This window comes from Erigeron canadensis, chromosome 7 (assembly GCF_010389155.1).
Source record: "Erigeron canadensis isolate Cc75 chromosome 7, C_canadensis_v1, whole genome shotgun sequence".
NCBI classification, from domain to species: domain Eukaryota; kingdom Viridiplantae; phylum Streptophyta; class Magnoliopsida; order Asterales; family Asteraceae; genus Erigeron; species Erigeron canadensis.
The window spans coordinates 37,223,887-37,284,834 of record NC_057767.1 but is presented as its reverse complement, the minus strand read 5'-3'; the positions used below and the strand labels follow the sequence as shown (position 1 = coordinate 37,284,834).

Sequence of the window (60,948 nt, the reverse complement as noted above, 5' to 3'; positions counted from 1 at the left end):
CATTTAAATTGGGACGGAGGGAGTATTACTTAACATTTGATACTAAGTAATAATTTTCATAAAGATTTCATACTCTTGAATTTGAAGGTGTAGAGCAAATGAAAAGCTAATTGTCTCATATCCATTTAAACCTGTAAATATATTATTATGATTATAACTTTTTTCCCTATTCTTGTGTATATTTTATCAGTTTTGTTCATATATATGATATATAGTCAATGTTAAAGTACTTTATTGCTTCGTGTTTAATTATTATTGCATTATTTGATTCAGTATTTTTTCATATGTAAGAATAAAACAAACATGCAATTATTCCTTTAGTGCACATTATTAATTAGCAAAATTTGTTTTAAAATGTCCGGGTTGAACCCGAATTATTTAGCTAGTTAGTGAATAAATGAGCTGAGTTTAAGTAATTAAGATTAGAATAATTATATATAAATCTAGTTATGGTATTCTAATTTTGCGTGATGTTGATATCCACTTCGCCGGTCTCACAAATATGCATAATTGCATCTCCATTTTCATTCATTCGTTTAAGATCGAATGCGTACATCATTACCGAAAACTTTATATGTTTATTCATTTATTTATTTTGCTTTTATGTTTATTCTAGATCTATATAATTCTATGGTACTAGCACCTAAAGATTTCATATATACCATCCCTGCTCACTGAATCACCCAATTCATGGTACTATTATAAATCAACTATTAATATTAATTTAGGTAGCTTAGCTTTTTCAATGGGCTTAGTTGTTTTTTTTTTAATGGTGTAAAGCTTGATCCAAGATAACACAAAAACAAGATAACATAATTCGTTCATATTTGAATACGATTATTGGTTAGTGATAGCTAACCGTAGGCACTTTTTAAGAGGAGAGGTTATATTTTTGTCACACAATTTAATAAATTTATTACTTACAACTATGTATTGATATACTTGTGCTAACATGCTATAAAACTTAATATTATAAATTTATCAAATTATATGATACAATCATCTCCCTTTTAAGAGGAGGGTCCTTGCCCAACCCAAAATTCAAGAACTAATATGTAACTTAGCATAAGATTATAGAACTAACATGTATTATAGCTAAAAATTTACAGTTTGGCTCTTTAAAAATGAGTAATACGCTTTCGTCCCCAATATAATTGTGTGAGTTGAACCGATGGTGATAACTACATGAAGGAGAGAGGCTAGCTAACACGAATAGCCAATACTAAAAAATGTGATTTTTAAAGTGTCTTTTATGTTCTCATAACATTTAATTTTATTTTTTTTACCCAAAATAAATGTGTATATATATATATATATATGATGTATTGTCTATTAATATGATAGAAGAATATATTAGAAGAAGAAAACAAGCAAAGAATATATTCACATCTTCACAAGCTTTAGTTTTGATGATAAAAGGAGAAAACACATTTGTCCACTAAAAGCAAAAGAATCAAATATTGAAACTCAACGAAAAGGATGTCTTACAACCGTTACATGCAATAGAATCCATTCCTTCTCTTTTCAATATCTAAACATAAAAAGAGACGAATATATGGTATGTGCATTATGGATCTAAATATCTAATTACGATCTTATAGAAATTTTGTTTACACATTAGACTAAACAACTACATTTTGTATATATGTTCATGAACTACATATATACATTGTTGCCTCCGGACGTGTTGGTCTACACGTGTTACTGAGTTGATTGAAAATGGGGCAATTGTATATGTTCTTTCTACAATATGATATCAATTGTTCGATCTTTGTGGTCGACAACAAGCTATTTTTTGCCGTTCAATCAACTTGATTTATCTCTCACATGTTAGGCTTAGAGCAGTTTGACATGAACCAGTCAGGGTGTCTGAAATACTCCTTTCCATACATACATTGTCTAATATTTATTTCTTTCCTTAATTACTTTTGAAAAATGTTAATTAGGATTGTAGTTAAACACGTACATATGAGTATCAGACCCTAGAGCTGTATTTAACAAAACCCGTTACATTTATATATTTATTTGTTGCTTATCATATGTTTAGTCAAGTTAACCTTTAATTAATTAAAAAAACCCATAGTAGTAAACTGAATAAAAGTCTAAATGTCTACTTTGAGTGCTTTTCCCACCAAAATAAAAGTCTAAAAGAAATATAAAAGTCACTATAAATTCAACTATATTAAGTGGTTGCTCAATCCTCTTAATAACTTTATAATTAGAGAATGGTTGAGTCAACTTACTCCAGTACCAAGAGGTCACAACAATTATTTCACTCACTTTGGTGAATTAATATATGATGAAGAATAAAAAAGTATGTTTTTTTTTTTTCAAATATAAGAATATTATTTAATGGTAAGTATCAGATAGATTTCAAATTAAAATTTTGCAGGAGTCAACTATTTGACACGTATTAAGAACTAAAAAGATTAGCAGAAGCATAAACTCAATTACAGCATATGTAGATTCTAATTTCCAAGCCAAAATTTTACAGGAGCTTACGCCCTACTGCTACAAATTCCAAAGTACATTTAGAAAATATTGACTAGTCCAAAAGCATGGGATCGAATGGGCTGTGAGAAAACAGGCTCAACTAATAGAGATCTAGCAAAGTTTGGCCCAACGAAGAATGGGATCCAAGTTTTTTTGTACGACCTTATATAGTTATATCCATTATATTATGGCTCATTATTCATTTTTTAAGATTTTAATAGAAAAAAAGTTGTTAAAAGCTCTGATGTTCTTATTTATTTGGTTTTGAATAAGAAATATAATTTTTCAACAATTCAACAATGATATCCAATCTTGTGAAAGCATATAGGAAACTCTTTATTAAAGGATCAATCTTAATGAAAGCTTTTTCTTGTCAACCTGATATTGGGTTCTATTTGTGGGTTGATTTGGGACTTTTGGTTATGTGTATCATTTTTGTTTAGGTTCCAAATGAGGACACGAGGTTGATCTTTTATTTCCCGAACATATTTTTTGACTTTCTGTTACCAAACAATGATATTTTTCTTTAGGTAACACAGCAAATTAAAGGTAGTTATATTTGATGATATTTTTCTTTAGGTAACACTGCAAATTAAAGGTAGTTATAGTTGTTTCAATGCAGTTTCCCACATTATAAATCAACCAAAGACAATTAAAAGTCATTGATATACATTAACATGTTACCCGCATAATACGGCGACGGTCGTTAGTGGTGGTGGCCTGACGAGTGGTGGCGGTGTGGTTATTATTATAAAAATAACTAATGTAAAGGGGTAGTGTAGTTATTTTAGGACTTGATGTGTCTATATTGTAAATTATTACATTAAAGATATTATATGTATATTGAGTTTAAATGTTTAAATTAATGAATAAAAGAGAAAAAATTAATCAATTTATTAGGGTAGAAAGATATTTTCCCATGAAGATATTTTTATGAGACAAAGTATTAAAAATTGTTAGGAGAGAGAAGGTGTGATAATTTTTATAAAATAGTATAGATATAGAGTGTTGATTCTGTAATACAATATATTATATGTGTATACAATATATTATATGTGTATAGAAACTTTGAAAATTATCATCGATTTTGATACTACTGATTATAAATCTATAACCCATGGAAAATAAAACTCGCAGATAATAGCCAATAATAAAAGCTTTAACCCCGTGCCATACTATAGATCGGGTCGGGTTAATTCGAACTAACATTAAACTAATATTTAGACTGGTGTGGACTTGATCAAGCGCAATAGAATGAAGCTCAAGTTTCACACACCAAACCAAAAATGAGTTTCGAGCTTAGACTAATCATCTCTAGTGGAGGGAATTGAATGAACCATATCCCACGGTATACACATTAATCTATTTGGTGTACTTTTATGTGTGAAAGTTGGTGTACTTTTAATGTGAAAAACGATATCCCCTTGAAACCTTGATAATGAACAAGAAAACAATAGAATATGAACTAGTTCAATCCAAAAAAGAAAGAAAACAAGTCACTCCTTTCTCCAACTTGTAAACCCATGTTTTGTCAACTCTCATGTGACTAAAAAGAAAAAAAAATATACTTTAAATGATTATAATAGTTCACACATATAAAAGAAGAAGATAAGAATGGTTGGAACTAATTTTAACGTGACTATATGTACATACATTATATTACTAACACGATATCTACGTAATATATGTACATATATTATATTTTTAACACAATATCTACGTAATACAAGTGTGTTGGTGGCGATGACGACAACTGGTAGTAATGGTAACGACGTCAAATAGTCTAGGTAATTGATGTAAAAGGTTAATAAATATATATATATATATATTTTAAAGAAATACGTATACTACAAATATATTCATATAATGATATTATCTATATCTACTTTTAACATTTAACAATTCATCAAAACCTTATTACATCAATAATCTACATTACTCGCCACAACCGTCACCACCATTAGTCGTCACTGCCTCCATCGCCGCGCAGCAACACCACCCATCACCTCTACCACCGCCGTTGCCATTAGATCACCACCACCGCCGTCACTACCACCATCACACAGCAGCATCGCATGGGTATCGTTCGAGTATGTCTAAGATACATTTATACTTTTATACTACGAGTACTATATAAATATTATACCACTCATCATGAAAGTTTAAAAAATAGGAAATACGAACTGACAAAACTACTCTTAATGAGTTAAATTAGTACTATCCTTAATATTAAGTTACACAATCTATCTCATGTATTGTAAAAAATCCTACCACCACTATCACCATTTTGTCACCGTTATCACACTACCGCATTACGTAGATACTTTTATCATAATTTACAATTGGATAACGATAAATATGTCTAAAAGTATGCATATTACATTTAAGTTTTGACACATAATTTCACATCCTTTATTTCATAATCTTTAGCGTTAAATTTGTCATATATGAATCTCTACTTATTAGGGCATACTTTGAAGCCAAATCATTTTCCTTTACAATTTATATATACAAGTTAATTAATGCAAATGTATAAAAGAAAAAAGTGATACGATATCACCTCCTTTATGGAAAAAAAAAAGTGATACTAATCTCAACCCTCAAACGAATTAGACTGAGCTGGCGAAAAGAACACAATAACTAACATTATACTGACTGACTGCGTGTCGGATTTCGGGAATCACACCAAACACACCCCCCCACCCCTCCTTCACACCATATATCACTCACTCACACTATATATCTATCTCTATCTCTATATATTTTTTCATTCACATAAACACCAGCATTTTAATTCTAATTTATTACAAAAAAAAATGGGGAATTGCGGCACTCGCGAAGAATCCGCTGTTGCTACCAATGCTCATAATCATAATCATCAAGGTATGTATCTATACACACACACACACACACACATAAACTGTTGTTTGATAGATCTAGGGCTCACATTTTGATTGTTCATTTCATAATTGATTGTTTTGTTAGAATTTAGCACTTTTATTTTTATTTTACGTGTTTATAATTTGATTAATTTTTTTAATTTCATTTCGCGGATTCGGTTAACAAGTAGAAAAAGTAAATATTTTAACCGAACCGTAGGCTATATTTATCGAAATTCTTATTTATTTTATAAAAAAATGTATGTATTATACTATTACTACATTTGTTATTTGTATGTATGAAATGATAGAAATTTTAAGTTTCGATTGTTCGGTGTATTTGAGTTTTCATGACTTGTGAACCGATTATGAAGTGGCACGTGTTTTATTGACGTGATAACTTATGTCACGTTAGTAAAAAGACTGGTTATCGGTGACATGTCACATGTTATGATTATCGTTTTTTGGAGATTTTAGGTTTTACTTGTCGTCCTGTTTAAAATTTGACCTGTATTTGTGTTTGTAATTGATTAATGATAACTAAATTATCTTGATTTGAAATTAACGTGCAGGTAATCAGTTAAAAGCGAACTCTGGTAAAAGTCAGGGTTTGGAGAAGAAATATAGTCGGTCAAATTCAAATATGAGTGATCCGTACACACCTCGTAACAACGTGAACATTATCGAAGATTTGAGAAATAATTCTCTGTTGTATACTCATGTTATTGCGTTCACGTTGTTTGAGCTTGAAACCATTACTAAAAGCTTTAGGTCTGATTACATTTTGGGGCAGGGTGGTTTTGGAACTGTTTATAAAGGTTATATAGATGAGAATGTGAGAGTTGGTCTTAAATCTCTGCCGGTTGCTGTTAAGGTTCTGAATAAGGAAGGTCTTCAAGGCCACAGAGAATGGCTTGTGAGTACCGATAGCTTTTGTATCAACTTTCTTGATGATATTTCTTTTTTTGTTAACTTTTTTGCTTTTGTGCATTATATGTTTCAATGGGTATGTAGAATTGAATTGGCCTTATGTCATTGTATTGCAGACAGAAGTTAATTTCCTTGGTCAGCTCAGACATCCAAATTTGGTGAAGTTAATAGGATATTGTTGTGAGGATGATCACAGGTTGCTTGTCTATGAGTTCATGTTTCGGGGAAGCCTTGAGAATCACTTGTTTCGTAGTATGCACCCTTGTTCATTCCCTATGCCTTTTTTTTGTTTAACTTAACTAGTTATTACTGTTCTTCCTTTCATGCTAGTGTTTATACATGTTTCAATATGGTAAAAAATAGTAATTGTTATATTAAAGTATTGTGATTGTAGTCATGATAGAAGTAGGAAGACCTGAGTACAAGACTCACACTTGACCTAGTAGTAGCTCTGCATTCCTTCTTATTCTTAGCATTAGAGACTCGTGTTTTTGTTAACCTTGACCGAATACCCTTGTCATTTGTACATATAAAACATCTGATTATCCAATGCGTAGTGATTTTCTTTAAGACAAGGACTGGAATAACTCTGTTCATACACATATACCTATCAGGCCTTTTTAATTACTGTAAATATGTGTTTTATACTAGAAAGGGTTCTTTCTTGATGGACTTTTTAGATCACGGAGGTGACAATAATTTGTTGTCTTAAACTTATGAAAGAAGTGATAAGCTAAACTACTTTGTTGTTGAGTTCTGTGCCAATGACCATATGCAAAAGTGTACAAGTTTGGAGTACACTATGATTGTTTAGCTTTAAAAAAATGGAAAAACTATTGATGTCAGTTGATATTGAAAATTTGCAAATTGACATTCTTAGGTTGTATTATGAAAAATTATCTTAATACTATAGTAACACCATATATACCTTTCTGTCATACCATCATACTTTATTGTTTTCCTTGAAGATGCTATCATTATTCAACTAGTTTCTTTGTTTGCATCTAATTGTGGATCCAAGTAAGTCTAACATCATGTGATCCTAGATCCTTATTCATTTTCGCATATTTTACAGAAGCATCTGTACCATTACCATGGTCAACAAGAATGATGATTGCTTATGGAGCAGCAAAAGGTCTTGCCTTCCTACACAATGCTGAGCGACCTGTAATTTATAGGGACTTCAAAACTTCAAACATATTATTGGATTCGGTATGTTTATGTGACCATCTATGTTTTTCCTACACTTTGGTTCTTCTGTTTTACATTAAATGTTTCAAGAAGTTATAATGTTGGTAACATGTATGAACCAGGATTATACAGCTAAGCTATCTGATTTTGGGCTTGCAAAAGCTGGTCCTCAAGGAGATCAGACTCATGTATCTACTAGGGTTATGGGTACCTATGGTTATGCTGCTCCTGAATATGTTATGACTGGTATAAATTTTAACGTTGATGTTTTGTATGTCCTTACTTCGGCAATATGATATTTACATTTGCTTCTATTTTTAGTCAGTAACATAATAGTCAATCAAATAACTGCTATCTGAGTAACTTCCTCATGAATGTATGGTTCTAAACACAAAATGGGACAATAAAAGCAAATCATGATAGTAATGGTTGAGAGAAGCAGGTTTCTTTGTGGTTTATTAGCTTATATTAATATAATTGATAACTGATGCTTAAGGAAATTTATAGGAAGTTTATCCTAGTTATATGTGAAGAACATACTCTTAGTAAAGTTTTCCTTTATAATTGATCATGGTATATTACACCATTAGTTTGATTAGTTAATAAAGACATTTTTAATATCACACTTAAGCAAAAAAGTCATTTACGTTAGAAACTTAGAATGTAGATACTTATCATAGTTGAAAATATGAAATTACCAATATAAGTAATGGATAGCAGATTACGTCATAGATTACGAGAAATTTAAACATTAAGTTCCAGTGTTCAAATATGTAAATTAAGTTAAAAGATTCAACCAACTGGATTTTATTTATTCACACAATTGTTATACTCTTAGTTAAGAGGGGATATTTCATTCCTTCTATGACAGGCTGGGTCAGTTTGGTTATCCTTTGTGGCTAACAGTCTAACTCTTTAAACTTAGAAAAAACCATGGCGCAAGAGGAAACAGGTCAAATGGCTAAAAAGTGCCAATGACATAAACATGTGTTTGTATTACAGCCTCCAAAATTGCTTTATTCCTAACTTTTAGATTGCTATTATAATGAAAGTTGTTATCACTGTTAAGGTATTAACTATCTATGAAACTGGAAAATAGTCCTAAATAATTCGTCACCCAATCAACCGAATGCAACCCAACCCTCTATAAAAATGTTTCTGTTTGACCTGAATCCTTTTCACTCGTTACCCAATATATACTCTTTATACCTACTTAAATGCTCTTTAAAACGTTCATTGTAAATTTTGACCAATTTATTGCGTCTCTTATGGTACATTCATATGCTGTTTAAAATAAACCTGACTCAGGATTTTGGTATGCTGAACAGGACATCTTACTGTAAGGAGTGATGTTTACAGCTTCGGGGTCGTTCTTTTGGAGTTGTTGACAGGAAGGAAGTCAGTGGATAAGACGAGACCCAGCAAAGAACAGAGTTTGGTGGACTGGGCTCGGCCCAAACTGAAGGACAAGAACAAAATGCTGCTAATTATGGACCCGAGACTAGAAGATCAATACTCACTTAGGGCAGCTCAGAAAGCTTGCAGTTTGGCTTATTATTGCTTAAGCAGTAATGCAAAAGCAAGACCATTAATGACTGATGTCGTTGAGACTTTAGAGCCTCTACAAAACAGCAGTAGCTCAGTTCCATTATCGCCCCTGATCCGTGGCGGCAGTGGTGGTCACTCAGATTTCCAGGCAGGTCATAGGTTTGTTCGAACTGTAGGAAGTGGTGGTGGATGTCGATCAAGAAACCCAAGCCGGTCTCCTGGAATTCCCGCAGCCTGTAGGGTTAGATGAGGAATATGAAGCACAAGTTAGTTTTGCTTTGTTGAATGATTTAGGGGAAGGAGGTGAGTTTACTTGCTGCATACATACATTTTAGTTGCAAGTTTGTAGATATTCTGATCATCTTGTGCAGGTTTTTGGTTTGTCAACCTGTGTACTTTTTTTAAAGTTTTAGACCAGGTGGCTTACTAGCAGTTTTTTTTTTTTATATATATTTTTATTTTAACTTCATTAGTGGAAAATTAGTTGATCACAGTGTGATAATGGTGGGTATATTTGAACCTTTAATTCAATTTGATTGAGATTTAATTCTGGCCTGGAAATGTTATAATGTTGTGGCATGGCATAAATGCATTGTGTTATAGGTAGAGTTTTATTAATGATAACTTTTAAATTAAGTCTTTAACAGTATGGTATCAATATTAATGAAGACACTAACCTCATTTTAATGACAACCATCAACCTCATTTTTATGTCGTCACCAAGATTGTCAGCTATCTTCCTCGTGGGTCGGGAGTGGGGGAAGTAAATGGTAATCAAAGATGTTTGGAAGTGGACATCTCACATCTCTTGATTTTGTTCTTGTAATTATCTTATTAGGAAGGTTAAAGAAGATATGTTAAAGAGGACGTACAGAACCTGATATCTATGAAGATGTAAGAAGTATAGACTCAAGATATTCTACGTACTTTATAGTGATTTGAAGTGATGTATGTTATTATGAATTTTATGCTATTCATATTATGATTTTAGAACAGCAGCTACTCTATGCACGTTAATTGAAAAAATTATATACAGTTTATTCAAATCGATCTGTTTTAGCTCACACATAAATTTACCCAATTTGACACATTGTTCAGCCCATCTGACACCCCAATTTTGCCACATGTATTGTTACCAGCAAAGAGTAGCAGAACTTATAATGGCAGAAGTTGCCTAGTTATCATATTCATTAAAAGACATTAATAACATGAAGACATAGGTTTATTTGGTTAATGCTATTACAAAAACAACACCAGCGGTGGGGATTAGAAAACAAATTTTTAGCCCCTTGAAACACCTTGAAAAAATCTACATAAATCCTAGATGCAGTTAAGTCAAGCTTCAACTGCCAATCTCCTAACAACAAGAAAACAAAATTGTTTCGGCAAGATGAGCTTTTCACTACTCAGCTACATACAGATCTTTTAAAATCCGATTTTCATGTGTATGTTTATATCAATCACCTGCCACATAACTCTTAGCCTCATAGTACCTTCTCTCACTTTCTCCCTTCCTTTCGTTACGTTTCTGAACCACCAAAAAAAGATATAAGTACACAGCATAAACCAATTCAAGCTTTTATAACTCTATGAGCTTTTTGAAACTAATATTCAAATAATCAGATGCAATAATGTGGTGTAGCCTTGTAGGTTACAGTATCTGGAACATGCTGCTGCCATTTGAAGGCATGACAACTTTTAAACTGCTTGCTAAATTCACAAGTAATGACAAGACCAATTATATCTATTAACAGATATCTAACTCTATAATTGATATAATCTAGAACTTTAACATATATAATTCCAACTATTATCTCTTTCTTAATTCTTAAACAATCAGAAATGCAGATGTGAAGCATTTAAATAAGGTAAAAAGATAAATTGCCCTTGAAGGAATCAGTGCAGCGAATATGGAATTTAATTATTTGACCCGCAAAATATTGGACGATCATGATCAGATGACTTTTCTACGGACAGTTAAAAAAGATTATCATGAATTCAAGTGGGCAATAATTAAATAAATCAAATTGATATCACACATGAGACACCCAAACTCCCACAAAAATAAGGTTGTAAGCTCAGTCTCCTGAATCACTGCAAGGTATACAGTGACAGAAACCTACCGTTGCTTTAAATAAGGTTTTGTGGAACATAAAGATTATGGAAAAGCATTTCATGTCAAGTAAAAGAACCTGATAAGCCTCGTGATTAGATACAATCCTCTTTATAATTGTGCTAGTAGTGATGTCCAGAGGACTTTCCAACACTTTGAATATATCCATACTTCTTGGAACATCATACGGATCGCGATTATCCTGTGAGGTGAGCCACAGATTATGTCAATGTAGGAGAGCAAGAAAATGTTTGAAACAAAAAGAAGACAATGCTATCAATTATAAACTTTAAGCATACCTTTTCAAAATCATCATCTTCTGCCACCGTCCCATGGACAACCAAAGAGATATTAAAGGTTGTGATCTGCATCATTTGATTTAGAATATCAGCTGTCAAAACTTCAATATTAGACACGAGACAAGCTAAAGTGCGTAACACTGGTTAAAGGAGCATCAGCCAGGATTTCAACCCTGGCCTACTCTTTTATGTTACCTACCCCCACCACTAGGAATTTTTTGACTACTAATACCTAATACCCACAAACTGAGGGAAGCGAAAATCAAAATATAAACTACAATCTTGCAGTTGGTTACACACCAAAAAAGCGTAAGGAGGTGAAAAGGGTAAAGGAAATCAAGATCATTATATCAATAAGTGATAATGTGACCTTTTAGTGATGTAAGTCAATTGATATTATATCTTGTTAATGAAGCAAGCAAATAGCATCGGAGTACCATATATATGCGTAAAGGTATGGGCCTAAAAATATATCTGATCCATTCATTAATTGACTCATGGTTTATGTTCTTTTCTCCCCCCATCAGGCACATCTTTTAGCAAGTGATTAATACACATGAATCATTTTTCAAACTTCAAATTATGATGCCACTCACCATATCCTTCGAAACCTCCCATGGAGCACCAATAATCACCTCATCCACATACCGACATGCCAAAACACTCAGGCTCCGTTCATGGAGATTCATGATTGGACGGTGCACTCCTCTATTGGCACTGAAGCAGCAATTAAACAACAACAAAAAAAAAAAGAAATGAATAATCAGTTAAGTTATAAAATTATCAAGAAAAAAGATGACAAGACAGATTATGGATCAGAACAGCTTCTAGGTTAAAAAGGGTCGCGTCAAGTTGGGTTAATCCACAAAAAGTTTTTGAGTTTTTCGTCCATTCTTTAAAAAAGTTGTAGATGTAATGTGCCATTATATTCTATTATCATGTTTGGCTTGCAGAAATGACACAAGTTTTAAATGCGTTGTTTGACATACTTGAGTAGACTGACGTAATTTGGTAAACAAGAAATAAAATTGTACTTTCAAGAAAAAAAGGTTCAGATGTAGAGTTACTCAATATTTTAAAGTTTCTTCAGACATTTTCCTTTTAATAATGTTGAAACTTTATTATACATTGTACTCCAGGAAATGCATAGGACAAAGCATTCTTTATCTGCCGCTTTTCATAAATTCTGTTTTCCACATTAGCAATAATTTTCATACCATCTGTAGATAAAGTGTTATTTCCTTCAGTTGTGACATAATTTAACCAAAATAAGTGATCCTCCTATTTACAATGAAAAAAGAGTTAAATAAAGGATCACCAAATATAAACTTTTCATACTGCATCATAATATCTCCAACACCACATGTTTCACCCACATATCCATTCCCTGAATACAAACCCTATATTTTAGCTCATTTTTATTTTTCTGAACTTCATCGCTACGTATGGTAGGTCCTGAGACTAGTTTCAGTTTTAGCCCTAAATATTGGTAATATTTGTATGCTTGATAACAACTGAGAGACTGTGTAATAATCAATACTTTGTACTCCGTATTACGAAGTATCATTATTATTACTACTTTATTAGTTATTACCTCACAGTTTGATCTGTGTGAATCCCAACAAGTAAAAAATCTCCAAGCCCACGAGCAAGTCTTAAGATCTGTGAAAAGACATAATTGGAGGGTTTAAAAACCTAAAACCACTAATTTTAAATTACTTACACAAACTACAGTTATGAGCCTACCTCCACATGTCCAGCATGGAATAGATCAAATGCACCATCTATATAAACTATGCGAGAATTAGGTCCAGCTGCCTGAATAAACAGCAGTATGAGCATGATTATGTGATAACTTAAAACGAAAACATATCCATCATCTAACATGCATTAACATTTAGCACCTTTTCATTAGAAAATTGAACAATCCTGCGAGATGTTGGAAGAAAATGAGACACACGAGTTCCGCTACCAGAGCCACCATCATCATACTTCTGGTTGTGGCCAGAGCTAAATTGTCTTTGTAAGGAAGCATGACTTGGACTCTCACAACTGGTCCTCTCCCTTACACAAAGAAGCATCCGTCCTATATTTGTCACATTCCCAAACAATTCAAAAATACAATCGGTTAAAGATGAGTCATTTGTTTCAGAACTTGGGCAATGTGTCAAAATGGATTCACATGAAATCCAATAATTTTAAGAGCCGGTCAAAAAGGCTCAGATAAAGTTAGTCCAATCCGCAAATACTTTCATTGTCCATTTTGTTGACTAATTAGATAGCTATTTGTCATATTTGGTTAAAAATAATATCTTTATAGCAAAATGAGCAACTCTATCTAATGAAGCCATTTAGACTGTTTTATGCATTTGAATACACCTCCAATGAGTTTTGAACGTTTTCCTAGTAATTAGATATTCTAGCTTGACCCAGATACCCAATTGATTCATTAGAGATGAAACATAACACAGATCAACTGATTCATAAATAAAGAGACACCTCTACTTAAATTTCACCAGCAAGTAAACTCAAATTCCTTATTGCCGAACTGGAAGACCTTATTCAAGGGTTCCAGTTTCTCCAACTTTTGCATAACATAAAGTGCAAGTCATTTTCATCATGGTATTTCTTGAATATAATCAGATTCTAATCTATAAACCTAGGGATTAAGATAAAGAATAATGCATACCAACAATGTCTGTGCTTGATACGCCTTCTGTTCGCTTAATCTGCTTATAGCGGCCAGCTTTTTTCGCAAGGGCATATGCATCAGTTCCATCAGGGAGAATGCATGGATCATCTCCATGAATAATATAATCTATATTATATTCATCAAACAGCTTCCTCATGAACTCTTCAGTTATAGCATAAGGTGCATCAGGGATAACTTCATCAACCCACTTCACAGCACTCACCATAAGCATCCTGATACCAGGAAACCAAAGTGAAACATTATTCGTGATACTATAATCAATATAACCATTTATAGTTTTAACATACCGATGTGCATACTACTAATTTCTCTATATTTATTTAAGAGATTCAAGGGTACTATAGCACGTAAATAGAGATTTTAATAACAGAAAAAAGAAAATAAAACCAGAAGAACCACAATGGAAAGGCACAACAGAGTTGTAAAGCAAATAACTTTTTTGTAGTTCAATAGGCAAGAACATTGACAATTCAAGGTGGGTATTGTGAGTTTGAGCACCATCAGCCCTTTTTGCTAGTATATTACGCCTCTGCTGCCCATTTTACACTGTCATTTTGGTATTAGTCAACAAAACCCATGGTATTTGTCTATGTGCATTGTCAATACTCACAACTCACAACTAAAACTTCAGAACCTATCACACTTCATCAAACTCTAATCCTAGATTCCTAGCCTTACCAAATTTGGTCACATGAGCACATCATCAAACATTGATCCTAGCGGTCTAGCCTCGCCAAATGATGAGATGTAAGCATATCATTAAGCACCAACCGAGCCTTACCTAGTTAGGCCACATTGACACAACAGTACTCTTAGCCCTAAAATCTCATCGGGGCAAGAAAAGTGTATTGGTGTTTCTACATCACAGTTTTTAATCACGTGACATTCAGCCTGTAGCTAGCAAGATAGCATTAAAAAAGCCTCATCAGCTTGTGTTTAATCATATTCTAGCTTTCCTAGAAGTTTCCTAGCCCATATCATTCCACAACACAGTCTCTGTTGTTTACAGCCCTGTACTTCGATTACAAGATGATGTGTTGTTTCTAACTTTTCCAAGATACTAGATTACCCCCGACAAATACAAAATTCCGCATAGTTGATCCCCTGAATAAGATATGCCAGATATCCTAACATCTTTTTCCTCAATATATGCACCTACTAAGCAGTATCTTGCCATCTTGAAATTCATCCTAATCTGAATAAAGTATCCCTAAGCCTGGCGTATGCGTCTAAATACCTTAAAGGGCAATCATGAACTAGTTCAAGATACTAACAGGGAATGATATATCTTATCCCGAAACTGCTATATACTTCAACTTCCCGACATGTATATCACAGGAAAAAGTTATCCTAAAGTAAGCATGTAAAATCATAAAGTAGATTGATACCTAGAAACATGAGTAACTGAACAAGAACCACGATCATGTAGAGGTAGAACCTACTCATTTCTTGCCTAGATAAGAAGTGGGTGTGTTAGAGCTTTATGAACAGCTCAAAACTAATAAACATAGAGCCTACCCCTCACCTCAAACATTACAAGAGGATGTGCTTATCTTACATCATATCGCTAAGCAGGAAATCACCATAAAATGTCGTTATTTACTAAAATTATATAGCTATGTAGTAGCACACTTGCATAATCATAGACCCCTAAAGTTCAAAGTCTTAATCATAATGTCAAACATATTCCAATAGTATTCGAGATCTTTAAACACACTACTCACGTGTTTAAGTTCAAGTTTAACCTACTCTTTCCACTCTACTAAATGTATGTAAATTAAACAAAAGTACAACATATCATCAAATATACACATGCTCAAGCTCCATAAACTCGTCTCATAGTTACATCTGGAATTAGCAATGATATGATCAGATGGACCTACTATATAGCTCATAAAACACAATTAACCTATGTTGTTTATATCGATTAGCTCGTCCAACTTAAACTAACTAAACTGCTTCCCCAAATATTAACTTTTTTAAGCTTGGCTCATAAAACTAATCTAGCAACATGCCTAATATAAATTAATTAAGTAAACACTCAACATTTTCATACATCTCAATATTGAACAATATATTGAACTTTTGAGCTCTGCTGGTAAAACTAATTGAGCAGCAAATTTTATCTCGGCTCGATCTACACAAACTCTTCATTTCTAAACTCGATAACACAGCTAAGCTAAAACCTAAAATCTGGAGATCAAAATCAACATTTTCACACATCTCAAAATATAATTCTACAAAAAGGCATTACATCACATTACACATAATTATATCAACATCAATCTCATATATAACCTAATTCCATAAGAAACATTATATATATAATCATGAGAATAAATTATATATTATATATAAACCTTTCATGAAGAGGTGTAACAGGTGGTCCTTTATTATCAGTAATTTCAGAATCACTAACAACGCCAACAATTAATTGATCTCCAAGTGCACGCGCTTGTCTTAGCGCGTTACAATGTCCATAATGCATCATATCAAAACAACCGTCCATATACACGCGTATCGGCCTTTTCTTCTTCTTTTTTCCTATTAAATTTATTTCCGGCCAACCGGTGCGTAACGCCACCGCCAATGATATCCCGGCCACTAATCCTCCGATCAACCATGTCGTTAGAAACCGTTTCGAGTATTCTGCACCACCATCTGAAACCATTTTTTGTTTCTATTCAGAGATAGAGATAATTTCTGTATCTATCTGTTTTTTGTTGTGTGTAGTTGTTTCTATTTTCTCTTTTTAGTTTGTGGTGTGGCTTTATTTTTTTATTCTTTTTACTTTTGTATTTCTTTTTATTATATTCTCTCTTTGCTTTTGGATATATGCCCAAAAATGTATGTAAAAGTGTTTTTTTTCTTGAACAGCAAAGTCTTTTTTATGTAAAAGTTTAAAGATTCAAATTCAAACAAGAATTATAAGTTTTACCCTGATTTAATTCGATGCAAATCAAAAAAAATTCTTAACGGAGTTTGACATATTACATATCCTCTCTTGAAATCAAGATTATTAAAGTTGGTGTCGCTTTTAAATTGAACAAAATTTTTATTTTTATTTCTTACCAAAGTATGTGCCAACAGGTGTTTATAATTTTTTTCGTTTCCAACAAAAATTAAAATTAAATTTAGATTTAAATAAGATATACGAGTAGTTGTGTCCACTATTAAATGACACCAAACTTTTTTTGGGCATTTTTTAGACTAAACGGAACAAAGCATTCAATTTCACTTTTTCCCTCTCGGAACGCTCCGGAACAGTGCCCCGAGGGGTGTTCTATGTCAAAACCCAGCAGATGGCGTGAGAAAATTGACGGAGCAAACTTGGCGTGCTTGTGTGGACCAGCAAAAGTAAAACACGCCTCATAAGAGGAGGTCTTGCTCCGGAGAGCCTTAACCATATATGAGATGTTATAACTTATAAGGATATCCTTCCCTTTTTAATTATTGTAACATATATTGAAAGGAAAATTGGCAGGTTATAAATACACTAATCACTTTTTACCTTTAGTGTATCAGACTAATATTTACTGTATTACACAATTAAAAAAAACAGAACCTCTCGCAAACAAGCATGATAATCACCACATTGGCGATATGCCAAAGTGGCACACATGAAAGTCTCCATCGAGGCATGGAATATCCAAACAGTGGGCTCTGAAAGGTGCAAGGAAACATAAAGAAGGCATCAATTCTGAACCAAAATTTCCAGTTTCTAAGTACCTTATGCCTGGTGTATTACAACAATGAACTTTACCAATAATAACTAAAAGCCCTTGAAGGTGAAAAACTTACATCTTCTAAAGTAACTGAATTATTTGCTATCCTTTGATCACCATATCCCTAATAACATATGAATACACACAGACTCTAGCGAAATAAATACTATAACAATCGTGAAAAACGAAACAAGTAAAGAATGCAGGGTAATCACTTGCCTACCTACTTTTACACCAAACAAAAAAAAGGTAGAAAGCAGTTCTTCGTTTTTTTCAACCCCAACTGCAATCTCTTGATCATGAACAGATGAAGAAATTGGACCAATTGTAGTCCAAATTACTAGAAATACACGCAGATTCATCATTTGCAGATCCTTGCCCTCTGGAAACCAAGTCCAGAAAAACTTTGCTCTTCCATTTTAAGAAATGTAAACATCATATTTTAGTAATTACGGATTCACATTGCAATCAGTCAAAAAATGATTATCAAGGTTCAGATACTTTCTCCAATGAACTTTATACGGTGAAATGCCGAGTTCAAGCCAGGGTTTCATGTTGCCATTGAAGTGTAATACAGCTGCTTTGTTAATAGCTTCTTTACTAATACCATAATTATGACCCAATCCAGACAACACCCACGTGTTATCAAGAGCAACAAGTAACCCTTGAAATGTGAGCATTGCTGCTCGTATTGTAGTTGCTTCGCTCGGTTTCTGTTCACAAATGAAAGGTGCCAATCAGTCAATGCATATTCTTAGCACACGGTATAGCCAATAGAGGTGGCTAATTTGACCATTCCAATTATAAATGGGTGTCGATAGGGGTTATCTTTATCCCTAACTGTTCCAACTTCCAATTCCAACAAGTAAAAATAAGAAAACAAATATTAAACGTAATGTGTCGAATGAATCAAGATTTACCCAAAAGTGTAGCTTAATGTAGAACAATATCAAACTTCCTACTCATTTAACTCAAATTATAAGTGTGACAAATTAGGCGGGGCATGCAAATCGATTAAAAATACCAGTGGGCTCATAACATTTTCGGTCAAAAACTTTCTGAATTTTTATGAACTAGTGATTAAAAAAAAACTCTTATTTCAATAATAATCAGACGAGTTATATAAAATGATTAAGGTTCATAGATTCAAAAGACACTTGAGGCAACTTTTAACGTGTTCGACGCATTGTCCTTTGTGGCTACTTTTGTCCATTTTCTCCATCCATTAAAAAATAAAACATAACCCGAATCGACTTGTTTACAAGTGTATGACCAATATGGCCTCCTCTAACTATAAACAAGCTTATCCATAATTAGTGAAAAAGTAATTAAAGAAACAATTCCGAAGATATTTTTGCTTTTTTTTTTTGTCTATTTGACCCACAAAGATGAAACAAACCCTAAATCGACCCATTTATAAGTATATGGGCCCAAATGGCAACCTCAAATTGTGAGCAAGTATCTGTGATATGTGCAAGAGTAAATAACGAAATAAGTCAGAAGTTAACTCACCTGTTGCACCAAGCTTTGATACTTTCTAGTGACGTCTCGGTCCTTCCACCGAACCAAATCGATTATGTTCAACCCTGACATCCATGTACAAGAATTTGCATCATAATTTTCCTTCCCCATATAACCTTTAAGTGCACCCAATCTCACAGTGCACAACTGCAACGCACCAATAACTTTCCCATTCATGTCAAGACTCCACAACTCTGACAAATCACGCTGGACAACAATGTCATCATCAAGAACAACAATTTTCTTCAACGTTGGGAATATCATAGGAAGTGCATAGTGCCAATGAGAAAACACTGAGATGTATTCAGTTCTACTTTCAGAAGCAGATAGAAAAGAGACACGTAATTCTTGGGGCATTGACAAATGAGAAAACAGATGGCCTTCTATGTTGAGATCTTCAATGTTCAACACTTGAACTGTCGCATCTTTGTAAGAATTGGTATAGAACCACATTTTCATGGAAAAGAAACTCTGCTTATCTGTCAATACATGAAACACCTGCTTCCTACTGGCCTGAAAATAATACTAATGAGTCCCTAATATAGAAAGACATTTCTTAATAGAGGTGGCCACTTCAATCAATTTACTTCTGAATGTATCAATGTGGGGAATATTTATAGCCAATAGCTTAAATCATTTATTCAAATTTTGCAACCATATTGACACGGTGACTATTTAATAAACCTTAGAGAAATAGTGTTCCTGGTCAACCCGGCCCAACCTGTTTTCACCCATTACCTAACCTGGCCCGCCTACTTTGCCACCTGTTATAAGTTGATGAAAGAAAAAGTTGTTAGCGAACATACTCTTGCATTCATTACAGTCGAATTGATTACTACAGAAGACGCAAGAACGTTGCTGGAAAACATAACATAGTGATGCAGGTTCGGATTCAAAAAACTCTCTGACTGATCAGCATCAATAGGAGTAGCTTTAAAATACTCGACAGTTAGTCGCATTGACAGGCAATGGAGACTCTTTGGGGTAGTTTGGACTGCAAGTTGGTAAAGAAAAGCACTCTGCTTCATATGGAAGTTGGCTTCATCTTCTGTAAGATCAACCAACTGTCTTAATTTTTTGTCAACATTGTTACACTCAACTATAGCTAATTTTGCTTTGGCAATTGTAGCTTCCATCTTTTGCAACTTCTTCTCGACCCTGACAACACCCACAACCTTATTTATGATATTTATGGATATTATAACATACAAATACAATATTACAGGGTGGTAACAACAGAATAAGATAAAAAAGAAGACACTAGTCTTAACAGCTTACTGGGGAGGAAGATCTGGATCGGAGGAACTTTCGCTGAGGATTCGCTCAAATTCTTGTATATTTTGCTTCATTTCTTGCGTAAATTGGTCAAGGTGGGGAACCTTTGCAATACTGGGATAGTATGCCCGAGCCACGTAAAGCTGGTCTTTCATTTTTCTCACTAAATAATCTTTCATTTTTTCCCTATGTTGTCGACGCCATAAGCAATAGCTTCCAAATTTTAATTCACACATTTTATCACTCTCAACAATGACTTGAAGAGCTTTAAAGTCTTCAGGTGGGGAACTAGGGGGTGGCTTTATTACTGGTTTAGGCACAACAAAACCTGCAGATATTTCAAAGATGCATAAACAGCGATGTCTATGGTGTCAGAAAAGCCTTGAAGAACCAAAATGATTGAGAAAGATATAATGAACACATTCTAGAAACAATTATCTACCAGTAGTTTTGTTTTCAGCTTCCTTGACAGAATCCCTTACAAAACCCTAATATAAAAGAAACATGCATGATAGTGAGATAAACAAGAATCGGTAAATGTAGCACAGGCATACCCATCTGTGCCCCTATTTAAAGTAAGCATATACGCAAATAAATATAACTAAATAAAAAGTAAGTTTAAAGGTCAGGTCATGCAAGAACTTTCAAAATGTCAAACATGTGCACAAAAAATAACAACAAATCAGTCGGAGGTTTTTTATCCATAAGAGGGCCCACTTACAACTAACCAATGTCACGGAGGTAAGAACATAGGTGGCTCTTTAGATATGGAACAGGGAAAACTATGGTGGATAAACCATCACATCAAAAAAAACATAAGATCTATTGAGCATCAGGCACAAGCTCAAACTAAGGCAGCAGACTAAGAAGATTGAACCACCTAATAAAAAATGGAAGAACTCACGGATGCTGTTATTTACCTAGCATTATACTACAATCCTTTGTAAGCTTGAGGATTAAGATGGCAGATTGATCGTACAATTATGATGTAAAACAGTAAAAGAGATCAAATTGATATCACTTATAAGTTATAATTTGTTTGGCATGACCTAATATCTTGCTAAATGCTGACATATTGATACTACAATCTTTCATGAGTAAATAACTAAAGTCACGCATTAATTGTACAACAATAGCTTGATGATGCAAAATGATATATATTTATCCCACTAATGCTTTGTCTGACAGACTGTCACAATATATTTGTTAGATGCTGACATAACCTCTAGTCAACTTCATAGTTATCCCAGGTTGAGCGTATGGAAAACACAACCAAGCACGGGGTAAAAGTAAAGTTAGGAGCTGCAAACCTAAAGGTCCTAAATACTCCTAGTTACATAACTATTTGGGTCTTTTCATAGAAATGTATGTTGGCCAATGATAAGGCAACAGGCATCTAAACAACCATTATAAAACCACAGGTAGCAATAAATTTCCAGTTTAGAAGTTATTCAGCTATATGATAGGACGGGACATAATATTGAAGTTTATGTGCTTAACACTTGCTCTCGGCTATAATACCTTGAATAACCATGCTTAGGAATACCGCAAGCCCTTAAGCAAAAAACTTGGCATTTTAGCATGATTATTAATATCTACAATAAGGCAGGCATAGGTGTATTGCCTACAGCTTAATACTAATAGTACAAAAGTTGAGTCTTAACCATCAAAGCAGTATGCAATGAACCTTTGGAAGAGTCGGTCCGAGATTTTTCAAAAGTCCATCTACACGTGATGATAGCCCTCCCTGCACATATACATAACTAGTCTTAATACCCGTATGATATACGGATTGACTTACTTAGATTTTCGTTGAAACTGAAAGTAGAAAATGACGATGGAATTGATAGCTATGGTAACTATATTAGCCTATTAGGTATTTATATCCATATATATGTTAATTAAAATACTAATTATTTATGGTATCTAAAAAATATGATTCTTAAATATAGATTAAAAGGGATACGTGTCATTTAAATTAAGTGCCACTAGTCGATCAAAGGATGCCTGTAAGTATTCGAAGAAATACATCATCTTACTTCTTAAAGCCATATGATAACTAAAGTTAAATTTGTAAAATGTTACTTTAACAAATGTGAGAACAAGACATTACTTTAACTGACGGTGAATCATCTAAAGTAGCATCATTTCTTGATGAAGCAGAACTCCTTCGCTCAGTAGCATACCCTGTCAAATGAACCCACATCCAAATAAAATTTATACTCACAGTGCACACTCTAATCATTACAAATTTAAACCATGATAATTCACTCCATACTAAAACAAAACAAAAAACAAAAAAAAACTATGTCAAGTACCTAATCAAATGCAATACAAAAATGATTACTACATAAACAAATCACAACAGCTTAGATCTAAGTATTAAACTTACAGAATCACAGTCTCATTATGCAGTCATACTATATTGAAGTGCGTACACAGGCGCATATATAATTGATGTATAAATTGTACCAGTTTAGATCTTAGTAACAAACTCACAGAACCACAGTCTACAAATGCCATATCCAAAATGAGTGTACACTCTCTCTCTCTCTCTCTCACACACACACACACATAATCGATAAATCTTAACAATTTAGATCTGAGTAACAAACTTGCAGAAGCACACTCTACCAATGCAGACGTAATATATCAAAATCGAGTGTATATACACACAGACACACCTACTGAGTATACATAAAAATCACAAGAATCCAGATCTGAGTAACAAACTCTCAGAACTACAAATGCAGTTATCCTATATTCCTATATCTAAATTGAATGTATATATTATATCATACACACACACACACACACACACATATATATAATCATTTAATCACTACACTGGATCCAAAATATTTAGGGCAAATCACATTAAATCGCTAACAGAATTACAACGAAAACAGATCTAATCAATCAATTAATAAATCTAGGGCAAAAACAATAATTAATTAATGATAAAATTATATTATATACATATATATGTATGTATATATTACCTGAGTGAAATCCGTTATGAAGACCGAGTAAGAAAGCAAGAGGAACAAGCATTGAGAGTAAAACAAGGCCTAAAACTGCGATTACAAGCCAACTCCATCTTTTCTTTCCCGGCGGCATAGTGGTGGTTGTATTGTTGTATGTATAGATTGTACCACCCTTCATGATGATGAGTGTGTATTATCTCCATATCTATATGCTTACAGTTTACTTATATTTATTGTGGTTTTTTTAGTGATAGATTACTATTAAGTTTATCTACTTTATGATAATAACCCTTTATGTTTGTTTGTTTACATATATTTCCCCATGTTTGTATTTTGTGAATATACGTGAAATACGATTTGTTTATTAATAACCGACATTTTTAGAAGATACACCGTAAAAATGTTTGAAATTATTTGTGCCTTTGCATAAAAGAAAAATTTTTGTGCTAATAATGGCCGTAGAAGATGATAAAAAGATAATAATAAATGATACATTACATATAAAAAGTCTATTTTTGAATTTACGAGGTCTTAAGACCCGTGCGTTGCACGTCCAGGATGGATTATATTGTTTTTGTGTAATACTTGTATTTAAAAAGTATTGTTTTGATTGGTAGTGTGTGGTTTAAAAATGATATATAATAACACGGCTGTGTGTAAAAACGTTACGGGGTATTAACTTGATGTTGTATATCATAAGTTTAATTACTTATTTTTTCATATGTCATCATCTAATAGTTTTAAGGTGAATTTTAGGTTAATTTATATCATTTTCATTTATATAATGTTTGTTACTTCCATACTATGTACAAACATGTTGTTACTAATAATTAATTAAGTTAATAAGTATTTATTACTTATTTTGGAAAAGCATGTAATACGTTAGTTGGTGTATATTTCTTATAGATTGTTTTTTAGTGTAATATTTACATGTACATATATATGAATAAAATAACATCTAAATATATGGTAGCAATTGAGAATTAGTTAGTCTTTTTCACATTTCATTCTTTCAACATCCTAATCATCCACAATAGTAAGGTCAATGGAATTTTAAAACTTCACATTAAATCACACTTACATGGATAATCAATTATCAACTCTTCCAATAATGTACATACTCACTAATAAATAATCACATAACAAATCAAGAATTTAATACTCATGACATTTGTAAATCATGAAATTAGAGCTATAACAACAATTATGAAAAGAGATTATTTTAGTTTTAGAGTTGATTCATGTAACATCCAAATTTTTTTTAGGTCAATGAAAATTAACCTTTATTATAATTTTGACATTAAAATAGTTTCCTAGTATTTTATTTTTGAGAACATACGTCTGATAAGTTTATTTTGTACAGTTGCATGGCGGGTCGATATTTAACAACCCTAACCTGGTTTTTTCTGGTAAATCTCGTGTTAAGTTTCGGTTTAGGTCGAGTATTAACAACCTTAATGTATATCAAATCTACTCTATATATGTTACATCCTAAAATATACAATTGTTAATAGTAACTCTTAAGATTATTCTCGATTTCCTGCTAATTAATTTCATCCTTTTGTACTATAAGACGTAAATTTCCTGCAATATATGATAATATATAAAAGTTTATTGTGTGACCCGTTCAACAACCGGATATTAATCTAGTTATTTAATTAATCTAGCGTACTCCGTAGCCAAAGTCGAATACAATACAAATCTAAATTCTGGAAAAATTTCAATGACTCCAATATGTACGTAACATATATTTAAAAAATGCTAAAAAAATTACATGTCACTAAAAAGCATTTGTTTATTTATATCATTAGTACTAATTGAAAGAAAACAAAATATGAATAGAAAGCCATGATTAAAAGAGGTCGACGTGTGATCTTTCAAAAAAACAATCGGCTCTGGGAAAAGAAATTGACGGCTAACTTTTGTTTTTTTATTTATAGATTTTAGAGATTCGTGTTCGTATTGTGAAACTAAAAAATAAAGAACAATAGAGAAAGACAAAGATATAAAGGAGAATCGAGAATTCATTTATTTATCTCACATAAAGAGGTGTATATATATAGTTACAAGTTAAGGTATCCTTAAAGAAAACAATCTTTTAATCTTATAAAAATTATTATTCAACTTATGAATATCGATTCCATATATAATATTTATTACAATTACGATTATTTGGTACCAAAATAGTATTTGCAAATAGCTCTGATAGATTCTTTGATTTGGATCGACGCTCTTGTTATCAAGGCTCCATGATGATGGGGTGAAATCATGCTATTCTCAACAAATATATATATTATTCCATGTACTTCAAAGTCTCTCTGAATATAAGAGCATGAACCGGTTTTGGAATCATACAAAATCAATCGGGACTTATTATATCGAAACAACATTTTCTCATCCTTTATAATAAACAAAGGAATCGTAGGTAGAAACATATATCTCCCACAGCGGTCGTCAGGGATATACCCTGGGATAGAGACCAGTTTAGCCCAAGAATCTTTAACTATCATCACCCATATATCCGACCGTCTTTCTTCTTTATAGTAACAAAGCACACACAACCGTTGATCGCCCAAAGCCCCTAAAGTCAAACAAAAATAAGCACTGCCAGCAGCATGACCATACGCTGGATGCGAAACTTGACCATATGTCTTCGTTGCTAAATCGAGAGAACTTATCAACCATGGATGATCAGAAGAAGAATGCTCCTCCGATGTATAATCTGTTGCCCAATGAAGAGCTCCATTTGAATACTTACCGTCAGCATTATACACGAGACCACAAAAAGGAAAATCAACAGTTTTCTTCCATTTTCCAGTTTTCAATGAATATATCTTTGAATTTCTAGTAGTAGTTACTGTAGTCTCTTTGGATGATGATGCTGCGAAAAATTTGTAATCATCACTAGACTTGTCGTACCCAAAACCATAATACTTGATATCAAAACCAGGAGATGACCGCCTGCTGCATATACTGGTACTTGGGTTCCAAATAAACAGAATATCTCGCTTGATATAATCAAGAAAGCATACCAAACCATTGCAAGAAGCCGCGATATAAGCAGTACTAATTGGCGATGTTTTATCAAACACCGCCACCTTACCACCAACAAATTGCTTATCATGGATTAATACATCCCCAAGATGACAAATACTTATGCATCCTAACGAAGGCTTGGAGAAAATAAGTCGATGATTTAAATAAACGAAACACGGATGATGAGCTATTAAAGAGCGCCATGATTTGCAAACAGACTTACACCTTACTACCGATACAGCCGGAAGCCTGCACATGATTTCCACAATGATCTCACTTGGAAGCTTAATAAAACAACCACCTCGTCCTTCTACTTTATCATCATCAGATGATAATGATTTATTTTTATTCGGCTCTCTGTTTTTGCGTCGCAATATTCTTATCATATCGGCTGAATTAAGGTTTAATTTTATTATTAGATCGATTATGGAAAATTGATTCTATATTTATAGACTGTTCAAACAAAAATTATACGAGTATATATTGTATTTATAAAAATTATATGGATTTGGATATTATTGTGGAATATATTACTTTATTAATTAGTTACCATTACCATATGTAGGGGTTACTTTCCAATTTTAATTATAAGAACAATTTAATGTAGGGTATTTCTATAATGTGCCTACTAAGCACATGGTAATCACAATTAATGAGTTTCCTTCTATAGTTTATACTTAAATTTAATAATTGTTGGAATATATTAAAATATCAAGTCACTAAAGTCCCAACTAAATAAATCTCGTAAACATTATGTTGGGCTTAACACTAAATTTCATCTTGGTATAGTATAAGACTTATGTGTCTCAGGATGTGTGATACATGGATAAGTTTATTCTGTACAGTTGCATGGCGGGTCGATATTTAACAACCCTAACCTGATTTTTTCGAGTAAATCTCAAGTTAAGTTTCGGGTTGGGTCGAGTATTGACAACCCTAATATATATCAAACCTATTCTATATACATTACATCCTAAAATGTACAATTGTTAATAGTAACTCTTAAAATTATTCTCGATTTCCTGCTAAATTTCATCCTTTTGTTCTATAAGACGCATACTTCCTGCAATATGTGACATTTGTAAAAGTTTATTGTGTGACCCGGTCAACGACCGAATATTAATCTAGTTATATCACGGGGAGGAGGGGAGTGATATATACATGAGAGAAATATAGAGATGTAAAACTTAAATATTAAATCAAACTTCAACGTTGTTTTCAGGGACCAACCTAAGACTTTTATCGCGAAAAACGTTAGATAGGTAAATATAGGAAAAAATAAATATAAGGTTGTCTTATACCTAAACTTAAATATGAAACTCTTTACATATCAATTTTTTAATATTTGTTGCATCTCTATCTCTACTTCTCTAATACATTATAAAACATTTGTTCTCTCTATTTTTTCAACTTTAAGTAATTAAAAACATCAAAATACCGATATCGCTTATTCATAATACTCTTAGAAAAAATCTTAATCACTTTTTTTTTTCTCTCCTCAAATCTCAACCACTCATTTTTTCCCCTCTTCCATAAATCATTTTATTCCTCTAGTTCATTCAAAATCTTTTATCTCAAAAACCGTACATCGATAAATTATAAAAATTATATGGGTGTCCTTAAAATTTCATGCTCTTTCATTAGAGACGTCATTCCATATACTCATGATGAATTTTTAAATCCAAGGGCGGAGCCCGGACGGCTAAGGGATTTGCCTATCACACTTTATGACCTATTACCTCCCATGACTTATCATACTCTATTACCTATCACCCACACTATCTCACCGCCGCAACGCGCAAGTACTTTATCTCATAGTAAATAAATGACATGACTCCATGAATTTAATGACTTAAAAATTTGGGATGTGCGAATTCCATATCTAAATTCAAGTATGGAACAACCTTATATGCACCTTAGAGCATGAGGTATGGTGTCTTGATGCCGACCCCGACTAGTGACTTGGCATCCGGTACCGGTTGCTTGTCCATAACTATCTATTCGGCGCCGAATTCTTGATCGGGGTCTTTATGTATTTGCCGTTGTTCGGCGTTCAACTTTCTTCTTGGATTTTTGTGAATCCCAAATTTAATGCCAGATGGGTTATTTTTTTATATTTATTATAGGATGACGTATATTAATTACTAATATAGGATGACGGGTCTTTATTCAGATAGCGAAAGAGATTACAAGAGTTTCCTTTGAGATTTTAAATATTTTTGCTGTCATTTCAATTTTATGACACGTTTGTTCTCTAATTTTTTCTTTATTTTTGTTTTTTCTAAAGGATAGGTTATTAATGGATAATAAATTTTAGACTCGTGTCAAATATACGGGTTTTATAACATTATCAATATAAGAATTAATATATGTGACCAAAAAAAAAAAACCTTATACGTTAAATGTAAAAATATACTTAATTTTTTTTTAGATATTCAAATGTTAAATCATATCAAGGCTGGATGGTGTAGCAAAGTTTCTTTTATACAAACTCTCATAGAAAAACAATATCTTAACTTTGATTACGCTATTAACCGAGTTTTCATTGATATTTTGTAAAAAAGTAAAATTTATTTTTCGTTAGATATGATTGTTAAAAACAATAAAAGTAGTGGCTGGTTTGTGATGTTTTCTATTAGTAATATACTATAAAGTAAAACATATATAGTTAAAGAATAAAATTATATATGTGATACATTGAATAAAAATAAAAAAGACGGTGTTCTGCGTTCCGGATGATTTTGCTTCCATAATTGTCTAAAACTAATTAAATGTTGAAAGCTGATGTAACATTGAGATGACATTCTGGATGGTTCTGCAATCTGCATGCATCCATACCTGATGCTTTTATATATATAAAATCCATTTCTTCAACCATCATAAAAACTAAATAGTGAAACATAAATTTCAGTAGCATTTGATGCACTTTCAATATAACTTAGCGTTTAAAGTTGTTGATACGGACAATACGTTGCTTCTAGTTGTCCTAGCTTGTCTACTATCCGTCTTTGTCACTCTTGTGTTACTGACAAAGGAATCAAAATCTTGGCAACAAAATTGTGTCGTTCCCTCAAACGGGTGGATTTTCAAGGGTGCTCTAGGATAACGTAACTGACCTTAGGATTTCTCAGCTCAGCCGCAACTGTCGTCAACTTACAGGACTCAGAATCATTCAATGCGGTGGAATTGTTGGTGCAACCATCCTTGGGTTACCTCCGACATTGGTTGCTTTACATGTTGGAGATTGTGCATTTGATACCACATGAGTTTCAGCTGGATGTTTACGTGACAGAGGTTTTCTCCGGTTTCTAGATGTGTCTTTTCCTATGATCAATCCAAACGCAAGCCTTGCTTTTGGATTTTCAGATGTGCACATCAAAGATGAAGAGCCTCTTGGTTTTGGTTTAGTTCATAAGGGTATGGTTTAAGTTACAATCATAGTCTAATTCTAATTTTTGAATAAATGGATATTGAAGGTTGTATGCATCAAAAATGGACTTTGTATGACTTTAATTTTGGCTATTTTTATTTCTGTTTCAGATATGAAAACCAAAGTCATTTCCTTCAGTTTTTAATTTGTGTTTTCTATTTAGTTTTCTTCCTTTCATGTACACTCTAGCTCCTTGTTGGACTTAACATAATCTAATAAAGTTGAATGTTAAAAAAAAAAAAAAAAAAGAGAGATACATCACGTGTCAGATCAATAAAAATCTCAATTTTTTTTTTTTTTAATTTTAGATGCAATAACTTTTATACTTTCATTTTTTGAGAGACTAAAATCTATATGCATCATTGTAAAGTGATTTACAAGTAAAAAGAAATCTTCAATATAAGAGTATTATTATTATACCTTACCATAGACTAGTTTCCATATAAGCATATTCTGTGACAAATAAACCGACTCCTAGCTAATAAAACTCATTCTCTTTATTGGGTATAAATATAACTACAAAGAGAAACCCCGAGAATAGAATTTTGTGAAAGTCGATCAGTCCAGGGGGCAGTGATCAAGGTATTCGAAATTTTTGATACGTAAAACATATAGTTATATATATGGATTATTATGGTAAACAACAACAAGGACCTCGGAATAGGAGGAGGGGGATTTGTATGATAAGCATGCTTCCCGATGATTGTTTGTTTCTGGTTTTGGAAAAATTAAACACCAAATCCGATCGTGATTCCTTTGGCTTGACCTGTCACCGTTTTCTTGATGTTCAAAATTCAAGTCGTAGATGCTTGAGAACTAGTGATAAATGAGAATTATCATCCTCTATGATTGCTAAATTGCTAAACCGTTTTACCCGGTTACAATCTCTGACTGTGTCCACCGGTTGTCCTGACTTTTCAAATTTGATCATAACCAATAAATTGCCAACACACGGTTCTCGCCTGCACTCTCTTGATCTTTCTAATTGTTTTGATTTCTCCTGCTTGGACTCTGTCGATCTTTCTTACAGTTCGATTATAAATGATGCTGTCGTTGCATCCGTTGCTTCTAGTTGTCCTAGCCTGTCTACTATCCGTCTTCGTCACTCTTGTGTTACTGATGAAGGAATCAATAATTTGGCAACCAAATTGGGGCGTTCCCTCAAATGGGTGGATATTCTTGGGTGCTCTCAAATAACTGACCTTGGGATTTCTCACCTCAGCCGCAACTGTCGTCAACTTACAGCACTCAGAATCACTCAATGCAGTAAAATTGTCGGTGCAAGCATCCTTGGGTTACCTCCAACGTTGGTTGCTTTACATGCTGGAGAGTGCGCGTTTGATGCCACGCGTGTTTCAGCTGGATGTTTACATGGCAGAGGTTTTCTCCAGTTTCTAGATGTTTCTTTTCCTATGAATCCAAACGCAAGCCTTGCTTTTGGATTTTCAGCAACTCTTAAAGTCCTCAATCTCAAAAGGTACCTCACTGTCACGGATGCCAATATAATCAACATCTCAAAAGGTTGTCCGTTGTTACAAGAGTGGAACTTATCACGTTGTAATAGGATTAGGCTTCTCGGATGGAAATCAATCGCATCACATTGTCAAAATCTGGAAACACTTCACGTGAACAGATGCGTACGCTTCAATGACGAATCATTGCTAACTATTGGTAAGGGTTGCAGCCGCTTATCCTTGATATACGTGACAATCCTCTTTCCAGATCGTCATGTACCCATTGGAGTCACTGAGAGAGGGGTCATATCTTTTAAGACACAAAGACCAGATGTGCAGATCAAAGTTGAAGAGCCTCTTGGTTTTGGTTTAGTTCATAAGGGTATGCTTTAAGTTTATTTAATTATTAGACTCGCTATTAGTGTTTGCGGAAGTGATATAGGTATAGTACCAATATTCTTTTTATATATTTATCACAATATAGAAAGTTTTACAAGTAACTGTACAAGCTATGAATGTGGTATATATATTACAACACTAACATGATACTTATCTCGATCACCTCGTTCTCTGTGACGCTATATATAGCCCATTTCAGTATGAATAAAGTTGTAGTCTTTTGTTTATCTTATGTAGAATGGACAGAGGACTTGGAAAGCTGAGCCGATTGGGTAATGGGGTGTGTATTTAAAAGGAACAATGCATACTGCTGAATTTTATAAAAAAATTTGTATTGAATCAGTTGATGCGTTAGGCCTCATAAGTTTCTATTACAATTATAGTCTCATCTTTGACTAAATTGATTAGAAGGTTGTTTGTATCAAAATTGGACTTTGTATGACTTTTTTTTGCTAATTTTATCTGTTTCAGATTTGAAATTTCCTTCATAGGGAAATCTCTAGTTAGCATGCTACTATTATTTAGGAGATTAGTCTTGTTTTGCTAACACTGCACTCTAGTATTCTAGGACATGTATTCGATCATGGCTTTATTCGTTTTGCCTCTCGGGATATTGTTCTGTTTTCCGCTGGTATAAACGCTCTGTTTGTATAGGTACCAGACGAACATATGATACTCACTCTTACAGAATCAGGTAACTTGATGAAAAGAACTGGCCGGGTTACCCTATATTTTACAAAATTCACTTGAAACACCTTTTTTTAAGTGTTAAAATGTGTTGAGACTTTAGGGGATAAAAGAGTATTGCCTTATGAAAGCCATAATCAAGCAAATCTGACAAAATCGACTTATATATAGCTATAAATAAAGCAAAATAACTGCCTAAAAGTTTGCTACGTTCGAAACTACGACTGCAACCCAGCTCAATATCAGTTGTAAGCTAGCGACTCAAAAGCTCAAAAATTTTCCGGTACATGAGCAGTTTCTGAAGGAAAGGGACCGTGTTTAAAATATTGCAATTGGTTTTAAAGATTTTTTTTGGGTAAAGTGTTACCCGGATGAATTTTATCGGTACTAAAATTCAGTGATACTCATAGAGCTGATCTTGTACTAATGAATGCCTGTTTTAGACCATGAATGCCTGTTTCGTATTCTAAATGTCATCTCATGAGATTTTTGTCTCCTCCCTCTTATATAAGTTCATATATTAAGTAGATATACCCTTTCATCACAGCTGAACTTCTAAGAAGTTTGTGATTCTACTTCTACAACAAGATATGGATAACCCCTACCTCTGAATCAATCGGGATTTTCAAAAAAAAATTTCTTTCCATATACATTATGTCCCATTAGTGACAAGTGACAACGCATAAAAAACAAACGTTGAATAAGTGAATTTTCGATTTATGGATGCAACCACATATCCAGTAATCATGAAGGCAAAGATACCACCTAAAAGAAGTAATGCATCTGCAAAGATAACCAATAAGTTATCAAATGTTTCGAACCTTTTTAACCAAATATCCAGAAACATTTCAAGATGAAAAGCATTGTACTATAAGCCATGAACTTTGGATACATCAATTACGCTATCAGTCGGAGAAGGTAATGGTTTCACAATATCCTTATTCGATTCAATGAAAAGCAATGTACTATAAGCCATGAACTTTGGACACATTAATATCCTTATTTTGCCTCTTCACTATATTCCATTTCAATTACCTTCAAATGCTTTCTTGTCTTGTAGGCCTCGAGTTTCAAATTCTCCAAGGCCTCTTTCAATTTTACCATACTTATATTTTTTATAGTGCACCTCGAAAGCTTCTTCAGATGCGATCTGTTCTTCACAAGAATCTTAATTGTGTCTCAATTATATAAGACGACCCGTCGAACTGTCGAAGGGGTTGACAACAAAAAAAATTTGATGTTTTTTTTCTGGAGAAAGAGGTTGCTTTTTATCTTGAGAAAACGTTTAGCTTGGGACAAGTGTTTTGTTTGACTATGTTTTCATGTGAACATCTACTTATGTTTTAAATTCAAGACCCACAATTGTTTGTTATCTCTAATAGATAGTTTATTTATTAATTTTGTATATATCTATACCTCTTTATTTTTAGAAATAGTTAGCATATACAAAATTACTATTATACCTTTAATAAACATCCACTATAAAAAGAATTTTTATAAAATACTAAATTTACCCATAATGAATTAATTTATACTCTAAACATTTATTTTGATAATTAACACTTTAAGCCCTTATTTTTTAAAAAATTTTCTATTATCACAATTACATCAACCTACACCACTTAACATCGTCTCCCCCACCACCAATGATACCATCACCGATACCACTAGACCGTCTTCCCACCACCGCCACCGCATTGTGCAGGTACCATGCTCGTTAATTTAAAATAGTAAAATATTTGAGGAAAATGTGAGAAAGAAATATAGTTAGTAGCAGGGACGGCTCCACAATGGGGGCAGTGTGGGCAACTGCCCCCATTCTAATTTTGGTACAATGTAATTTTTTAGAAGTATATTTATAGTTTTATTCATAATACTCGTAACAATAAACAGAAAATACATTATACATACAAATGTCACCATCGTTGTCAAAAACCTCTTATTTGGAAGTATGTTACTTGTGTTGGGAGCATTAGTTTTGAGATAAAATCTTCTATTGGTAAATTAAATATCTTCGGTTTTTTTTTATTTTTAACGAAGTTGAAAAAAGTATTTTATTTGTTTGGGTAATTGTATCAAAATTTATCACATGCTCTAAAATTGCAAAGAACAATGTTCAAGTTAAAGATAAATGTTCTCATAACTGGCACCCAGACGAAATTATTTTAAGGGTCCATTTTTTCTAAATTTTTCGTTGAGAGTTAATTTTTGTTTAAAAAATTTTTTTCCCTCAAAAATGACTCTAATAAATATAATAAGAGACTTTTAAATTTGCCCTCTCACAAAAAAAATTCTGGCTCCGTCCCTGGTTAGTAGTGATATTTTTTATAATATAAAATGAGAAAAATATAATGTGATATTGATGTGACAATGAAAAAAGTTGAAAAAAAATGAAGGTTAAATAAAACGTTATGTATATATATATATATTTTCTCTTTACATTTTAGTACATTTGTATTGTTATGTATTTATTGTTGTTTATGCCTTTACATCATTAACAAATAACATAACAATGTTATGTATTTATATTTCCTATATTTTTCTAAGAAAATGATATAAAGCCTTTGGAGTTTCATTTAACGTGTATAAAAAAATTATACATTTTTATAATAAAAGCTCACTTCTTGAATTTTATGTTAAGTGTGTAAATAATTAATGCAGTTTAACGAAAACTGTAGGTTTCATTCAACAAAACTATCCATAAGTTAACAAAAATATGGAAAAAGTGGGAAAAAAAAAATAACAACTAATAGGCAAACAACTAAACAAAACCAAAACGGAATCCGAAAATAGTTTTGTACTTTATGCTCTCTCTTTTTCTTTTTTTTTCCTTATACAATCATCTAAACCACTCACCAAATTATCCATCAATCCAAATTACAACAATTCCCATTTCCCCCATTTACTTCAACTCATCACAACAAACTCTTTTCTTTCTTTCTTCCGTATCCGCCATCTATATCTATATCTATATCTATATATATACTGTATCTATATCTATATCTATATATCTAAATCTATCTTTTCATCAATTTGTATCTATTACATTGACCTTATCAAATAAAAATCACTAATTTAAGCCCGATTAAGTATACAATTGCTTATACAATAATTAGGTTAGGTTAGATTGATAGATAGGAAATTGTTTCGGTTGAAACGATGTCGTCGATACCGAAAGAACCTGAACAGGTAATGAAACAGAGAGATGGATCTGTGTTAGGTAAAAAAACTATACTTAAAAGTGATCATTTTCCTGGTTGCCAGAATAAACGTTTATCACCTCACATTGATGGTGCTCCTAATTATCGTCAGGTCAACCTCTTTCTTTTTTTTCTTTTTTTTTTTATTAATATATATACTATATATTTTGAATTTAATTTTTTTATGTATTTTTTGTATCTAATTTTGTTAGAAATAGTAAGCATTTTGTATTATTAGTGACTGGGAATGTAGTTTTAATGGAATGTATACAAATTAGGTGAGTTTGGGGATAAATGCATGTAAATGTATTAAACTTGTCACGTTTTAGTGTTGAATTTGGTCAATGACTCTTAAAATGTTTACTGTATGTATCAATATTTCAGTTTTTACTGTTGCATGATTCGGTTACTAACTTAAATGGTTGCCACATCACCAAAAATACGCGGTCTATACAGGAAAACAATACATACTATAACATGCAATTGAAAGGTTGTTACATATGATAGAGTTTTTGAGGGTTTGATACATATAATAGCATGACATGACGAGTTTCATACGATTCCTTGCACTTGTCCAATTGGTAAAAAGTATGAAACTTTTGGTTCTTTACTATATGTATTTAATGACCTACTCGTGTTTAGGCAGGGCAACTTTTCCAAAAAAGAAATTTTTTAATTTTTTTTGCTGAGTTGGCAGCCATATTAGTTGCCATGTCGATGGTTTATAAGTTGTAGGAGGCAAGATACATTCATACATATAATAGTAAATAATTGAAACCTTGGTTAACATGTTTTGAAATTCATTAACACAAAATGCGTCAATTGGGATATGTTTGTATGCAGTTCGTAATTGTAGTGGTACGGAATTAATAGGTTTTTGGCATTGTGTCATGTTGTGGCCTAGGGGTCTAAGTTCATGTATGGGTATTTATATGGTTGTGCTAATGTCTTTTTGCCTTTTTATTGGGACTATCAGGCTGATTCATTGCGTGTACATGGTGTTGCGATCCCGACTATTGATGGTATTCGGAATGTTCTTACTTATATTGGGGCACAACAAAATAATGTTCTTTGGATCAACCTTCGTGAGGAGCCGGTAAATTGCTTGCCTTTGTTTACGAAAATGTTGTTTTAAGCGTTGGAAAGTGTTTTATTTGTATGTTTTCACTTGCTAATGGAAATGACTTGTAAAAAACTTGACAACGCCTTTGGGGAGAAGATTCAATAGTTCCCAATTCCCATGTCTGGTTTTGCTTAAGAGTAGGTATTTTCTTATCAATAGCCTTGTAAGTATGTTGTAGAATCCAAATTGAACGCAAATACACGACTAGGAGAGAAATGGATATAATGTACATATTGAATTAGCCAATGTTAATAATGGTTTTGCCAATACAAGTAGGTTCATCCTTGACATAAAAAACTGACATGTCAACCTCTAGTTTATTTTCTGTATTGCACTGCATCTGCAGTGAACGATGTCATCTAATTTTTCCCAACATATATGAAATATGCATCCATGTACCTGTCTGTACATATTTGAGAAATGAAGTGTCAATTTTATGACTTTCGAATTATATTGAAATTTAAAATCTTGAATCTTATGCTCTTGCCGTACAAATTGTTCTTATCGGAAGACTACCCTTTTTATATTTATGTGTCACAAATATGTGTCTAGCAGCCATGGAGACCTGTGTTTTTAGTGGATGTCATGCCTGAGAATAACATGATAAGTTTTCTTCTTGAAACAGGTAGTTTACATCAATGGACGACCATTTGTCTTGCGTGAGGTTGAGAGACCCTTCTCCAATCTTGAATACACGGTGAGCTTATTCTTCTCTGCTTTTGCTCAAACAACAACCCAGAATTTGCACACACGTCTCTTTCTCTCTCTCTCTCTCTCACACACACACACACACGCATACGTATTTAACGAACCTGCCAAGAAAAAGAGAAAGTTGTACAGGGTTAATGACAACAATGAATTTATTTTGTTTTAAATGGAGACCAAACGGATTTTCAACAAATACCTACTGTTGTACTACTATAAACCAGCTAATTTAACAAGAGGCCAGATCATACGAACGTTCAAAGTGGTGGTCCAGTGGTTGGTCTCTTTAAAAGGATGAAACTCCCTGGAGGTCACAGGTCCAATGACATCTATCCCTGGTTTCTTAAAAAAGATATCCCAGTGGCCACGGAGGTTCACCTAATCTGACTCCGGGATCGCAAAGCGAGTCAACTCTTTGGATTAGTTTGCCTGCAAAGCGAGTGGGATACCCAAGGCTACCAAAAAATAATGTTCAAACTAACAATATACAATGTCTCGATACGATATTATTCCATACTGAACAGGGTACATTTGATTGTAAATCTTACCTTTTGCGTACTGAGGATATATCTAAATTTGTTATCGCAGTATTTCATTCCCTCCGTCCCATTCTAAGTTTTCACTTTCAAAAAGAACAGAGTTTAAGAAATTCATACTCAACATCTATTCAACTCACACAAATTGACAAGTTTACCCCTACATTACTAGCCTTGAGATGGACAATTTCCTTTGATGTCTAACAATTAAGGGTAAAACTGGATAATCTGATAATATACTTTTAAGAGTGGAAAATGTAACGTGGAAGTAATGATAGACTTATAATACTATATGTTATGACTAGGGTATAAATAGGGCAAGGGTGGAGCAAATGGAAGATCGGTTGAAAGAAGACATATTGATCGAAGCTTCAAGGTATTAGTCTTGATAGTGTAGCCATTTTTTCTGCTTCTGTTCTGGTAGTCATCAACTCATTATGTTATATTTGAATGCATGACTGACTAAATAGATATGGAAATAAGATTCTAGTAACTGATGAACTGCCGGATGGTCAAATGGTGGACCAGTGGGAGCCAGTTACACCCGAGTCTGTGAAAACACCTCTACAGGTTTTGACTAATACTTAAGTTTCTTCATTGAAGTGTATGAACTTGTGTTATGCATTTTGTATTTAACCCTTTTCTTTTGTAGGTATATCTGGAACTACAAACAAAACAGTTTCTTGTTGATTATGAACGCATTCCAGTAACAGATGAAAAAGCACCTAAGGAACAAGATTTCGATACATTGGTAAGTCTTCTGGTAAATGCTTTAGTTCCATCATATATAGGAATTTAGCTATCTTTTATGATCTTAAGATTTTCATGTAACCCATGCCTATATAATCTTCGAAGTGTGTTATGCCATGCTTACAGTCCCTTAATGCCGTACAGTTAAATATGAAATATGTAACGTTGTTTGTACACGGTTGCATTATTGTGTTTTATAGGTTGATCGGATTTCGAGAGCTGATTTAAAAACAGAGATCATTTTTAATTGTCAAATGGGGCGGGGACGTACCACGACGGGGATGGTTATTGCTACCTTGATTTATTTCAATCGAATAGGAGCTTCTGGTACTTTCTTTGCTTCTTTCAATCATCTTCGGCCATTACACCTCTAAAGTCTTTACGTAACAGAATCTACTAAAGAGTCGAAACAGTTGATAATCTAATTACAACTTCATACAAAAGAAGCACACATTGCAGCTCCTTTTGTTACATCTGACTACCTGATAATGAATACTCAGTAGACTGAATTTTTCCAATTTCTATGTTATTATTAGGCATCCCAAGGACAAACTCAATTGGAAATGTTTCTGCATACGGGTCAAATGCTAGCGACAACATGCTAAATACAGAGGAGGCGCTTCTTAGAGGCGAATATACTGTCATAAGAAGCTTGATCCGTGTGTTAGAAGTATGCATCGCTCATAACCCTGAATTTTCTAACTAGAACAGTTATTCAAGTAGATTTTTCATGATTTTGGCATGCTTCTAGGGTGGCGTGGAAGGGAAAAGACAAGTGGACAAAGTTATCGACAAGTGTTCCTCCATGCAGGTTTTTATTTCCTCATTTAATTGTCAACAAGCTCTGCCAACGGTTGTTGAATAGAATGTTAACTATGCTTGTTTTTTGTGTAACAGAACTTACGTGAAGCAATTGCTACATATCGAAATAGTATTTTGAGGCAACCCGACGAGATGAAGAGAGAGGCGTTGCTTTCCTTTTTTGTTGAGTACCTTGAAAGGTATTACTACCTTATTTGCTTTGCTGTATATTTACATACAGAGAAATCCAACGCCAATTACAACTTCTATCATTGGATGAAAGCAAGGCCAGAGCTGTATACAATCATTCGCAGGTAATAATTTCTCTCTTTTTTATCTGGCTATTTGAATATAATGGAATTTGTATAAAAAGGTAACGCACTTTAGGCGGATTTTCGTTCCAGGTAACAAACTTTGTTGTAAACCTTAAAAAGGTATGGCACTTCCAAGTTTTCGATTTAAGGTAGCCAACTTTTAAATGTTCTGATGGTAATCTGACTAAGTAGATAAATTTAAACTTGTTGACTGCGTCCCAGTAATTTGGCGCTGATATGTAATTTCAAACTATTTAAGTCACAAGATTACCCCAAATGAAAGCTGTTCAAGTTTTGCTACACTTTTTGGGGGTAATCAAGGCTTGGTTCCTCGAACAAATATCAATTTACCTTTTAACGCAATTTGCCCATAAATATATGAAGTTGTATATACTGAAAAGTAGTTGTCTGGTGCAGATTGCTGAGGCGGGACCCAATGGGTGCTCTTGGTTATGCAAATTTAAAACAGTTGAACAAAATAAAAATGAACAAATCTGGTGATGATCACCCTTTTGAGATGGGCATAGTGGCCGTCTCAAGGACTGGGGAGGTTTTGGGAAGTCAAACTGTTCTTAAAAGTGATCACTGTCCTGGCTGTCAACAACCAAATCTACCTGAGAGAGTAGAAGGAGCACCCAATTTTAGAGAAATCCCCGGTTTTCCCGTCTATGGTGTTGCAAATCCAACTGTGGAAGGAATTAAATCTGTTATTCAAAGGATCGGTGGTTCAAAAAATGGCAGGCCCGTCTTTTGGCATAACATGCGAGAAGAACCGGTTATCTACATAAATGGAAAACCGTTTGTGCTTCGTGAGGTTGAAAGACCTTACAAGAACATGCTTGAGTATACGGTATTGTTTTTATCTCTCATATTAAATTTAGAGTATATAATAAAAATAGTTCACTTGTTTTGAGAATTTCAAGAAAATGCTAGTTTGACTTACAATCTTGCCTTTTTATCATTAGAATTGCACCTTTTGAATCAGTCAACTGACCAAATGGCTAAAATACCCTCTTGATCTTCAAACACTATTGTCTTCTTGAAATTTCAAAATTTTGAACTTAATTCAAGAAAATACATATATAAAATTCATAAAGTTCCAAGTCAAAAGCAAAACTTTTGTTGAAAACAACCCCAAACTGATACTTCCATACAGAAAACAAAATTTAGCTTATAAACAAACCCTAATTATTCGAATCCTTTATTATATGCTCTTGATCGTTCATTATGCATGCAGGGAATTGATCGGGAAAGAGTGGAGAGAATGGAGGCTCGGTTAAAGGAAGATATTCTTAAAGAATCCAAACGCTATGGTGGGGACATCATGGTTATTCATGAAACCGAAGATGGAAAGATATTCGATGCATGGGAACATGTTAGCACTGATGTAGTCCAGACCCCACTAGAAGTTTTCAAATCCTTGGAAGCTGACGGCTTCCCCATCAAGTATGCCCGTGTACCCATCACTGACGGGAAAGCCCCCAAAAGTTCAGATTTTGACACATTGGCCCTCAATGTCTCATCTGCACCAAAAGACACTGCTTTTGTATTTAACTGTCAAATGGGTAGGGGGAGGACGACGACTGGCACTGTAATTGCTTGTCTTGTGAAACTTAGAATTGATAACGGGAGACCAATTAGAATATTACTTGAGGACATGGAATGTGGAGGTGAGTTGGACAATGGTACATCAAGTGGCGATGAAGGTGGGGCTGAGTGTGCACCGAAGGGCAGAACAAGAGTCAATGCAAGTCATGCGTTTGGTATAAACGACATCCTTCTATTGTGGAAAATAACAAGGTTTTTTGATAACGGGGTGGAATGTCGAGAAGCATTAGATGCGGTGATTGACAGATGTTCAGCCTTGCAGAATATACGCCAAGCTGTACTTCAATATAGAAAATTATTTAATCAACAACATGTTGAGCCAAGAGAAAGGCGGGTGGCACTGAACCGCGGTGCTGAGTATTTAGAACGTTATTTTCGGTTGATTGCTTTTTCAGCATATCTTGGAAGTGAAGCATTTGATGGGTTCTGTGGACAAGGGGAATGTAAAATTACCTTTAAAAGTTGGTTGCATCAGAGACCAGAAGTACAAGCTATGAAATGGTCGATAAGATTGAGACCTGGACGGTTCTTTACAGTCCCTGTAAGTGTATTCAGCCTGCTTTTTCTCTAAACTGGTTTATTGATGTAGTGGTTGGTTGGAGATCAAATTTAAACCGAAATTGGTATCTTCTATTCTTTTTTTTTTTTTTTGTAAAGCTTACTCTTTTAATCTTTTTGATATATTATATACTTTCTGATTTTCAGGAAGAATTGAGAGCTCCACAAGAGTCTCAACACGGTGATGCAGTAATGGAGGCGATTGTTAAAAAACGTAATGGTTCAGTTTTGGGAAAGGGATCGATACTTAAGATGTATTTCTTTCCTGGTCAAAGAACGTCCAGTCATATACGAATCCATGGTGCTCCACATGTTTACAAGGTAATCTGATTAGCTACATGTGATTTATTGAACAGAAAGAAATTGGTGCAGTTTAAATTGAAACCACGTAATTAAGTAGTATGTCCAAGATAGCCAAATCTATTTTTTTTTGTGAAGGATGTAACCCCACTGTTCACTCTCTTATAGCGAGCAAAGCAGTGGCGGACACTGGATTGTTTTAGAGTCCCGTCACCATCATTTTAGTAATGAAAACAATGGTAAGATTTTTTTTCCTTGAGTCTTCATTCGACTTTTGGGAGTTAAATTGGTCAATTTGTAACTTCAGCACAAAAAATTATAAAGATGAAAAAAATTAAGTTTAGCCAAGGGAATTTTTTTTAGCGGGTGTGTTATCAGGATTGTTTGCATTATAGTAACTAGAGCTGGCATATCGTGTCCGACACGATAAGACACGAACACGACACGATTTTTAACAGGTTACACGATAAGGGACCTGTTAAGGGACTTGTTAAAAGTGACACGATAAGGGACCTGTTAAAGGACCTGATAACGTATCTTATTGTGTTTTAACGTGTCTTATCGTGTCATTAACGTGTCTTTAACGTGTCTCAACATGTCCATATATGTACTACTTATCTTATTATGTCTTATCGTGTTTTAACAGGTCCGGACCTGTTAAGACACGAAACACGTTAAGGCCAAACACGAAACACGAAAAAACCAGGTCGTGTCGTGTCGTACTAACAGGTCCATGTCGGAAATTGCCGGCTCTAATAGTAACCATCTAATGGTGAAGTCACCTCACCTGTTTGAGATAAATACAATTATTCACAAGTGAAGTGGTAGAAATTTATCACTTCGACTTGTATCGCTTGGAATTCCCTTGGATTCTTGATTGGCAAAAATTCATCTAACTTGTATTTTTCCTCTCTTCAGGTGGAGGGTTATCCTGTGTATTCCATGGCAACTCCAACAATTGCTGGTGCTAAAGAAATGCTAGCTTATTTAGATACCAGGCCCACTTCAGAATTAAACGGTCCTCAAAGGGTGATTCTAACCGATTTAAGGGAAGAAGCCGTGGTTTACATCAATGGCACACCTTTTGTTCTTAGGGAACTAAGTAAACCTGTAGACACACTCAAACATGTGGGCATCACCGGCTTAGTGGTAGAACACATGGAGGCTCGGCTCAAGGAGGATATTTTATCAGAAATAAAAAAATGTGGTGGTCGGATGCTTTTACATCGTGAAGAATATAACCCTACATTAGATCAAGTGAGTGTAGTTGGATATTGGGAAAATATATTTATAGAGGACGTAAAAACACCTAGTGAAGTATATGCTGCTTTGAGAGATGATGGGTATGATATAGTTTACAAAAGGATACCATTAACAAGAGAGAGAGAGGCCTTACCATCTGATGTTGATGCAATACAGTCCTGTATGGAAAAGTAAGTCATTTCTTCTCAAATCATAATGTCATAGATCTAGGAAGTGGAAATTGCAAGAAATTGCAATGAACTGTTCACTTTTTACTGAAATATCCTGCTTTCTAACCATTTGTTGCCGTATACTGTTTCTGCCAAAGTCTACATTTAGTTGCATTTAATGATAAAAAATTTTATAACTATGCTGCATTAAATGCTTAAAGAAAGTATGTTACATATTTTCATTCATTTAGTAACACTTAAATGTACTCTTTTGCAGCTGTGCCGGGTCTTATCTGTTTGTGTCACACACAGGATTTGGGGGTGTCGCATATGCAATGGCAATTATATGTCTAAGACTTGAATCAGAAGGGAAGTTAGCATCTGGTAATCAACATTCATCCTCTTTGAAAGATTCATATTTAGGAGCACGTGAAAAGGGTGATTACCGTGACATACTTAGCCTTACTAGGGTTCTAGTGCATGGTCCGGAGAGCAAATCAGATGTTGACGTTGTTATAGAAAGGTTTGTCCCTTCATCAGTCATTAAATTACCATTTTAGCCTTTTGAAATGAAGTATTGTAGTAATAGTACTGTAATTTTATAAAGATGTGCTGGAGCGGGGCACCTTCGAGATGATATTCTCTTCTACAGTAAGGAACTTGAGAAGTTTGAAGGCAGTGATGATTACCATAAAGCATATATCATGGATATGGGTATCAAAGCATTGAGGTGAGTTGTAACTTGTAAATTTTAAGTGCTTTCCTTATAGTGTTCTTTCTTAAAGCTTTCTTATGTTATAGATAGTTAGAAGTAGAAATAATATCAACTTTTTTACAAATTAGTTTGCTCCAAAATTTGTTGATGGGCTTGAATAGCTATGGAAAGGCTGTTAATGTACCATAAAGAATCGGGCAGGATGAGTAACGGGTCATTTTTGTTTGGGTTGTGTTGGCATGAAACCCTTTTGTTTAGAAGAATTTTTTACTTTGGACCCATCTGAGCTGCTTCCTTTTGTATTTTTTGTGCGACTCTTTAAAGGAAAAACATCACTCGAATAGGTCCAGTAATAAGTAAATGGAACTTGCCACCTCCAGGTTGAAAATGTGTTTTATGGTTTTTACAAAACCAACAAAAAAGCCTGAAGGCAACTCTAGAACGTCAGAATCAAAATTTCCCCTCAAGTTTTCATCCGAGGGTATGAAACATATGTTTAACTATCTTTGTTGTTCATGTGCAGGCGCTACTTTCTTCTGATCATGTATAGATCCTACTTATACTGCAATTCTGCTGGAGAGATGAAATTCACAACTTGGATGGCGGCCAGGCCTGAACTTGGTCATCTTTGTAATAATCTCAGGATTGATAAATAAGGTTGCTGTATAAATGTCAATTTCATTATTAGTTGTGTATAGCGGGTGTTCGTTTTAGTTTATAGTCTACCAACCGCGAGTCACTGGCCCAAATATTAATGATGCTATCATTCATTCATAAGAATGCTATGCTATATGCTGATGATATTGTATCTAGTGCATAGAGGTCAGGTAGGACTTTCTTGTAGATTATAGATTTGTAGGATAAACTTGCACAAATTTGTGTTTTGTTGGTCTAGCTTTAATTATTTTATATGTAACCTCTATCTAATAATAAATCTCAAGATTCCTGGGGTGGATCATTTGCAGATATTGCCTGTTCTTCGAAGTTCCAAATATGTATTCAAATATATATAATAATGTTCTAAGGATATTTGTAATGCCAAGTAATGTAATACCTAAATTCATACATAATGAAATAAATTATAGAACCAGAAAATAGGTTCAAATGCTTGAGAGATTTGTCATTGAGAATTATCTTGATCTTTCATGTACATTAGTATAATGCAATGTTATAATTCCAGTTAAAGGTTATAATTTTTATGTCAAGAATGCAAATATAAAGACCATGTGTAAAAATCTGTTAACAAGGTCCTTTATTAGTCTATCACTATCAAAAGCCTAAAGGCATTGAAAATTTTCATTAACAGTATGATAACTTTGGTAATTGTATAATGTATGCATTGGATCACATCCAAAAGTAGTCCCGTAGCTTAAAAAACAAATAGCCATGGCACATAAAAAGAATTTAATGTACACACAAAACTAGTAACCAGAAGGAATAGTGTCATATTTTCTGGGCTACTTCTCGAATGCAGAAAAGGTTCATTCTTATTTCTTTGGAAATCCGGCCTTCAACAAGCTGAACAGGCAACCACATTTTCGGCTCCACTTCAACCATGTATGAAAGAGTTGTATAATACCGTTGGCCAACCAATGGACTTCTCTGTTCACGAGTAGTATCAGTGTACTGCATATTAATATTCAAAAGAAATTTAAGTTAGGAACACCATTGCATGCAGATAAGAACAGCATTGACCCATCTGCTACGTGTTCAGAGAAAGCCATATACTGCACCCTGTATTCTAAAATTGCTAGAAGATAGAAATGTAAAGCTAAAAACAAAAGGGCATTTATTCTAATCTGAGTGGTTACTGTTAAATCGAACCGATTATGACAATATGCAATAAATTTCCCAGTAAAACTATAGCCTCTTATTAAAAGAAATTTATCATGAAATTCAGCACACTGGTGACTTGTATTAATTATCTGATTGGTGCTGTCTTAAATTCAAAACAAGTACATTGTTGCCTTCTTTAGCAAGTGGATCTAAAATCAAGGGCAACACTTTGAGAAAAGAGCGGTTTTCATCATTGTGCTTTGGACAACATCATCTTGCAGTAGTGCAAACTCTCCATACTTCGACTCTTTTCTTTTTCTTTTACTGCCTCTTGTTTGAATGCATAATAGCCAACTTTGTGCTTTTTATACATCAAATGATTCTCAATCATCTTCTGGACTTACTATGATGCCTAGAGTCCATCATCATTCATAATCACTATATTTGCACCTCAATATTCATAGCATAGTTATCTCTATTATGTTATCTAGAAACTAGTCCATCTTTATCTAATCTTTATCCCTTTGTTCATTCAACTGATACGTATATCAGCCGTATGTGGCACCTATAATGTAGAGATTCTATCAAGCAACACATACTACCTTTGAAAATATTAACGCTTTTCAGTTACCAACAAGAGATGACAAATATCACAAATGAAGCTTGACTGTACATGTTAGAAAATAAGAAAACTGGCAGAAAGTAGTGATAAAATGAATGGCCTGACCTGCTCAATTGACCATTTTCCTTCAAAAAGTTCAAAATCACCCTCAATCATCTTAAACTCGATATCACGCCTTTGACCATTAGGAAGACTTTCGAAATCTTTTTCATAACAATCAACAACTCCTTTGGCATTGAACTTCAATCCAAATGCCAGATTTTGCTGCCCAATCTGTGAACCCACATCGGGGGCACAAATCAATATCAAGCCATGCTCGTAACCTTAGACAAATCACACTAGTGAAATATGACCTTAACGAATACAGACCATATAACATCAACAACAATACTACTAATCTTCCCTCCCGTCCCCCCAACCAAAAAATACCGATATGTCAACAATCACAAAACTGCATTAATTATAGATTCGCCATTCCTTCATTCTATTAGATACTGTATAAAAACATAGTAAATACAAACCCCTTTTAAAACGGTCAAACTACGGTACTAAACGTCTACTAATGTCTATGGACCGAAACTTGAACCAACCGACAACAGTCTATCACGTTATAGAAAGCCTACTCGTAACACAAGGGCACGGCTATCACTTCCTACTCTAGTACAATTATAAGGATTTCGCTAAGGGCTATAGTTAATACGCAACAAAAGGGTCGGTTATACATTTTACTTTTTAAGGGCAATAGTCATAGATATGTATGTTGACCAAAACCTGACCTCAATTTATGCAAAAAGGGCAAAACAAAATTGCTCCACTTTTAACACAGGATAGCCTTAGATATATAATAATACCTGAAGAAGGCGAGCAAAGTTAGGTTGCTTATCAAGGACCTGACTAACGACAAGACTAGGTATAAATTCAGCTAATCTCTCATAATCTGTCAATATCCCCCACACCCTTTCCAAACTTGCGTCAACCCTCACCGTTGACTTTATTCGCCTTCTGTTTTTACTTATTTTCTCAATTTCAACTTCAATTATTCCATCATCATTATCATTATCATCACTCAGTAATGATTCTGATTCTGATGATTGATTAGTAGTAGCAAGTGGTATAATTGTTGTTATAATAAGCGGTTGTTGTTGTGATTTGTAGATATAATTATTATGATTATTGTAAATTGAAGTGTGTTTGAGATAAGGGAACTTGGCGGGAAAGTAATTATTATAATTATTATTAGTAAGTGAATATAATAGACTGAAATTGATTGCAGTAGTGTTGTTGTTTATAATATATGTTGAAGCCATTTGTGGGTTGATTTCTGCATCACTGTTATTATTACTGGAATAAGGCTGTGGTAGGTTGTTGTTGTTTAAAGCAGTTATCAAGAAACGAGTTCATGTCTTATATATTGGTGGCTGAGATTTTCCCTCAAATTGATAGTGGTAAACTGGTAATATTGTTTTCTTATTAATTTAAAACACTTTACCAAGTTACCATAGTCCATAGTATGCTTCTATGACGAGGATCAAGGGAGTTTTTTACATGTCACTTTTTTTAAGTATTATATCAATCTCACATGTGTTTGGTTTTATGCATCCAACTATATTTATTATGTTTTTATTTTGCTGTTTAATATATTCAAATTAACTTTTAGATGTTATGGTTTGTTAGATATGTTAGAAGGTGGATTATGACGTATGTTTTCTGTTACTCCAATTATTTTAATGTAGTTATGCTATATTTGGGCGTTAGGTATGGACAATGTATGGTTACTTACCTCTTATTCTCTACTTTTTTTTATCATCGGTCGAAAGTCCTTAAGAAAACAGTCTTTTTACTTGTACGTAGAGGTAAGACTAACTACATCTTACTTTTCTCATACCCCGGTTTAAGTAAGATTGAATATAGTTGTTATTGTGGTACTTTTAATATGGTACTAATATCAATGTATCATCTCCCATATATAAACCGATAAATGGATAATGTTAATTTGCTGGGTTATATGGGAATAACGAGAGTGTTTTATATGGATGTATGAATGGCTTAGATGTTGTAATTGTTCTACATTCCATTCATTTATAAGTTATAACCCTATTGATATGTATGTGTCAATTTACGATTGTCATACATATACCATTTTTAAAATGTTTATTATAGTATACTTGTTTAAAACTGAACATAAAAATTGTGACAACATAACTGATAAGGACATAAGGTAGTGTCGAGTGTCAACCATCAACACATATTTTACTTTGTATAGAGACATAATATTCACAACTTTTTTGGATAAAACCACAATTATGGTGGATTTTTAGTTAGATATCATGTTTTCTCATAGATTTAAGTTCGAAACCTTTATAGGTTACATTTTATTGATTACCAAAAAAATTATTAAAACCGGTGGTTAAATCGCATACATCTAAATCATCCAAAGAACTTGAACATAGAAAAAACCTTTTTAGTTTTTCCCCTTATAAAGAGAAACAACATTTCACGTTCCCAAAAGGTACGGGAGCCAATTAAACTAACTTGACAAACCAAATTAAACATTCATAAATGTCGTTCATTTCATAACTCATACTTTAATAAAAACAAAAACTACATAATCGGATATCAAAAGCTACTATTAATCTATAGGAAAAAGAGTAAACACCTTTTTTTTCCCCGAAATCTGCCTCCAGCAAGATAGGGCGAGTCTCCCAAATAGATTGCTGGGTAATGCAGTAGTAAAGTATCACGAACCTAAGAAAGAGTGGGATCTGGTGACTTATTGTATTGCTAAACTATCTGTGGAATAGGGATATTTGCAGTATGTTAAACTACACACAACCTAAACGCAATATATATATGCTAGTGCTTTGGTAAACGGATAAGAGCATTTCAACTGAGTAATCCTTCTTTAAGACATCCAGCTATTCCGTATTTAAGTTTAAGCATTTTCTCCTTTGCCATCTGCAACAAAAAAATAAGCCAGTCACGTGCTAGATGATAGGAATTAGATTGGTCAACCTTATAGCAAGGTAAGAACGAAAACTCACCCTGTGAACATCAGCAATTTTTTTCTGAGCATCATTTAGCTGAGTCTCTATTGCTTGTTCGGTTTGCTGAATAAACTTTTTGTGTGACAGCCCTAACGTAACACAAATAATAATAACAATTACACAACTATAAAATCAGGTATCTCCTATTTATTCTTAACCATGTTGAAAATGTTTGATGATACGAGTCACTATCTTACAACTTTGTATTTAAACAAAATGAATTTCTTTCATAAAGGGAAGAGGCATTGTGATCGGAAGCTAGTCTACAAATAATTTACAATTATAAAATTTGGAACAGCAATGTTACTTTCACTTACAGTAATAGTTGTTTTATACGAGTACATTTTTCAAACTAGTGCTTATGTATGGATACTAGAAAAACTATACCCTATAGCAATATAAGATATGTGGGTTGGACTGAACCAGGTCACTACTAAAACGACTTGAAACAGGCTGGGTAAGACTAAGTTGACCCACATGCCACATGTCCACACTTTTCTAACAGAGTTATTATTTATTATAAATATAACAATCTAAATCTATAAAATAAAATGAACTTGGAGGTGGTATGCATTAGACATAGACTTTGGGTGACTTGTATGGCTCATTAACTTAAAGCCCGTTTTAATAAGACCACAACAGCACAACCCAGATCACCCCTTTCATAAAGAGGTCAAAATTGCCACATATCTACCATAAAGAGTTAGAACTAATATCTTACTTTGTTTCTCTACCATTCCTCTGACTTGGACCTGATGTGCTTCTAGGCCTTCAAGTGTGGTTTGGCACTTGCTAAGGTGCTGGTCCACTTCTTCTTTAAATTTTTCAAATATTTGCTTCAGCTGCTCCTGTTGCTCTGTATTAATTATTTAAGTTCATATACACTCAAAAAAGAATAAAACATATGGAAAAAGACAAATGGGAAACCATCAAACTAATAGGTCTTCAGTTGATGCAACATAAACAGTACCCAATCCGCCATGAACGGGGTATGGAGATGATCATCAATTGACGGTGTTACATTATTACCTTTGTATTGGTTTTCAGTATGCATTCTGTTGGATTTACCAAGATCTGTTAGCTTTCCCCTGAAACATAATAACATAAACCATTAGTGAAAACTTAACTCTTACTCGGATGCAAAAATCATAAAGATTACTCACACTTCGTTTTGGATCTTGGATTCAGCATTTTGCAACTGAGAATGCATGTTCTTGGAGACAGACAACAATATGGCAGCAGATTGTCTACTAGTGGTTGATTGTATTTTGCTTTGAACTCTTTCTAGGGCCAAGGCAAACAGTTTGACAGCACTGAAACATAAAATAGTGTGATCGAATAAGCAAAATAATAACCTTCTAATTATTAGCTTAACGGTAACAATTTAAACCCATATACTTATAAATGGATCAATTTGAGTTTTGTTTTATCTCAAACAGATGGGGTCAGATCAGGAAAAAACTATAAATAAATTGGACAGGTTAAGCAGGTTGAAAGTCGCCCAGTCTACTTTAAATGCATATAACCTCCTAAATTAATTTTCTTGAAGATTTTGATTACTTTTGTGATCATAATTAACACATTAAGTAATTAGAAAAAAACGATACAAAATGTTAGTGGGTTGGCCCTAACTATTCCATTTCGACTGGGACTAGAAAATGACCCAATTAAACTCCAACCTGTTGTAACTTGTGACCAGTTACAAGGCCACCCGATCCACCCATTATGCAACCTAAAACTAAACTCAAATGGAATACCCTGCAAGCCCATCCTGTACTGAGGAGTCGCTGAATTTGGCAGTATCTCCAGCCCCTGTCCATTTACAAGAGTCAATGGAAAAACTATGTAAAAGATTAATAACAAATAACAGATATTTTCTAACAGTGATGGTGCAGATTGGAAAAACATAACTAAGATCAAAGTCAAGGTAAGCCAATACTGAAAAGATGCTCTTTAGTCAAATATGAATGCACTATTATAATTATATGTGATATCTAATGCAGTCAGTACACATTGTTTCCTGTATATATCCTGCTAGTTTCTTTTTATGTGGAATCATTGAATCACTGTCAACAAACTACATTTATCAAAAGTATCTTAAACTTTTTGAGATCTCCAAATATAAGTTATATACAGATAATTAAGAGTAAAAAAGGCCAAGAAGTTTTTGAGCCAATCAACAAACCCTTTATTGTGCTACACATACTAAGTATCTCAGAATCATGACAGTTCAATAATTTAGCAAAGCTTATACATAGTACAGATTTTAGTAGTGAAATGGACGAATTATTACTTTTGATGGGTGAATCATCCTCAGACTTCTGAGAGTCTTCATCTTCACATGGTGATACAGCCCATTTCTTTCCTTCAGGATTCTTCAATTTAATTGGCACTAAATTTACAACATAAAAAAATTCACTATAACTGAACTAAGTTTATCTTCAGTATTAAGTTTTCAATTATAATCGAAGTACATGGTTTTCAACATAGTTGAAATAAGTTTACCTTCATTTTGAAGTTTTCAATTATTTTAAAAGTACATAGCATTTTTTAAATAACTAAATTAAATAAAAAGTAAGAGTTACCACTGATGGGTGAAACATCTTCTTGGCTCTCAGACTCTAACACTTCACTTGGAAAACTAGAACGTCTATTTTCTTTGTAGGCCCTTGTCGCTATCGGATCTGACTCTATGACAGGAGAGTCTTGAGAATCCATGTCCAGATCCTAGGAATAGAAAAGACTAAGATTAACAAGCCAGTAATCTCATAACTACTTTTATACTAAGATTGAGAATGATGGTAGGATACAGCTAGTGTACCTTTGTTTTGGACCTGTACTTGCCACCCTTTGAAAAACCTTTGCTTTGAGAGCGACAACTTCTTTTGGTTTTAAAGGACTCCTCGGACAGGCTATCAACATCAAGGTCTTCCTGGTTAGTTTGAAACACAGATTTAGGGGGAGACATCTCACCAGGTGTTTTCAACTCAAATGTTGGGCTCTTCAGATCATAATGTGGCTCTACATTTTTTGTTACTGTATCTTTGGCAAAAGGATCCTGATCAACATTTGGTAGCGATGTACCCTTCTTACCCTCAAATTGGTGTCGAGCTGTTTCTTTCATTTCAGTATTTGGCTTAACTGTCTCTTTGACTTGGGCTCTGTTCTTATACAATGATACATGTGAGGCAGTATCTTTTGTTTTTCTCTTAGCAGTTGGTTGCCGGTACTCATCTTTATGAACATCTTCCACAACACATGTCTTCACTGGACTGGTTCCAAATGTCTCTCTTTCCTTTCTCTTAAACGTTTTAGAACCATGGTTAACATCTGTGCTTAGTCTCCTGGACCAAGTCTCCACAAAAGCGAACGCATTCTCATCTAAGTTAGCTTGCTTATATGAACTTAATGGAGATTTTTTTTTTGGCACAGATTTTTGAGCTTGAGGCTTCTTGCGGGTCGAAGATCGAGTTACTGGTCTCTTGACCTTTTGGTCCAGACTTCCAGAGATGGTTTTACTTGTATTCAAATGTTGTCTAAGGATGGAAATGGGACTATCCTTTTTACTGTTTGTGCTCTTCGGCTTTGCAATATTTGCATCCATAGGAGAAGTCTCAGGGATGTGTTGTTCCTCCTTATTAGGTGTACGAACTGTTCCAAGTAATTCCTGAATTTTCAGCCTTAAAGATACACTTCCACCATTCTCTTTTCCACTAGTTCCCTGCTCTGCCGGTCCTTTCCCTGACATGGGTACTTTCTGTGGAGTTGCATATACTGACTCTTCATCCCTTCCCATGTCACCATTGTTGCCTTCCTCTCTTTGGTAAGTTCTATCCATTGGTTTCTTTATGTTAGTATCTCTGGACTGAAGAATAGACATCTGATTTGCAAAATATGAACCAGGCTCCATTTCAACAATTCCCTTGCTACCACTAGGTTGCTGTTGCACATTGCTCTTTGGATGACCATTTGTGTTTGCATACGATATATTTTGATTGGGTGTTTTTGTTTGAATCAGTGGAGTTGATTCCTGGCATGGAGCCTTGTTCTGTTTCTCCAAATCTGGAGACACTGCTTCTTTCCTTTTATGTTCAGTTTCTGCAGGAATGTTTTTTGACATTGAGACATTTTGTGAATTTCGCAACTCAGCCACAACTCCCTTGCTATTTGTGTTCTTCATTTTAGCAGATGAATCAACCACAATTCCTATAGACATCTTTCTTGACTGGCTAGATGGACGGTAATTGCTACCAAAACTCCAATTCCCACTCATACGATGATCCTACACACAAATATTTACTCTATAAGCTATCTGCACTTATCCAAACTTCGGTAAAAGCAAATTCTCCTCAATAAACCAGTAACATGATTGAGCATATACACATATAAACACACGAGAACGATTACAACCAAAAGTCCAAATCCCACTTATACGAGTCTAGCACTGATTCTGCATTATTTAATCTATTGAGGATCTATATAAACAACATGACTTAATCTATTAAGCATCTATATATCTATATATATGTATATAAGCTTCAGTAGGAAAAACATAAATCAGTCATAAAAACAATTTGTTAGTAAACCACATTTGAACACATACACACGAACCAGCACAAACAAATAATTTCTACCAAAACTCCCATTCCCAATAATATGATCCTAACCCTCTACAGTTTCTTATACTTCAGTAAACAACTTGAAAACGCAGTGAACACATAGACATACACAAACACAGTAAAGTAAAGGAAAACGAATAATAGCCTCTTAAAAGCCGTTAACGAGAAACTTAAACCAATCTAATACATGATCTGAAAAAAACGTAAACAAATTTATATCCATTTACGTCACAATATGTGGATATATATATATATATATAGAGAGAGAGAGAGAGAGATACACGCACATACATACATACATATAAAATCCATACATACATACAAAAACATACCCAAACTTTGGACAAATGCAATAAGACACATATACAAAATATATATATATATATATATATAACGAATAGATGAATGCTTACATCATGTAAACGCCGTTGCCGTGGTCTATCGATCTCCATCGTCATCACTCCAGCTTAAATATTCCAGATCTCTAAACAAAATTATCAAATTAGTTATACACATCCAGTTAATTACAAATCATCATTAGATACAGTTAACGAATATCTCTATCACATCTAACTGATTCAACTCCTAATCATACAAAAAAAAAAAATTAACAAAAAAAAACGGCCAACAACTTAGCAAAACAGAGATCCTAATTCACAGTTTTCAATGAATTTGTTGTAACTTAACAACACACACACACACACACACACACACACACATATATATATAGCAAATTGAGCAAAATTAGGGTTTTGTTAGGAAATCGATTGTCCAAAACGGTTAAAAGAATGAAAACAAGCAAATTAGGGTTTATATAAATGTATAGATTACAGTTGATTGAAGTGAAAAATGAAGGAAGTCACTTACGAAATTACGATCGCTTTTGGAAAAGCGATAAACTGAATTGAGCTTCGAAAAAATAATAATATAATTGTTTTGTGAATTATAATAGTAATAATTGTAATTGTAATGGAAATTTGTGAGATGTGAAATTAGGAGTGTGAATTGAAATTGGGGATTTTGTGATAGAGTGAGAGAAAGAGAGGGATGAAAGGCGGGAAGGTTATTTTTTGGGATGTGAAAGTATTCAAATGCCGCTATATGATTGTGGGGTTGAATATGTACTCGCTAACTTTTCATTAAAAAAAAAAAAAAGTACTCGCTTGTTTATATAAAAAGTTTTTATTATAAAAGCATCCAATGACGTCAACCTATTAACGATTTTTTATTATTTTCACATCATTAATTTAATATTTTGTTAAAAATGTTTGATAAAGTCAGATCAATAAAATGTAACTATAAGTTAGTGTGAAAGTATTTTTAAAAAATGTTTTAGATTGAGAATTTTCAAAGTTTTGATGATTTTTTTTTTTTTTCTTTCTTAAAACTAAAAGGTTTTCAATTACTTGTTAGTATTAAAAAAATATAAAAAAAGCTTTCATCAACTTATTACATATCATTGTGGATTATAATACTCAATGAAAGTTGATAAAAAGTTTTTTTTTAATAAAAAGAGATCTTTTAAAATATTGATATTATTAGGTGCAATATTTTTTTTATCAATAGATTTATAAACTTCAACCTTTTAAGAAAAAAAATATTCTTATTTTAGATTTTGTCATACCCCGGATCTCGCGGTGTAGCCCATTGATAAACACAAATTATAACAAACGACCACTAAATGGGACGTTTTTATTTTTTATATATTACATAGAAGAAGTACAAATTTTAGAACGAGATTTTCTAAACAATGGCAACTATAATACAAAAAAAAACCTCTTTTATTCATACAATATGCGATGAGACTCCAGAGTATGCCTTATTGTAATACCTTAGTTTCCTGAGAATACACGTTAAAAGATGTCAACATAATGTTGGTGAGCTCATAGGTTTATCATAACGACATAATAAAATAATCAAGAAACAAATAGACAGACCAATAGTTTCGTATGCTATGTCTTGAATGTCAATGCCTTAACATATTGTTCACCCCTCAAGTAGTGTTTCACTCTAACACTATTGGTTCAAATATTATATGCCCGTTTCCCTAGCTAGTATGACTAGCCCAGGCAGAGGTGTCAACCTCGATAGTACTATCCATAATATTCACGCAATGGTTTCATGGCATCAAGTTTCCAAGGGGATTTCATGAGTGATAGTTACATAGGCATACACAAACTATTAAAATATTTGTAAACATTTAGCAGTGTATTATCACCCCAAAACATAAAATTGTTAAAGATGGGCTATGAGTCTCACCTTATCTGCAAAAGGTATGTATCGAGCAACACTAGCTTCAAGTATGGAATTGTCCTAAATCAAGTAAGGTGTTTTAATAGTCAATAATGATAATACGATTTTTGTAAGGATTTTAGCTTATATATAGTTTAAAAATCCGTATATATATGACAAAAAAAGATATATTTTATTAAAACATTTCTGATTATTTTAAAAGCTTAATAAATTATAATTAAAACAACATCATGAGGAGGTGAATGATTAATTTAATATAAAATTTACTAAAGAAGTTTTCATGCACAAGTCATTAAGTATATATCACAAATTTTTTTTTTTTTTGAAACTCATTTTAACGAGCTAGCTGGCTTGTCTTTCTTCTACATTTCATAAAACTAGTTTTTGAAGTAAAGCATGGCAAGTATATAAGTACATGTTGTCTTTTAAAAATGATCAAAGTAACGAGATTGATGAAGACATTATATATATGTATATATATAGATATACGTATTGAAATCGGTTTGATCGATTTACCTCTACGAATGACTACGAGTTGGAAATGAACTAGAACGGGACTCGAAAATGATCCTGGAACCACCCCGAATAAACCCGAATGATTAATATATACTCGAACGGACTTGTAGTGAGCTAAACGAGAGATCGAAATGAACCCGAAATAAAAACCCGAAACACTATTAACGAACTAACGATCATTCAGCTTGTAGAATCTAAGTTGCTTGCATCCTTCCTCCTAGAACATGTTATAGTATTGATTAACTTGTGATGGTGTGAGTTTGAAGGGAGAGATTGAAGGTCTATTTATACTCTCCAAGAAATGAAAATGGTGGTGAGGGAGTTAGAGACGTGGCCAGAGGAGAGGAAAAGGAAGACGTGTTCATTCCCTCTTCAAGTGTTCATGTGTTCACTATTTGGTTCACTTCTTGTAGATAATGAATACGTTGTGCTGCGGTGGTTGAACGAGAAGAAGAAGCATGGCAGTCTATGGTGATAAAATATATAGCTAGAAGATGAAATAGACTAGAGTGATGATCCAGCTGCTTAACTTCATGATTTATTTCTTCAACTGCTTGATTTATTTCTTCCTTTTGTACGACAACAAGTAGCTAAAAATAAGGGTGTGAATGTCCATTTACTTGAGTCAATTTTTATTATTGTCATGCTTAATTGTTTTACTTAGTTATTTGATGTTAGATATTAAGCATGGAGGTTAAGATCATTGGTTTATCATTTATCACCATGATTTAATATAAAGTTAAATATGTTAAGAAATTATTTTTGCAAGATACAATATCAAACAAGGTAGGCTTTTTATTTTATTTCAAAGCATATATTACATATATATTATCTTAACTAAGTTAATTATATTTACATTATCTAAGTAGACTTTACGATTAGCTCAATCTTTATTATAGTCAAATAAAAGTCGGGATGAAAATTTGAGGGTTGTCATAGATTTAAGGAAAAACTTTAAAAAAAATTTATCTTTGTAGTAAAAGTTTTTTTTAATAGTTTGATGTTAATGGAATACTCATATGGCAAGAAAAAACAAATAAGTCATGAAGACTTAATACTATTGTGGATGTTTAAAGTAAGTGCATAAACATTTTTGAAAACCATATACTTAAAGAGGGTTTTATACCAGACATATTGTGAAAGAAAAAATGAAGTTTTTTTTTAAAGTATGAATTACTAACCTATGTCAAAAGATCCACCATATATTTTTTTTAAGGAAAATTATTTAGATGGTCAAATTTAATTTTGTATATCTTGTTTTAGACACTTATAAAATTTTTTACCCGTTTGGTTAAGTAATTCTTACCGCTTAACCTTTTAAGTAAGAAACGATCTAACCAATTAAAACATGACGAATGTAAATATTGGACTTCATAACTTTATTTTATAAACACAAATCATCATAAATTATATTGTCCAAAGTGTTATTTTGAAAATAAATTTGATGCTCAAGTACTTGTGTTACGAAAATATGCCGGTACGAAAAGCTGCAAAATTAATGCACCATATCATGAATTAGAAGAAATGGAATTAAGGAAAGAAAACTTAGGTGATTCGCTGAAGGAGGAGGAAATAAGTATTTTAGAAGAGACGGAAAAGCTAAAGTTGATAGTAATGATTCTTCTTCTTCCAAATCTGATAAAAAAAAAAAGCGGTTATAATGATGAATAATGCACGGAGCAAAAATATCGGGTCCAAAAGAGGTCGCTGACAAATTAGATGAAACACAAATAAGATCATAACGTTTTCACTAAATGCTCTTTTAACTTATTAGGAAAAAAGACTTGTTGTATTTTAACATTTCGAATGTCGTAAATTTTTTATGGGGTGACAAAAAATTGGACAACAAGTTATAATCTAGACAAAAAATCGTATAATAAGTTACTACAAATAATGTTTAAAAAAAAAAGAAAAAAGTTAGTATAAATTGTGGAGTCCATTATGGACAATTGTAATTTTTTAATTAGTTGGTTTTGTTTCTTACTTAAAAGGTTAGGTGGTAAGAATTATTTGACTAGATTAGTAAAAAAAATTTGTAAGTGTCTAGAACAAGATATTTACATTCAAATTTGACCATTTATGTAATCTTCCTTTTTTTTTTTTAATCGGACCTGCGCTAGAAGACCCTCTTGCCAAATAGATCCCTAATTTAAATCTTTCGATGAGATCCCCTGTCATCCAGAACTTTAGAAGGGTCACTCAAGCCCACCAAAATTCGAACATTAGAGCTATAGTAAGAAAATGAGTCTCATTACCACTAGACCGTTTGGTAATGTTTCAAAAAAGTATTTAATTAAACATTGTTTAAGGAAAATGATAAATCTTTTGAATATATTCACTTGTTAACAGATGGAATCCACTAATTTTCTTTCGTAATCTCAACATCTGGTTTTTTACATGTCACAATCCTATTAATTAGAAGAATTTTTAGTCTAATAATTTAAAAGGATTGATTATTACCTTTGTTTAATTAAGTAGTGAAATACTTTTCTTTCTGGCCCTAACCAAAGTTTTTGGTAATTAATTCAATTAATTGGTACGCAATTCATTCTATTCCCACTATTAAAACTTAAATTTCCGTTATAATTAAGCATACGTGTTTGCGTATATATAGATTTTCATTAACCACTCGACAATCCATGTGTATCAAAGAGAGGCCGTTACACCTTAATATGTACATCACGAGTCACGACTCAATTCATTTATGAGATACTTTTTGACTAAATTCAGTTGTATATATAGGCATTTAACTGCACGACATCTTAATTAGTGTGGTGTATAGAAATGTATGTTTGATTCTGATATTTCTTGTAGCATTGTTAGAATATAAAATTAAGGGGTGTATGCTAGATTTAGAATGAGACATGGAATTGAGTGGAAAATGAGAAAGTCCATTTGTTTGTGTTATGTAACATATGTACTTACTTGACCAATTAATATATTTTCAATTTCTATTAAATAATATAAATCAAATCGCATATAACGGCTAAACGGATTATTTCGATCGATGTGTAATTTGGTGAGAGGTATGGCTAGGGCTATAAACGAACCCAACAAACACAAACGAAAGCTTGTTCATGTTCGTTCGTTTAGCTTAACGAACGGTTCGCAAACGGATAAACGAACATAATGGCATGTTCATGTTCGTTCACGAACATCGTTCATGAACATATTATCGAACGTTCACGAACATAAGTGAACGAATGAGAGCTGTGTTCATGTTCGAACGAACACGAACGAACTTCCTGTCGAACAGTTTATGAACTATTCGCTTCATTTACAGCCTTAGATATGACTAATGAATGCTAGTAGGAGTGAAGGGTTTTTATAACCCCTCAAACTCATGAGAAGTTGCTGTTGGAACCACGTTAGTGTGACCGTCACTGATCATGTGTCATTCCTGATATGATAATTGA

At 33.3% G+C, this 60,948-nt stretch overlaps 8 protein-coding genes across 9 annotated transcripts; 3 read left to right on the top strand and 5 right to left on the bottom strand.

Moving 5' to 3' along the window:
• The first annotated feature begins 5,122 nt into the window (after positions 1–5,122).
• On the top strand, positions 5,123–9,615 carry LOC122606893 (probable serine/threonine-protein kinase PBL8). The gene is made up of 6 exons (XM_043779780.1): positions 5,123–5,376; positions 5,945–6,288; positions 6,419–6,554; positions 7,378–7,514; positions 7,616–7,739; positions 8,822–9,615. Exons 1-6 carry the CDS (start codon positions 5,310–5,312, stop codon positions 9,289–9,291), a joined length of 1,278 nt encoding a protein of 425 aa, XP_043635715.1. The 5' UTR covers positions 5,123–5,309; the 3' UTR covers positions 9,292–9,615.
• Positions 9,616–10,193: 578 nt separating this feature from the next.
• Positions 10,194–16,933, bottom strand: LOC122606959 (ethanolamine-phosphate cytidylyltransferase). Its single transcript, XM_043779863.1, has 9 exons — positions 16,527–16,933; positions 14,143–14,378; positions 13,358–13,539; positions 13,200–13,271; positions 13,048–13,115; positions 12,050–12,170; positions 11,454–11,519; positions 11,234–11,356; positions 10,194–10,569 (listed from the first exon to the last, which is right to left on the bottom strand). Exons 1-9 carry the CDS (start codon positions 16,835–16,837, stop codon positions 10,498–10,500), a joined length of 1,251 nt encoding a protein of 416 aa, XP_043635798.1. The 5' UTR covers positions 16,838–16,933; the 3' UTR covers positions 10,194–10,497.
• A 931-nt stretch (positions 16,934–17,864) lies between these two features.
• LOC122607805 (probable galacturonosyltransferase 7) lies at positions 17,865–23,875 on the bottom strand. 2 transcript variants are annotated; one of them, XM_043780855.1, is made up of 8 exons: positions 23,690–23,875; positions 22,801–22,874; positions 22,375–22,434; positions 21,130–21,175; positions 20,691–21,015; positions 20,219–20,570; positions 19,404–19,925; positions 17,865–18,604 (listed from the first exon to the last, which is right to left on the bottom strand). In XM_043780855.1, the coding sequence occupies exons 1-8, from the start codon at positions 23,850–23,852 to the stop codon at positions 18,341–18,343; spliced, it is 1,806 nt and encodes a 601-aa protein (XP_043636790.1). In that variant the 5' UTR covers positions 23,853–23,875; the 3' UTR covers positions 17,865–18,340. The 2 variants fall into 2 exon arrangements, with proteins under 2 accessions (XP_043636790.1, XP_043636791.1); XM_043780856.1 differs by lacking the exon at positions 23,690–23,875 and having other exon boundaries at positions 22,352–22,434; positions 22,801–22,838.
• A 1,967-nt stretch (positions 23,876–25,842) lies between these two features.
• LOC122609470 (F-box/kelch-repeat protein At3g23880-like) lies at positions 25,843–27,096 on the bottom strand. Its single transcript, XM_043782515.1, has one exon. It carries the CDS (start codon positions 27,094–27,096, stop codon positions 25,843–25,845), a length of 1,254 nt encoding a protein of 417 aa, XP_043638450.1.
• Positions 27,097–30,985: 3,889 nt separating this feature from the next.
• On the top strand, positions 30,986–31,987 carry LOC122609468 (F-box/LRR-repeat protein 12-like). Its single transcript, XM_043782514.1, has one exon. The coding sequence runs from the start codon at positions 30,986–30,988 to the stop codon at positions 31,985–31,987; it is 1,002 nt and encodes a 333-aa protein (XP_043638449.1).
• Positions 31,988–35,689: 3,702 nt separating this feature from the next.
• Positions 35,690–45,729, top strand: LOC122607881 (paladin). The gene is made up of 17 exons (XM_043780952.1): positions 35,690–35,992; positions 36,857–36,976; positions 37,629–37,700; positions 38,550–38,620; positions 38,715–38,814; positions 38,897–38,995; positions 39,195–39,321; positions 39,531–39,664; positions 39,746–39,805; positions 39,892–40,109; positions 40,527–40,959; positions 41,347–42,258; positions 42,423–42,596; positions 43,494–44,008; positions 44,265–44,510; positions 44,595–44,717; positions 45,226–45,729. Exons 1-17 carry the CDS (start codon positions 35,840–35,842, stop codon positions 45,356–45,358), a joined length of 3,690 nt encoding a protein of 1,229 aa, XP_043636887.1. The 5' UTR covers positions 35,690–35,839; the 3' UTR covers positions 45,359–45,729.
• Positions 45,730–45,969: 240 nt separating this feature from the next.
• LOC122607883 lies at positions 45,970–48,495 on the bottom strand. Its single transcript, XM_043780954.1, has 3 exons — positions 47,952–48,495; positions 47,206–47,373; positions 45,970–46,328 (listed from the first exon to the last, which is right to left on the bottom strand). Exons 1-3 carry the CDS (start codon positions 48,405–48,407, stop codon positions 46,146–46,148), a joined length of 807 nt encoding a protein of 268 aa, XP_043636889.1. The 5' UTR covers positions 48,408–48,495; the 3' UTR covers positions 45,970–46,145.
• Positions 48,496–49,645: 1,150 nt separating this feature from the next.
• LOC122607882 (meiosis-specific protein ASY3) lies at positions 49,646–55,247 on the bottom strand. Its single transcript, XM_043780953.1, has 10 exons — positions 55,177–55,247; positions 52,966–54,426; positions 52,730–52,871; positions 52,438–52,536; positions 51,902–51,956; positions 51,308–51,457; positions 51,174–51,232; positions 50,866–51,000; positions 50,142–50,233; positions 49,646–50,055 (listed from the first exon to the last, which is right to left on the bottom strand). The coding sequence occupies exons 1-10, from the start codon at positions 55,219–55,221 to the stop codon at positions 49,984–49,986; spliced, it is 2,310 nt and encodes a 769-aa protein (XP_043636888.1). The 5' UTR covers positions 55,222–55,247; the 3' UTR covers positions 49,646–49,983.
• Positions 55,248–60,948: the final 5,701 nt, after the last annotated feature.

Coding starts and splice junctions, on each gene's coding strand:
- LOC122606893 (XM_043779780.1), top strand. CDS start 5,310: ATGGGGAATTGCGGCACTCGCGAAGAATCCGCTGTTGCTACCAATGCT. Junction 5,377..5,944: donor TCATAATCATAATCATCAAG/GTATGTATCTAT, acceptor ATTAACGTGCAG/GTAATCAGTTAAAAGCGAAC. Junction 6,555..7,377: donor TGAGAATCACTTGTTTCGTA/GTATGCACCCTT, acceptor CATATTTTACAG/AAGCATCTGTACCATTACCA.
- LOC122606959 (XM_043779863.1), bottom strand. CDS start 16,837: ATGGTTTCAGATGGTGGTGCAGAATACTCGAAACGGTTTCTAACGACA. Junction 14,379..16,526: donor GTTACACCTCTTCATGAAAG/GTTTATATATAA, acceptor TCCTGGTATCAG/GATGCTTATGGTGAGTGCTG. Junction 12,171..13,047: donor CACACAGATCAAACTGTGAG/GTAATAACTAAT, acceptor TTGCTGCTTCAG/TGCCAATAGAGGAGTGCACC.
- LOC122607805 (XM_043780855.1), bottom strand. CDS start 23,852: ATGAAGGGTGGTACAATCTATACATACAACAATACAACCACCACTATG. Junction 22,875..23,689: donor TCATAACGGATTTCACTCAG/GTAATATATACA, acceptor TTCATTTGACAG/GGTATGCTACTGAGCGAAGG. Junction 18,605..19,403: donor ATCAAAGCTTGGTGCAACAG/GTGAGTTAACTT, acceptor ATTTGTGAACAG/AAACCGAGCGAAGCAACTAC.
- LOC122609470 (XM_043782515.1), bottom strand. CDS start 27,096: ATGATAAGAATATTGCGACGCAAAAACAGAGAGCCGAATAAAAATAAA.
- LOC122609468 (XM_043782514.1), top strand. CDS start 30,986: ATGATTGCTAAATTGCTAAACCGTTTTACCCGGTTACAATCTCTGACT.
- LOC122607881 (XM_043780952.1), top strand. CDS start 35,840: ATGTCGTCGATACCGAAAGAACCTGAACAGGTAATGAAACAGAGAGAT. Junction 36,977..37,628: donor TCAACCTTCGTGAGGAGCCG/GTAAATTGCTTG, acceptor TTCTTGAAACAG/GTAGTTTACATCAATGGACG. Junction 38,815..38,896: donor CTGTGAAAACACCTCTACAG/GTTTTGACTAAT, acceptor TTTCTTTTGTAG/GTATATCTGGAACTACAAAC.
- LOC122607883 (XM_043780954.1), bottom strand. CDS start 48,407: ATGGCTTCAACATATATTATAAACAACAACACTACTGCAATCAATTTC. Junction 47,374..47,951: donor ACTTTGCTCGCCTTCTTCAG/GTATTATTATAT, acceptor GTGGGTTCACAG/ATTGGGCAGCAAAATCTGGC. Junction 46,329..47,205: donor GAAAATGGTCAATTGAGCAG/GTCAGGCCATTC, acceptor ATTAATATGCAG/TACACTGATACTACTCGTGA.
- LOC122607882 (XM_043780953.1), bottom strand. CDS start 55,221: ATGACGATGGAGATCGATAGACCACGGCAACGGCGTTTACATGAT. Junction 52,537..52,729: donor AGATGTTTCACCCATCAGTG/GTAACTCTTACT, acceptor TTGTAAATTTAG/TGCCAATTAAATTGAAGAAT. Junction 50,056..50,141: donor AAATTGCTGATGTTCACAGG/GTGAGTTTTCGT, acceptor TTTTTGTTGCAG/ATGGCAAAGGAGAAAATGCT.